The 60,948-nt window shown below is 39.9% G+C and overlaps 4 protein-coding genes and 1 long non-coding RNA gene across 7 annotated transcripts; 3 read left to right on the plus strand and 2 right to left on the minus strand.

Annotated features, from left to right (window-relative positions):
• Positions 1–31,858: 31,858 nt before the first annotated feature.
• On the plus strand, positions 31,859–32,743 carry LOC131299728 (putative late blight resistance protein homolog R1B-17). The gene has a single exon (XM_058325308.1). It carries the CDS (start codon positions 31,859–31,861, stop codon positions 32,741–32,743), a length of 885 nt encoding a protein of 294 aa, XP_058181291.1.
• Positions 32,744–33,218: 475 nt separating this feature from the next.
• LOC131301695 (uncharacterized) lies at positions 33,219–45,302 on the plus strand. 2 transcript variants are annotated; one of them, XR_009191395.1, is made up of 3 exons: positions 33,219–34,201; positions 44,914–45,093; positions 45,195–45,302. It is a non-coding gene; the product is annotated as an uncharacterized LOC131301695 (long non-coding RNA). The 2 variants fall into 2 exon arrangements; XR_009191396.1 differs by lacking the exon at positions 33,219–34,201 and adding an exon at positions 34,217–34,918.
• LOC131301694 (cyclin-SDS) lies at positions 44,153–48,987 on the minus strand. The gene is made up of 7 exons (XM_058328074.1): positions 48,019–48,987; positions 47,746–47,913; positions 46,025–46,191; positions 45,228–45,356; positions 44,920–45,100; positions 44,626–44,670; positions 44,153–44,426 (listed from the first exon to the last, which is right to left on the minus strand). The coding sequence occupies exons 1-7, from the start codon at positions 48,877–48,879 to the stop codon at positions 44,394–44,396; spliced, it is 1,584 nt and encodes a 527-aa protein (XP_058184057.1). The 5' UTR covers positions 48,880–48,987; the 3' UTR covers positions 44,153–44,393.
• A 1,201-nt stretch (positions 48,988–50,188) lies between these two features.
• On the plus strand, positions 50,189–51,776 carry LOC131301648 (uncharacterized). Its single transcript, XM_058328025.1, has one exon. The coding sequence runs from the start codon at positions 50,239–50,241 to the stop codon at positions 51,340–51,342; it is 1,104 nt and encodes a 367-aa protein (XP_058184008.1). The 5' UTR covers positions 50,189–50,238; the 3' UTR covers positions 51,343–51,776.
• On the minus strand, positions 51,771–55,367 carry LOC131301649 (glutathione S-transferase T2-like). Of its 2 annotated transcripts, none has more exons than XM_058328027.1 (3): positions 55,087–55,367; positions 52,758–53,194; positions 51,771–52,468 (listed from the first exon to the last, which is right to left on the minus strand). In XM_058328027.1, the coding sequence occupies exons 2-3, from the start codon at positions 53,187–53,189 to the stop codon at positions 52,166–52,168; spliced, it is 735 nt and encodes a 244-aa protein (XP_058184010.1). In that variant the 5' UTR covers positions 53,190–53,194; positions 55,087–55,367; the 3' UTR covers positions 51,771–52,165. The 2 variants fall into 2 exon arrangements, with proteins under 2 accessions (XP_058184010.1, XP_058184009.1); XM_058328026.1 differs by having other exon boundaries at positions 51,776–52,573; positions 55,087–55,358.
• Between the last annotated feature and the right edge of the window lie 5,581 nt (positions 55,368–60,948).

The following is a 60,948-nucleotide window of genomic DNA, read 5'->3' on the forward strand; positions in this document are numbered from 1 at the left end:
ATGGGAACATCTTGCACATAATTGCATCGTCTCCTTCATGCATAAACATTGCCTGCTGGTAATGCTGTATGTGTGCCACGAGATCAGCATCCGTCTCGTAGAGGATGAACGTTCCGTGTTTCACTCTGCTCGGCAGCCTAGCCTCTTGTAGCTTTCTTGCGAAAGGAAAGGATGCAATATTCTTGAGTGCTTTCCGTGCTGCTTCTCGTGCAGTCATGGTTTCATCCTCTTGTCTCTTACCTTTGTTGGGTCTAGTCCTTTCCCAATCGGAATCAGGTCTCTCGTACCTGTCCCTATGATGTTTCCTAGTCTCATTCTCCTTAGGGGTATAACTTCGGCCCCTGCTTCTCCTCCTTTTCGAAGAAGCCCTTCTTCGTTCCGGTGTTTGGCTCTTGCTCCTGCTTCTCTCTTTTCGTGGAGAAGTTTTGTGTCACTTTGGGGTTGGACTTCTGCTTCTGGTCCTTCTTCCTTGTGAAGGAGCCTTGTGGTATTTCACCAAAGTATACTCATCTGTCCTGGAATTTCTTCGTGAGAGTTCAGAGTCCTCCGGATGTTCTCGGATCCTTTCTAGCTCCCAGATCTCATGCTCTCGTTTTTTGATCAAACAAGCATACTCCTCGATTTCTTGCCTCTTTTTATCGAGAACATCTCCGCTGTAGTGCATACTTTTGGAGTGTGCAACTGATTCATCCCTGTGATGGGATTTACTCTTTCTCGTGGATCTCGAGGCTATCCTTTCCTTTCTACTTTTAGAGTTTTCATGGACAGTAAGTGGGCGGCCCTTACTTGTGGTCCTCTTGTGTCCGCCTTCGGGCTTTTTCGGAGCCCCTGGTGGAGATTTATCCCTTCCTCCATCTAGCATATTCTTTGGATCTTGTGGTGTTACTGGATCTACTTCCACCATGGTCGTATTTCAAAGGGAACTCTTTCGTTTCCCACAGACGACGTCAATTATAGGTGGACAAAATCAAGTAGTGCTTTGAACAGCACTAGATTGTAACGGCTTCTCGTGCCTCTTGACCGGAACCCTAGTTTGTCGTCGGAACCCTAATCTGCAAAACAGACAAGGAGTGAGCACACCTTTGCCTCTCGTGACAAAGGCCCTCCGATGCCTAAGTTAATATCACGTACTGGCAATAAACCCTAAAATACCAATAGGAAGTAACGTATGAGTGCAATGTATTGCGTACCTTTTACTTCTAGGTTTACCTTGTATTTATAGATTCATAGATGCTTGCTGCCCAAGCATCCCTGTCGCCCTAGGATTCCTATCTTGTATAGAAAACCCAGGATATCTTGGATTCTCGTTCCCTTATCAGTTCAATACCTTAGTCCTTTTAGGACTCTCTTCCATAGCTGGCCGAACATCCCATTCCCGTTGGGTATTTTTTCTGGATCCTATATTCTCGGGATCCCATTCCTTCACGTAACATCACAGTCCTAGAACCTCCTAGAGTATTGCATCTGCATTAACTCTTGATTGGAGTTCTTTCCATTGTTCAGATATCTCATCGCCGAACAGACTGCCTAGGCCAGTCACTTCTCATGTAACTGGTCCTTTATCAATTACTTGGACCAAATGTCTTCTCAGGAGCTCTCCTCCTGTTCGGCCCTTTTAATGCTGAACAAACTACTTGAACCAGTGACTTCACATGTCACTGTTCATTTATTAGTCTATTGGTCCAATAACCTCTCATGTTTACTGGACCAAGACCCGTACAACCTTCCTGGACCAGTGACTCCTCTTGTCACTGGTCCATATCGCCAACCATCGTCCTGCTCGGTGACTGTCTCTATCGTATTTGTACCATGGTGCCACATACCAAGTGTTCGGGCCTTATTTCTACCATTTCAGGAATACCTCCCTACAAACCTAATTGCCCTTAGCATAGAGATATGCGATGTATGCAACAACGAATATGAACGCAATGCTTCTCTTGCTGGCATGCCATTTGATAGTGCTATGTGATAGCCCTCCATAAAAGGGTTTGTGGCATGGGTGCTCTTCCAGGATATGGCACCCTCCAAGCTAGATTGAGCCAAGTATGTTGGTGGAGAGACAGGCTCCACAGAGCGTCTTTTCACTGCCCATTTGCTTCCTACCTACAAAATTTTTAGTAAACCATGCATATGTTGATAGGCAATAAGAGCAAGATAGTTTTAGCTGACACAAACAACTCGCCCAATTTATGGCCTCAAACTCGTTTCCTTTGCTTTGCTGCTCACATGATGGTGATGGTGGCTACACTTAAATACTCCTGTTTAGATGAATTCTTCTAGGAAACACTCTGCTGACGATAGTACCAGCTCATATTTGGAGTTAGTCCAAATAAATGTCATGTAATTAAGAAACCAAAACACCCACCATAAGGATATGCACATGAAAGATTATGGCCAAGAGATAATGCAAATACCCAAACTAGATGACATGATGATAATGGTATGCACACAAATCTGCAATGTATTCTGGACATCTCTACTTTCGTGTATTTGATCCAATGCTTCCCCTTGCCCTAGGGAGACTGACAATGACTTATTGCTTACAATAGCCAGGTGATTTGAAAGACTGCAATATTCTAGCGGCACCACTAAAAACATTGTTTGGCCAAGGGACCATATTGCCGCACTCCTCATGAAATAAGAGACCCATGTTATTTCCTCATAAATTTGCAAAAAGTGACTACGCTTGTATTTGTTGTGTTAAGAATGCTTATGATAAAATCATCTTTGAAAACTTTTCCTTGAGGATTTCAAAGTCATATTATTCCATCCATATGTCCCACACACACGCCATTCAATCGTCAAAAGACACAAACTACTTTACAAATCCATGCCCTATGTCAATTAAGTGAGTTTGTTGTTCCAAGTTGAATTTTGGGCCGTCTTGAGTTGGATTGACAAATGCTTGCTGTGTTCTCGTAAGAGGTTGGATATCCATGAATAGGGGGGCATAGCTATGCTCCTTATCTAGCTCAACTCTCCACATTGCGCGATTCACCAGAATGATGCGTGCTCCTTGATTCTTACCCATCACGTCCCACATTAGTGATGCCCCTAGTGTAAAGGACTTTGCTACTAAGTTGTGTTTTCAATCGAAGAGGACTTTATTACGGACCATATTGTAGGCTAGGGTTGTGGCTTGAAGAAAGAAAGGATATAATGGCTCAGACCTACTTTCTACTCATGCTTCGGTTTTAAAGGCTAGCAGCCATCTCATCATTCTCATCAACTCTTACTGCTTCTTGTTCTATTTTGTGTGAAAGAGTTGTTGCCTCAAAAGGTCCCCTTGTTTTCTTCTTTGGATTGGAAGAGATGTTTTCTTTAAAAATGCCCCTCATACGGCGGGGTGCTTATTTTCAATTCGATTTTGCTTTCATCTCTCTTTTTATCATTTTTCCCTTTTTACCCCAATGCGGGGGGTGGCTGCCTAACAGGCTTTTTCAAAGAAATTTTCTAGAGGCTCAACATGGCTAGCAAGGGAGTAGTGTTTTGGATAGAGAAACGAATGCCTTTTTTTCATCTTAAAACACACGACAAAGTGGCGAAGATCCTAACCTAGAGATTAGGGGCTTTGATGTTTAACCAAGTGAATTTTCTAAGATTGAGGACAATCCTTTGAGACACATAGTAGATGCATGGAGGCATGGCTGATTTCTCACTTTGTTCATGCTCTAACTTTTCCTAGACCGCCCTTGTGAGTTTTCAATCTAGCGAGCTCATCATTTTCATCTCTTCATTTTTTCCTTCTTGTCTTCTTTTTCCTCTTTCCTACTCTTCACATTCAACAGCATGATTTGCTTATAAGTGATCTCTGTGAGGGTGCAGAAATGTTTCAACTCCTTAGCTCAACAGAAATGACGTGGGTCATAGTTTTGAAAAACTCATTTTGTGCTTTTGACAATTCAAGTGATTATGATGTGTTCCAAAAGATGCCATAAGATTACTTTGAAACCCTTGTGGATTGTTTTCAACATTTGATGTTATCATAAGTATTCTATGGCAATGAACTAGCACAGGAGGAAATATTTTCAAAATTCTGGCCGACCAAACGGTGCCTACGTATCCTAACAGAGAATCAGGCCACTCGTAGTTCAGGTCTAAGGAGACTCAAATTCAAGATCAACATCTCATGCTAGTGCAACCAATAGCCAAAAATCATGATAAGCAAAATAATTTAAAATTCCACAAGGAAACGGATTCAAAGCTCAAAACTCTCACAAGAAAATAGATTCAAGACTCAATTTTTCAAGAGAAGCAAAACAAGGGCCAAAAAATGGCGGTGAAAGCTAGCTAGGCAGGATTTTCCCGAAAAGATTGTTTTAAAACTTAAGCCAAGATGTGATGGACATGGCTACTGTAACTCAAAACTTGTTTGGATTAAAACTTCAATTTCTTTGTCAGCCATTACCATCACATTTAAGGTCAAATCCCAAATCCAAGAAAAGCAAAAACCCAATCATGCTCAAGTTGAGATATCCAAAACTAATTGTCCATGTGGTGCAAGCACGTCTATCATCCTTAATATGCAAACTGCCCCACGTATGATGTGGTGGCTCAACCAAATGATACCCAATATCAACATGTGATTATGCAATGTGTTATGAGAAGAATGAGGGTGATGGACTCCTCTTTTGGTTTAGTCCCCTGCATGGTAAAAGAAAGGCAAGCAAAATGATATACATAGCACCACAACTACTTACACAGATTATGGATGAGTCATGTATAGTAATTCATGTGCATACATGAGTTTATCGGATACCATAGACAACCAACAATTTTTGATATGGATGATTGTTAGAACTCGTTGCTCACAAATACTGTATGACACTTACGACCTTACTTTCAAGCCAATCCACACTATAAGATAGACCAAAAAGCTGAGCAGATGACTACAACAAAGAGTAAACTCAGAATCCACCATTGTGCTAGCGATAATTTGTATGTTCCACCTTACACAACTTTTAGTTTTAAGAAAAACTTGTCATTTGAGGATTATCATCAGGCATTCTTACTAAAAGTTTTGAAAGTTTTCCTCTCAATTTTAATTCTTGGTTAGAGAAGATTCCTTTACTCCACACAATGCTACCATGATCTTCTACTAGCTTCAGATTATTCTTTCAGCAAATATTTTTCAAAACTCATTTTTACCAAAGCACATCGGGGTTGATCTATCAGAAACTCATTCAACAAGTTTTTTTCTTTTCTCTCTCTTTCTCAAAATATGATTGAGGTAAGTGGGATCCACATGATTACCTGCCAACACATTGATAAACTCTTAAATCATAACGGCTCGTTGCAATAAGGATGCTCAAAATTTTGAATTTTGAAAGATGGGTTGCTAGGCCGATTTGGAAATAGAAATCAAAGTCTTACACTTGTCATGTTGAATCATCCATCGAGAAATAAGTATTGTCAGTTCTATCCATAATATCTTTGACTCATCATCCATAACCTGCACTACTACCTCACACTCCCCCTTTCCTTTAGCCTTGTACGGCAGAGATTGCTAAATCAACCCCAGTTCAATTGCCGACGGGGCGGCTTATGTTTTTTTCAGTGTTTGATTTTGTTCTAGGAATCCATGCTTCGCAATGCTTTAAGCAAAGTGGGAATGTTAAGTAAGCAGTGATGCTTTTGACTTACCAATAATATACCTTGCAAGCAATGTCATTAGTGCTCAGCTGTAAAGCTTTAGGGCTAGGGCCTCAAGTTCAAGCCCTAACCCTTCTGCATAGAAAAAGTGATCACAACAACACATACAAGGTGTGAGGAAGAACTTCTGTAAAAGATGCAAATAGGTTCCTAGCCTGCGGGATCCTGTCCTATTTTGATAAGTTGTATGGCTTTCTAACACATGTAAGGTTTAGGTAGTCTCAAGGGTGCTCCGTTGTCAAAGGGCACCAGTCCTCTCACCAGCCCATCATAGGCAGCAATCGGGTGATCTCCTCTTTGATATACCACTAGGTACAAGTGACTGTGAAGTTTGCTGGAACCTTTCACATAGCTCGTGACATGCCGGGATATTAGGTGAACTCAACGAGGTTACCCGCTCGATGCATATGATACAAGAAATAAATAAAGCAAGCACTAATCCTTTGTTGAACTTTTTGGTTATGGCTCTCAAGTCCCCAGCATAGTCTCCAAAAACTATAGACTCCTCCCAAACGGGGCATTGCCATACAGATGATCATCTCGTGTTTGGTTCCACTTCATAGACCAAGATCGTGGATATTCCCAAGGCAAGAAATATCTTCACACAATAGCGGTCATCATTAAAATAGAGTCGCCGCCTAGTTTATAAAAACTAGGAAAAACAGATAAAGATTCTGGATACGGGAGCCAAAAGTATAATAAGAGGAAGGTGTTAGGCACCCCTCTTTGCCCAGTCGTGAGATTGACCCATAATCATTCGACATATGATATATGCTTGCTTTATCTAATTCTAAACATATAATATGTTTTTAGCCTTTAACAATTGATAAGGTGAGCCAGAATGATAATTGAAGCATGCATCAGAAATAATCAGAAAACAGACAGGCTGTCCTAGAGAATGGATCCCAAGGCCGGTGAATAGATGTCACGGCCGAGGGATCCTTCTGGTTCAATGTATCAGCCATGGGAACAATGTCCCTGCCGATGTTCTTCCTTACACAAGAACGAACAGTTAATCAGAAACTTAAAATACTACGATTAAAGTACAATAACTAAAAAAAGAATCAAACCATAGGCCCTGGGCCTCACCACCTTGATCCCTCAGTGCACAATTGCTTCGGATTGAGGGTGATTGACTGACTTCTTTCTCGAAACCCTAAGGTTAGGGTATGTACTTCGGGGCTTTGATCGTCAGACTGCGGCTACCTTCGGGATGTTAGGGCTTTTGAAGAGAAAGTATGAGAGAGAATTTTTACAAGGATTCGTGGCTAGAAAGGGTGGATTATGTTGTTAATTTCAGAACCCTAAGGCCCCTTTATATAGGCATGGGATGACTCACTCTGGCCAATCAAATGGCGTGAATCGATAAGGTAGTATAGGGTTAGAAAATCCCTACTCGAGTCTCTTTTCATAGCCCTGAAGAATTGAAAAAAGGCTGCTAGGGTTTTGGTGCGTCGATTAAACGAATGACAGAACATTCAAGAATTCTGGAAAAAGAAGATCCGGCGGCCGAGGAATCAATCTCTCAGGAAGATTTTCAAACAATATGTTTCACGAGTGAAAGAATGAAGTGGAGGCCATGAGATCAATCTTGTGGCCGACAGATGTATTTTCCTAAGATACTGTATTTCTGTCTGAAAGGCTATTTGGCTCTGAATTGGGTCCTCTAAGTGGCTAAAAGTACTCACCAAAAGTCCACGGGTTTACGAGAAGTCAATCAGCAATCACATGTATCCATTCATCATCGGGATGGTCCCCAAGGTGGGACTTGAAATAATCGTTAGGCCAAATTGGGGTGTCTATAGAGAGCTCAGTTAGGTAGCCTATCCTTGCGAATGAGCTTGATGGAATTGATGTAATTGGGGTGGAATCCAAATCATCTTTTTTGGAGACGATCTGATGCCGGTTTTGAGATTTGGGGGCACGAGGCCAGTAACTAGAGCACGGAGCTTAAGATGAGAGAACCGAGGCGCAGAACCGGTTACAATCATAAGGCAAAAGCTTGAGGGTCAGAGCTTGGAGCTTGAAGTGATGGGACTGAGGCGTGGAGCTGGTATCAATCATAAGGCAAGAGCCTAAGGGGTCGAAACTAGGAGCTTGAAGTGATGGAACCGAGGCATGGAGCCGGTTGTATGCAAGATGACCTGTTTCATGAGTGAGAGAAAGATGCAGCGCATAGTATATGATGATGATGGTTAGATATGATGATGGTAATGTAGACTCAATGATGACAATGGTGACGTAGTATGTGCACGGACCCGTGCGTGTGTGTTTGTTTTAAGCGTAGAACTTCTTTCAAGTTCTGGACTTGAGCATTTAGAGCGTAGAGCTCAAGCATTTAGAGGGTAGAGTCTGAGCATTCAAAGTGCAGGCTTTGAGCATCCAGTACACAACGGTTGGGCATTCAGAGCGTAAAGCTTGAGCATTTAAAGTATAAACTTTAAGCATTCGAACATAGAGTTCGAGCATCCAGTACACAATGGTTGGGCATTCAAACATAGAGCTTGAGCATTCAAGTGTAGAGCTTGAGCATTCAAGCATAGAGCTTGAGAACGGATGATTATCTTGTTTATTGTTGCGGCCTGGAGCCAGCTAAGATAGTGAGCTTGAGAATGTGAGCGTAGAGCTGCTGAGTGACTTGAGCACAGGGCTGTTGAGTGTAATGAGCATAAGCTATTGAGTAGTGGTTTTATGGGCATAGAGCCACTGAGTTTGTGGACATAGAGCCACTGGGATAGCGAGCGTAGAGCTGCTGAGCGATTTGATAGAGACAGTGAGCTTGGAGTTGTTGATAGTGAGTGTAGGGCAACTAAATGATTACGAGCGTAGAGCCGCTGACTGAGTGAGCATGGAGCTGATTACGAGGCTACGAAGCTAGAAATAGTGAGTTTATGGGCGCAAGGCCGCTGAATAGCTTGATGGTAGCGAGTATGGAGCTATTAAGATAATGAACACACGGTGCTATTAAGCTTGGTGAGCACGGAACTGCTGTTGAGATGGTAACGAGTGCCAAATTGCTCAGTGATAATGAGTTGGCGGGCATAGAGCCGCTGACGAAGCACAGGATGTGACGGCTATCATACTTTCGGAGTACAGCAATTGGGGCATGGAGCCTGATTATGAGGTATCGAGGATCCTTGGGAGCAAGAGCTCGGAGTTCAATAATCCTTGACGGTCAAGTGACTCGTAATTGTGAGCTTGTTGTTACGGAGAGAGAGCTTTTGGGAAATCCCAAATATGGGCTTAATGCTGGTGCTTGACGTTCTTCGTGCTCGGGCATGCCCCCGAGGCTAGTTCTGACCACATTGTATTTGCTCAGGAGTTCCCCCAAGGCTATTTTCATAACTTTCCGTTATTTATTCTAATGGTCAAGGACCCAGAATTCCATGATTGCTTGAGTTGGTGTGCTAGGTAAAACCTGATGTGGCTGTAGGAAATAGATTGGAGGGCCAGGAGATCGATTTGGTAGCCGAATAATCAATGTCTCCATCGAAAGCTCGACCGTGAGAACGCCAAAAGTCAGAAAATCGATTTAAGTTTGGTTTAATCGATTTCACGAGTCATTTCATCTATCCTTTCTTTCCTCCTCTTTCTCTCCTCTGACAAGGCGATCGCTCATCTCTCCTTCTTCTGGCCACCGTCGTTCTCTAGCATTCTCCTCTTCCACTGCCATCTTTCCTGTTTTCTTTCCATGGATCCGTCACCTTCGCTCCCTCCAATTGACACCACCACCACATCCGATGTTCCTTCGTCTTCTACCGCCACATCGAAGGATGTGGGCAAAGCTCCAACCATTGAGGCCGCGGTTCTCGATGGGGTTTCGAGTACTCGTGTTCTTCGCTCGAGTTGCCATATACTCACTGTCGGAGGGAGCTCTTCGCAACCCAATCCTCTTGAGACAGAGTTTGAGACTCCTTCTGATGCAGGCAATAATGCTTTGCCACCGTTTGACGCCACCACGTATGTCCCTCAAGTTCACATAATCAAACGTGGCGGTTCGTTGCGGTATTGTCCTCCTCTTAGCGATGCTCCGCTTGAGGTTTTGCATAGAAAGCTAGAGCAACACTTCGGTTTCACCAATGTGAAGGTAAAAAAAAATTTCCTGCCAATGATATTGCTTGTATAAGAATTTATGAAGTAATGATTCATATTTTGAAAATGAAATTGAGTCTTAGAAATTGCCCCCTGTATAGGCGATTATCTTGTGCTATTGTATTAATCCTCTTTTGTATTTGGCCAGGCAAACGAGAAGCTGTGCATGTGGGGAAGTTGTCCCCAGGTTTATAAGTGGTATGAGAGGCTTCCTCAAGGTGCTAAGGATGCAATTGCTTTGGCCGACTTTGAGTACTTGATTCTTGGCTTTCACCTACCGAAGGTGAAATTGGGGTTGACTACTGCATTGGTAGAGCGGTGGTGGGATTCCACAAATACTTTCCATTTTCTGGAGGTTGGGGAGATGACAATTACTCCGGGTGATTTTGCTTTGCTTACAGGCCTGAGAGTTTGTGGTGATCCTCTTCCTCTCAACCCACGGATTCATAAGCGTAAGGGTGCCTTTGACTATCTTTTGAGAAAGACCCCTGATGTATCAGAGAGCTGTCATGTCACGTATTCGTGGCTCCGAGCGCAATATGATCGGGAGGGTATTTTGGCAAAGGTGTCGGAATCTCAGCTGGTGCGAGCTTTCCTTTTTTACCTCATTGGACAGACCTTGTTTCATAACAAAGAGAATTCGGTGCATGTTCAGTAGTTTGCTACTTTGGCAAATTTGGAGACTATAGCGGAGTTTGACTGGGGGACTCCTGCTTTGGCTACGCTGTACGGGCACTAGAGTGCTTGCTCTTGGGGTGTTAGCCTTTCACTAGGTGGGCATCACCGTGTCCTTGAGGTATATGTTTTAATTTTCTTTATCACTTCTCTATTGCTTTAGTTTACATAACTCATCCTTGTTTTTTACCTCTACCTGCAACTTTGGACTTTCGAGCATTTGTTGCAATTTCCTCCAACGACGAGGCATGGGGAATCGAGGTTTGTCCCATAAGCAACTCGTTGGCTAAAAGGGATCCGGCCGACATGGTCACCTGCTATGGACTTATTGGCTTGGAGGCAAGTTTTGGACCGTTTGACGGTGGACCAGGTATAATGCATTTTACTCTTTTGTCTTTATACCACCTTTTCGTTTCATCATATTGATATCATTTCCCATATCACAGATACGGTTTGATCCATGGGATAACCTGCTCGACGACGCCCCTCTGGAGTTGACCTCGGCTCGGGCTTTGGACAATCAACCATTTCTTCTAGAGTGGCCTTTCTTGAGAGCTTGGTATCTCGAGGAGAGGGTGGCTAGCCAATTTTTTCCACATACAGAGGCGTTGCATCTTATTCCTCTTCCTCCTCCAACTGGTATGAGATCAACTCATCTTTTGACGGGAGAGGGCTTGCTTCTTGCTCTTGAGTGACAGCTAGCCACGGATTTTCTTGAGGCAAGAGATTACTCAGTCTTTCACCAGGCTTCGTTGACTTTGCCTACCACTACTGCTCCTCCTACTTGGCCTTGAGCTCCTAACTTCATTTCCTTCCACAATACCAATGGAGAAGAGGAGCGTTTGACGCTGACTCCATGTGCCACCCAGCTCTATGTGCTTCCTACCGGAGTTCAACAGGTAACATTGTGGACTTTGCTTTTGGTATTTTTCCCATGCTTTGCTATAAATGTTAAAAACTTCCTTTGTAGGTGCCTGCTGATATAGTTCAGGAATAGTTGCATGCATTTTAGAGCGCAGAAGCCCTGGTTCGGAGGCAACGCGGCCGGATAGTTGACGTACATATCCTTCAATTTTCCTTCTTCCATTCTATATCTTTGTGTGAATCTGAAGATTTGCATTTTGTGCCTTGCAGCTTGAAGTAGAGCGGGCGCCGACGGTGTCTGCTACTCAAAGTGTTGGTGCCGCCGAGAGAGAAAATGCAAGGGCCGGTGATGGAGATGGAGGTGCTGGAACTGATGATGGAGCTGAAGGGCGGAGGATTCACATCCCAGTTCCTGAGCGTTTCCATCCTTCTTCTTCACATCATGCATCCAAGAAAGGCCATGGACAGTAGTTTAGACTTCATCTTTTCTTTTTGTTCCTGCATTGTTTAGTCCTAAGACAGACAAGAATATGTATTTTTGTGAAACAACCTCAGCATATTTTGGCAAGTTTCTTTTGTATTTTAAACTCTTTGTCTTATGGGAACATGTTTTATCCCCGAGATACTTCAGGATTGTATGCAATAGTTTTAGAGCATGGTTGAGAGTTGATAACCTTGAAAATGGTTATACAGAAAAAACTGTCCCTTGGTGGATAAATCGAAACACCAGCCGTGGAATGGATTGCTCGACCGAGGGTTTCATTCTTCAGCCATTACTTTTATTTCCTAAAGAAGCTGGACTTTTAGCCAAGTGGCGTTCCTTCTTTCTTATGCTTGAATCTGATTTATGCCTTCTGCTTGCTTTTGCCATATTCCATAGTCTTTATTGCCATGCTTTAGGATCTCAGAGATATCTCATCCCTTATATTGATAACTTTTGAGTCAAGGAGGACGAGCAATGATTCTTGTGACTTTTTGTTTTTGTCAATTCTTTGAAAAATAACTAACTCATCTTTTGCAAGCTCAATACGCACTATGCCTATCGTTGAGTACAAACCCCTTTGATATTTTTTCTTCTATCCACATGTTTGGGCCGCATCTCAATGTGAGATTGCCTATGTATCCCAATTACGGAATCAGGTCTTTTACGTAGTTCCAAAGTCACAACCTTTGAGGTTGGGTTTCCACTCTTGGTTTTTCTCCTCATATGCTCTAAATTTTGGCTAGGTCACCTAATGGAGGTTGAGTCCCTAGCGAGCTTTTCTTTAAATGCCTCTTAACTTTTGCCTAGGCTGCGCTTTTGCAGTTTCTTGCCCTAGCAAGCCTTGTTCTTACTTTTGCTTGTGTTCTTGGGTCACCCAACAAGCATTTCTCACAAGAGGTCTTCTATATTTTGGAGAGGAATTTGGTGGAGATCCCCTTTGTGTTTGTACTTTCATAATGGGCAAGCTAACTCTAAGTTCTCGCGGAGATAGCGTCTTCTTTTTAAGTTTTGAAAAAACCTAGTTATAAGCAATTAAGGCTCGTCCTTACTTTCCTTCTTGTCAACAACACAAAGAACTTGATTCTTAAAATCCCCATTCTTTGGCAAAGAGATTGCAATGTATGGAAACTGCATTTTAAGAACCAAATCATTCAATAAGCATAACATAGAAAGATAAAACGGGAATTCATTTAGCTTATAAAAGAAATGCCCAAATAGGGGCCCCAAAACATGTCCTAGCTTGATTTAGAAAACAAAAGTAATGTTTGATGTTTTTGCCATGTCACAACTTTGCAACTACTGCATCATCTGGGGGTTTGCTCCTTTTTCCTTGTCTTTCATAGTTTAATACTCTTCTTTGCCAAACAGAATCTTTAGGTCAAACCCAGCTAACACCTCGATCCAGTCTTCGGGGATGGGGGATGAGTTTGTTGGTTCTTCTTCCATGTCACTATCAGTCCATTCTTGATCGAAAAAGATTTGCATCCCAGGATGCCTTTGCTTGGTAGCTTCATCCTCCCATGTTTCTACAAAACTACAAAATGGAAAGTCCTCACCTTCTCTTACAAACCAGCCATTGAGCGTTTTTGGGACCACAAACGCCTTTTCCTTGACTATGTTTCCCTTAGCCTTTTCCATGCTTTCTTTTCTCTTCTCCTCTATTTTAGCCTCTGTCGGGGTGTAGCCAAGACCAAAGGTGTATTGATTGTGCGGGGGATCAATCATTTATGGGATGCCTTGTGATCTTTTGCCTAAACCCAATCCAGGGAAGTAGTTCTGCTTCTTCATCATTCGTATGGTAGGGGTGCTTACGTAGAAACTTCTTTCTGCCATCAAAGCTTGCACGGCAGTTGCTTCCTCAAGACTAAACCCAGTAAGAAAAGTTTCCTCTACCTCGGCCCCCACTTCTTGCACAGGCGTATCGGAATGAGCTCGGATTGATGAGTCCCCTAGGATGGTCACAATCCTTCCATCTGCTACAAACTTAACCTTTTGATGCAAAGTGGACGGCAGTGCCTCGGTGTCATGTAGCCAAGGCCTTCTCAGCAAGAGATTGAAGGTGGCCGGTATATCCATTACGTGGAACTCCGCATTTCTCCTAATCGTTTCCACTTCCATAGGAAGGGTAGCACATCCAACCACTCTTCTCTTTGAATTGTCATATCCCCTTACACCTTGGCTTGAGGGGCGTATGTTAGTAGCACCTACTCCCAACTTGTCAAGGGTTCTTTGAGGGCACACATTCAAAGCGGACCCGTTATCCACCTAAACCAACGGGATCCACTTAGTGAGACACCTAAGGGAGATGTATAAGGGTTTGTTGTGTGCAAGACCTTCAGGAGGCAGATCCTTGTCCGTGAAAGCTATTGTTGGTTTCGGGGCTTTGGATGCCATTATGAAGCCTACCAAAATCATTAGGGGTGATATCGATGGGAACTTTGGCTTTTCCAATGGTCTTGAAGAAGGAATTGCTATGCTCATAAGAAGACATGAGTAGTCCCCAGATAAAGATATCAGCTTGGATTTTCTTCAGTTGTCTTAATACCCTATCTTCTTTAGGTTCTATCCCTTGGCTTTCCTCTTCTTCTTCTTCCATTACTCAGGTTGTGGCCGAGCTTTCCCCACTAAGCTTGGGTGGTTTGTATACTCTTTCACTTCGGGTGAGATGACCTATTTCTTCTTCTTAGGTGGCCCAAGGGTCAGCAGGCTCAATTCTTTTAGCGTTCCAATCATTTGGCAGGGCCTTGCGCATTTCTAACCACCAATCCCCATCATCAATTGCATAAATGTAAGGGAAATTGGACTCCTCTTCCGTCACAAGATACCCATTATCCTGAGGGAAGGTCAAAGATGGTTTGGCTTGGGTATTTGGGACAATGTATTGGGTAGGATTATATGTGAAGTTGTAGGATAGACTTATAAGATTGATGTTTCGAGGTAGTGGTTCAGCATTGTGAGTGGGGAGCAGGTTGAATTACACATTGGGTTTGGGTGACTTTATAGCTTGGCTATCAATGAGATCCTGGATATCATGGCGAAAATGCATGCAACAATTCGTCTCATGCCCAAGGTGTTGGTGGTAAGCGCACTGTTTGTTGGCATCATAGTTTGGGCCGTAAGGTGGCTGAGGTGGTGGGTTGTTCAAGGGCTTCAGATGCCCTTGATGGCTCAAAATAGTTAAGGCTTGGGATGAGGTCATATAGAGAGGGTCAAAGTTGCGGCTGGGGCGATTTGAGTTTCGGGATGCGCTAGCTTGGAAAAGGTCTTGAGGTAAGGCTGGGTCAATGGCATTAACAGAGGCATGATAAGTACGAGTAGGGAAAGTTTTCTTGGGTGGAGGAGCTTCTTTTCCAATGAGTCCCAACTTGATTCCTTCTTCAATCTGCAGCTCAGTAGCATGCGGGCATTTGAAATCAGTGATAACCTTTAAGATACTTGGACTGTAAATTCTTGACAACTATCCTCACTTGATCTTCCTCAGAGGAACGATTCTTCATCTTGACGGCCTTTTCTCTCCATCTTGCCACAAAGGTAGCAAAGTCTTCGTTAGACTCTTGTTTGGTCATCTCCAAATCTCGAGTGCTTAACTCAATTTGGACATTGTATGCATATTGCTTGACAAAAGCATTGGCAATTTGTGGCCAAGTTTGATAGTGCACAAATTCCAAAGTGAGAAACCAATCAAGAGCACTTCCAATGAGAGCCCTTTGGAATAATTGAGCTATGAGCTCATCACTCAAGCCCATTGGCTTCAGGGTGTGGATAACATGGCGGACATGGCTGGTAGGGTTACCAATCCCATTGAACTTCTCGATGTTCGGCATTTTAAACTTCTCGGGCAATTGAGAGTCTAGGAAGAGGCACAGTCCTTCAAAGTCTAGAATTTGATCTCCTTGTGAACGAGCCAGGGCGTGCTTGATTTCTTTAACTTGCTTGGCCAATTCGGGATTTTCTGCTAGTACCATTTTATGAGGATTCTCATCTTCTTCTTCGTCTCCCTTATCCTCAACGTCTCTTGCTGCTTTCTCGGCTAACAAAGCAGTAATTTAAGCTTGGAGCTCGACAATAATGGCATCGTTGTCTAACATTTATGAGATGGGAGTGGGAGGAAAGCTTGGTGAAGCTTGGGGTTTCGCAGACGATTGGGTTTGCTGAGAAGATGACCGTGAAGACCCAAGAAGTGATGGAGACCTTTGCGGTGCAGGTGTTGTTGTAGGGGGATGAAATCAAGTAATGCTTTGAACATCACTAGATCGTAACGGCTTCTCGTGTCTCTCTACTGGAACCCTAGTTCGATGCCTGAACCCTAATCTGCAAAACAGACAAGGGGTGAGCGCACCTTTGCCCCTCGTGGCAAAGGCCCTCCGATGCCCAAGTTAATATCACGTACTAGCAGATGAACCCTAATTATCAGTAGGTAGAACGTGTGAATATATCGTATTGCGTACCTTTTATCTCTAGGTTTACCTCATATTAATAGATTCTTGGATGCTTGTTGCCCAAGTATCCATATTGCCCTAGGTTTCCTACCTCGTATAGGAAACCGGAATATCTTGGATTCTCTTTCCCTTATCAGTTCATTACCTTAGTTCATTTAGGACTCTTTTCCATAGCTAGCCGAACATCCCACTCTCGTTGGGTATCCTATCTAGATCCTATAATCTCGGGATCTCATTCTTTAGCGGAATAATTCTGCCTCTGACCCTTCCAGAATGTTCTTCCTTCTTCAGCATTTGATTAGAGTTCTTTCGTTGTTGGGCTCTCTCGTAACTGAACTGGTTGTCTGGACTAGCTACTTCACATGTAACTGGTCCTGTATTAACTATTTGGACCAATGTCATTGTATGTCTCTATCTGTCGAACAGATAGCTTGGACAAATGACTTCTCATGCCACTTGTCCTTATCGCCGATCACCACTCATGGTGGTTCGTATTACCCGTGATCTCACGTACCCCATGCTCGGTCGTTTGAATTGCCTGTTCGGGAATACCTCCCTACAGTTCTGGCGGGCGAGGATGGCAGACGGGATAGTTGCAAAGACTTCTGCTTGGCGTAGTTTCGGGTGTTGTAAGAGTATAAAACTGGCTGTGGTTGCTTCTTTGGCCTACCTATCGTGCCTGCTTTAAAAAATAGAATACCTATGAGTTAGTACTTGGCTGTATAGGGTTAGGATTTGTGCTGAAAATCCCAACCCATCTGCACAAAAAGAAATGTTACAACAACAATTTATACAAGGTGTGAGGAAGAACTTTTACAAACAAATGCAAATAGGTTCCAAGCCTACAGGTTCCTATCTTATTTTGATAAGTTCATGGCTCTTTAACACATGTATGGTTTGGGTAATCTCAAGGGTGCTCCGTTGTCAAAAGGGCACCAGTCCTTTCACCAGCCCATCATAAGTGGTAATCGGGTGATTCCTTCTTTGATATACCACTAGGTACAAGTGACTGTTGAGTTTGCTAGAACCCCTAACATAGCCCGTGACATGCCGGGATATTAAGTGAACTCAACGAGATTGCCCGCTCGATGCATATGATACAAGAATTAGATAAAGCAAGTATTAATCTTATGTCAATTTTTATGGTTATGGCTCTCAAATCCCCAGCAGAGTCGCCAAAAACCATAGACACCTCTCAAACGGGGCATCGCCATACAGATTGATCATGTTTGTTTGGTTCCACTTCATAAACCAAGATCGTGGATATTCTCATGGCTAAGAACATTGTCACACAATAACGGTTATCATCAAAATAGAGTCGCCACCTAGTTTATAAAAACTAGAAAAAATAGATAGAGATTCTGGTTACGAGAGCCAAGGGTACAATAAGGGGAAGGTGTTAGGCACCCCTCTTTGCCCAGTCGTGAGACTGGCCCATAATTGTTCAACATACGATTAATACTTGCTTTATTTAATTCTAAACACGTAATCTGATTATTAGCCTTTAACAATTGATAAGGTGAACCAGAACAGTAATGAAAGCATGCATCAAAATAAGCAGAGAACAAACAGGCTGTCCTAGAGAATGGATCCTTCGGCCGGTGAATAGATGTCACGGCCGAAGGATCCTTCTGGATCGATGTATCAGCCGTGGAAAGGATATCCCAGCCGATATTCTTCCTCACACCAGAACAAACAACTAATCAGAAACTCAGAATGATATGATTAAAGCATGAAAACATAAATAAAACCAAACCATAGGCCTCAGCACCTTGATTTCTCAGTGCACAATTGTTTCGGATTAAGGGTGATTGACTGACTTGCTTCTCGAAAATCCTAGGGTTAGGGTTTGTACTTCGGGGGTTTGATCGTCAGATTGCGGCTACCTTCGGGATTTTAGGGCTTTTGGAAAGGAGGTGTAAGAGAGTATTTCTGTAGAGTATTATGGCTTGAGAGGGTGAATTGTGTGTATAATTTTGGAACCCTAAGGGTCCTTTATATAGGCACTAGATGACATCATTCCAACCAGTCACAATGCACGAATTAATAGGAAGTATATGAGCACAAGATCGCTTCTAAGAATCTCCTTTCGTAGCCCAAAAGAATCGGAAAATGGCTACTAGGGTTTTAAGCATCGGATCAAACGATTGACAGAACATTCCAGAATCTGGAAAAAGGATGATCTAGCGGCCGAGGAATTCATCTCGCGGGCGAGGAATCAATCTCTCAAGGGGATTTTCAAACAACATGTTTCACGGGTGAAAGAATGAAATGGAGGCTGAGAGATCAATATTACGGCCAACAGATGTATTTTTCTAGGATACTGTATTTCTGTCTGAAAGGCTATGTGGCTCTGAATTGGGTCCTCTAAGTGGCTAAAAGTACTCACCAAAAATCCATGGGTTTACGAGAAGTCAATCAGCAATCACTGTATCCATTCATCATCGGGATGGTCCCCAAGGTGGGACTGGAAATAATCATTAGGCCAAATTGGGGTGTCTACATATATAGCCACAGGAGACCATGTATAACAACCAGAAATTGAATTCGACCTTGATTACTCATCCATGAATTGGAGATAATGCTGATATCAATACACAAAACTGCCAGAAATCAATTTGTAGGTGTGAATTATGCCATTAACCTCTCTTCATGGGGTATTTACCAGCTGGAACTTGAAAGGCCTCGTCCAGATACAATGAACCAACGGGAGGCCTTTCTGTTGCCTTGGAAGACCCTCCAAAAGCCATTATTTTCATTTACAAAATTTGGTATATTTCCAACAGTCCCCCACATGAATGAAATTAGCAGAGATCTGACATAGAATACAAAGCAGACCCGGAGAGAGAGCACAACGGATAACCCCTTCATAGGATAGGGCTTTAAACCTTTCCTTGTGAAAGCCCATTGGGTTTACTGGTTGTCCAGTGAACGTGATGTCTTGAACTGTCCTACCGTTGATGTAAACCGAGTCAACAAACTTCACACAGGAACTTCTCCTAACTCAGTTCAGTTCTTACTATTGGGTTCATTTTGGCCATGACACCCCCGCCTGGTTCTGCAAGTATTTTCTTGAGAATTTTGCCTTGACAAATTCTCAATGAAGTGGCCCCACTTCATACTCACATAGGTGACCTTATAAAGGGTATCCTGCTGTACCCTGCCCGGCATTCCAATGCATAAGAGTCATTAAGAGCCATGCTTAACCTTTTCCCATTGCAAGCATCATTGTTTCACACCATAGGAATGGGCAGGAGAGTTCGTCTCCTCAGTGATCGTTCTCTATCACTCGCAATTAAGCTGTCCCATTCAACCTAGATCTTGGGATCTCCAGTCAACTAGGTTGGGTTTTCCTTCACGATAACGTGAGCGTAATAGGCTTAAGCCCCACTCCTATCGATGATGAATTAACTAGCTCGCTATTTAACCCTTTGGTTAGTCAGATCTGCAATGTTGTCCTTTACTTCACATAGTCAAGAGTGACAACTCCACTAGAGAGCAGTTGTCTAGTGATATGTCTAGACTTACTATTGTATATTACTCTATGCCTTTCCAATCGCAGATTGATTGTCACAATGTACGCAGATTGCTGGCACGGGTTTTGGCCACCTTGGAATATCTTCTACAAAATGGCATAGCCATTCTGCCGCTTTAGTTGCTTTATCTTGAGCAATGAACTCTGATTCCATCGTAGAGGGTGCAATGCACATCTATTTCAAAGATTTCCAAGAGACTACTGCACCACCCAGTGTAAAGACATATTCGCTCATGGATTTAGAGTCTAATATGACTGATATCCAGTTCGCATCAGTATACCCTTCTAGTATTGCTGGATATTTGGTATAATGCAGTCCCAAATCAATAGTATACCTTAGGTAGCAAAGTACCTTGACTATTGCCTTCTAGTGACCATGCCCTGGATTACTCGTGTACCTACTCAGTCTCCTAACTGAACAAGCTATATCAGGCCTTGTACAGCTCATCAGGTACATCAAACTCCCAATTATCCGAGAAAACTCTAGTTGAGCAACAGTTTCCCCACATCTATATTATAAAACAGAGCGGTCTTTTGTCTACCCATACAAACATGAGAACCTCTCCAGCCGTTGGATCGCAATTGTTACCTATTACGGCCGTTGGATTGAATCATTGATGAATCAACCTATTTCCAAGACCCACGCCTGTCTAGCATGTTTCTTCCTCTCTCCTCTCTTCCTCCATTGTTACCATCTATCTCTCTATCTCTCTCTCTTGCGCACGAGAACCCACTCCTCAGCATCCGACTCTAGGTAAGAATCCCTCCACCCTCCACCCTCGATTCTAGGGTTTTCCGAAATTGAGGATTCGTTGAAAGTTTTCTGAATATATGTTAACCCCATGCCTTTTCAGGAATTCCATAGTACAAACTCATTGTTGGGCTCCACGAAATCCATTTGGTTCTCTCTCTGGTAAGAATTCCCCCACCCTCGACTCAAAGCATAGCATTTGAGGGTTTTCTTTCTGTGTGTTTATAGCTTCAATTCATGCACTATGATCATCAGCTTTTTGTGTGCTTCTGTGTGATTAGATGACTAGAATACTAGGGTTTTCCGAAATTGAGCATTCGAGTTTTCCTATTTGTTGAAGTTTTTCGTACTACAAAGTTTTCTGAAAACCAAAACTAACAAAAGGGAAAAAAAAACCAAACCTGTGTATAGCCAATAACAAAAGGAAAAAAAAATCCTTAGTTTCATCCTTTTGATTGGTGTATTGAAGTGTTAGTTCTAGCGGTTCAATAAATCGATTATTAGGCTTGGTAGTATATGGATATGTTGTTTGAAATAAATTTATCTATTTTAGTAGGTAACTTTTCAAATGATTTAGTATTTATGTTTACTTATACAATATTGGTTTGAAAATGCAATGGAGTTGAGGAGGATTAACACGAATAGATTGCTTCAATGGAATCGTAACGAGGTAACTTCAATTGCACATATACCATTTGTTATCTTTAATATTTAATACTGATGTATTGATAAAGTGTTTGATGAAATGCACAAACGATGAAAATAATATATTTTTGCTGAGCTTCTTTTCGAAAAGTGAACAAATTTAGTTTGTTTGAATCCTTCGATCTTCTCATTTCCATTTAGGTGTATTTTAGCAACCACTGGATTCAAGTAAGCTTATATTATCAGAGGTTGGTGCTGATGATGCATTTTGATTCTCAAAAGAAGCATGGGCATGGGCCTTTGATTTGAGGCTACAACTATAGCTTCTTTTTTCACTAACACTGTTTATAAAAGCGTATGTTGTGGAAGTGAAGAACGCCATTATTTTTGTACATTTTTTTGTATTGAGTTATTCTATTTTGGGTGTTTGTGACTTATGACCTGGCTGTTTGTTTTTTCAGCTTGATGGGCAAATGCCGAGTGCTAAAACAGTTGGAGGCGGTGACAATGCTTTCAACACATCCTTCAGCGAAACCAGCGCAGAAAAACAAGCCTATAAATTTGGAATTTCAATCAGTAGATTTTGTTAGGAGGAGAGAAAAATCCACTCACATAGGGTGGGATATACACATACATAGAACTCACCTCATGTGAGTTCGAGTTAAAAACAACTGTTGTATCCTTTTTCTTTTTCTTTTATAAAAGTGGGTTTGATACTTTATTTAGACTGTGCTCAGAATGAGTTTCAAAAACTAAAGGCGGCTGTTACTTCCAAATTCTACAGTTTAGTTTTTGGATCTTGATTATTAGGATTGGACCTTTTATTTTAATCTACCACTTTAGCTTACTCTATGCTCTTACTAACACACCGGCTCGATTGATTATTGGACTTCGGGTTTTTTTTTTAATATTGGTACATCTTTCCTTGCATTTCACATACATTAGGACTGCACATTTCATATATCACTTCGGGTAGGTCTTCCTTTCTTTTCCATCGTATTTCTAAAGACTATTGAATGAAATTAGGTGATTTATACCCATCTTTTCCTTCACTTTTAAAAGCAGTGATATTAACATCTTCGAGAAAGCAATGATAGCAACCTACTTTTATGGTATGCTGGTTCTTTGTTCTAATTTTATGGGTTTTCTATTTTGATTTTTTGCAGCTATCGTGATTCTAAAGTCTGAATCATTAATGTCATTCCACTGAATACCACACATCAGAAGGTGGTTTCTCTTTATAGTATAAGCTGCAAGCTGGGGTATTTGGATTTTTTGAGTTCTAAATGGCCCTAGCACAAATTTAAGGATGAGAATCTTTTTGATCTATAACTTTTGTTATTTGTCTTTCAAAGATGCTCACTTTGTGTTTGTTAAAATGCATGTTCGACAGAGTGAAAATAGTGGGGAGTGAATTAATTTGTAGAGACCCGTGTCTAATTTTAAATTTATTTTTATTGATGTTGGTATGTGGAATTATAATTAGATAATTTTATGAGTAATGGATTTCTTTATATATACGTATGTTGGTTGTGCGGGCCCAAGTCCGTGGGCCACAGGACGAGAGTGTTAGGGGACCCACAGTGGATAACTTTTATGAGTAATTATTTATTTTTATAGCACATGAAGTTATGATTTAGCTTTTTATTAAATAAGAGGACTTGAGAGAGTGTGTTAGTAAGTAGAAGGGGGTGTGGTGTAATTTACACACTTATAAACCCAAAATTGGTTCAGGAGGGCCGATCCTTTTATTTCTTTCTTCTTCCAGCGTCCTCTCTCTCTCTCTCTCTCTCTCTCTCTCTCTCCACGAACCCTCATACTTCAACACTAAAATCGAAGGTCTAACTCTCCACAAACCCTCATACTTCAACACTAAAATCGAAGGTCAAGGCTCTTGAATCTCGTAAAAAGGCAAATAGAAGACGTGATCTACGGACAGAGGGCTACGCATCTACCCGAACAAAATCTTTATCGATCAAATTCGGGATTTCATCAATTTGGGGATTTTTCTCTTTAAGGTAGGATTTATGCTAAGTGATTAAATATGGGTGAGTATATGCCTTGGTGTGCACTTAATTTGAGCTTTGGTTAGAGTTAATCAAGTGATAGAGTAAGCCCTAGTTTATGTATTTGGATATATTCACTGTACACGAGGTTAGGTCAGAGATTAGTAATGTTATTCGTGGCTATGATCGGAATTATACTAGTTTTTGTATTTTTATCTTGATTGGTATGGGGTTTTCTTTTAAAGTGGAAATTCATGCATTTTAAGTGGTGCTTGAACACGACCTAGTTATGTACACACGCGCACCATGTGTTTGATGAAAAGATAGTAACTTAAATGGGCAATTTTTGTTTTATAACAGGTGGATTATTTTTACCCTATGCAATTAGTAGGTTGAGGAAAGGGATTTGTTGATATATGGTTTTGTATACTTGTTGCATATATGTAAGTTGTTTTGTATAATTTTTGTGTTTGTGGAGGCTAGATTGAGTATATTTTACATTAGTGGAAGTTGATGGATTTGGGCTTTAAGGCCAAGTATTTGAGATATTTTGGAATATGATAGTTTTGTGATTTTGAGGTAGGTCACCGGAAAACTTGGGTCAATTGTGACGCCGTCGGTGAAAATCCGTAAACCTATTTGGATCAATTGTGCCGCCGTCGGTAAAAGTCCGTAAATCTACTTGGGTCAATTGTGACGCCGTCGGTGAAAGTTCGTAAACCCGCACGGGGTAGGTTGCTTCGTCCTTCGGGTTAGTAGCCCGTAAAGTGCATGTGCTAGAGACGTCTAGTACAATTGTCGGTTGGTTGTATCGGTGAGCAACTCATATAATTTTATGATTCAGTGTTGAGTGAATTGATATTCGAGTTGGTTGACTATTATATTTTGGACTTTGTTATTTTCCATATTGAACTTTATGATTTATTTGCTCTATTCGGGATTAGATTTGATTTGGTGGCCTAATAGCATTTTTTTAAATTATTAAGGAAAAAAAAGAGGAATGGAAACAGTTAACATTATGCACGGATTATTGTTGCTTCTTTCTACTTGACATTGTATTGGGAGATTTTAATAACTTCATTAGACCATCAGACGAAAGGAAGCATGTAAATCTTTTCAATACTTGTATATAAAAAGAGTATATTTTGTATATCAAGCTTTGCATGTTCATATCTTTTCATTTAGCGCATTTCCTGCTCGAGCTGTGGCTCATGTTGTTGCAACCCAAATTTTTCAGGTTTCGAGATGGATCCGAAGGCTTAAGAATCATGGATATGTTCTCGTTCATTTTTTGTTATTTGAGAATTTAATTGGATACTTGTACATTTTTGTTTGTAAGATCATCGAAGCATGTAAACTTTTACTTTATTTTGGTAATGTAAATTTGGATATTGATAGAATGGGGCCTAGAAGTGCGTAATATGGTTTTTTTGAAGTTTATTTGTAATAAAAGGCGGGTCGTGACATAATTCTTTATGCCCACTTTTGTGTAGCTCTCTTAATTTTTGTTATGGTTGACTTTTGATAGACTTTGTGGTCCGACACTGCGAGGGCACACAATATGACAGAAACACGTGGATACGTGTCTGGACATGCCACACGAGGTATCCATTACCATGGGAAATGCTGGGGACACGGCAAAGTGAATTTAACACTTTTTAAAAGCTTTATCAAGATAACATATGTATCTTAAAAAGTATTCCAATTGGGAGTTTATTTGTTGTAGACTTTGTTTCTCTTTCGTTTGAATGATATTGTTTAATCAGATCACTACTGGACTAGCACATCCCTTTCCATAGATAACAATGTGATCAAATCATTATAGGACGAGCACATCCCTTTCCCTTACTCTTTCTCATATCGCCAAGCGTACGACCGAAACGTGTCATGCACTAGTTCTTGGATAAATGGAGATGTATATCCACATGAGTGTTCGTTATCTCCTTATCAGACTTGTTGAATCTCTCAAGAATCTTATCAATATAATGAGATTGAGACAAAGCAAGTCCGTCAGATGTTCTGGTAATTTTGACACCTAGTATCACATCTGCTAGGCCCATATCCTTCATGTCGAACTTCGAATTCAACATCTTTTTGGTAGACTTGATAACTTTATCATTGCTGCCAACAATGAGCAGGTCATTAATGTAGAGACACAAAATAACATAGCCATCGTCTGTGTCTTTGACATAAACACACTTGTCGCATTCGTTGATTTTGAAACCACTTGACAACATAGCATTGTCAAATTTCTCATGCCATAATTTCGGTGCTTGCTTTAGACCATACAAAGATCTAACAAGCTTACAGATTTTCCCCTCTTGTCCTGGCGCTAAAAAACCCTCAAGTTCTATGTAGATTTTTTCATCTAAGTCACCATTTAGGAAAGCTGTCTTGACATCCATCTGATGTATCTCAAGGTTTCGCAATGCTGCAATAGCGATTATCATTCAAATGGATGTTATCCTGGTAACAAGGGAGTAAGTATCAAAGTGATCTAGGCCTTCTTTCTGTCTGTATCCTTTAATAACAAGCATTGCTTTGTATTTATCAATTGACCCATCTACATTCATTTTCCTTATGAAAATCCATTTGTAGCCCAAAGGCTTATTACCTAGGGGAAGATCCGCCAATTCCCACATATGGTTCTGCAAAATGGAGTCAATCTCATTCTTGATAGCCTCCTTCCACATAGGACCCTCAGGAGAGCTTATAGCTTCCTTGAAAGTCCAAGGCTCACTTTCTAACAGATATGTCAGAAAGTCTGGACTAAAAGATGTAGAAGTTCAAGCCCTTTTGCTATGTCTTGGCTCAAATTTAACTTCTTCTTTTTGGTCATGACTACTTTCACCAGTAGTCCTCAAAGTCTGCTTAGCCAAACTTGACTCTCCTATGGATCTATAAGGAAAAATATGCTTGAAAAACGTCGCATTCCTAGATTCCATGAGAATATTTTTTGTGAATATCAGGTATGTCAGATTCATACACAAGAAATCGATATGCACTACTACCTTCTGCATAACCGATGAACACACAATCAACGATTTTTTGACCAATCTTCTCCTTTTAGGTGGAGGTATGGCCATCTTCGCGAGACACCCCCACATTCGTAAGTAATTGTAGGTAGGCTTCATACCTTTAAACAATTCATATGGGGTTTTATCAACTTTCTTGAGAGGGATCTTATTGAGAATATAATTAGCGGTGAGAATCGCATCCTCCCACATGTTCTAAGGCAGCCCAGAACTCATCAACATAGCGTTCATCATATCCTTCAATGTATAATTCTTGCGCTCAACAATCCCATTAGACTGAGGTGACTAAGGCGCAATGGTTTGGTAAATAATCCCGTGTTGGGCACAGAATTCACCAAAAGGTGATTCATACTTACCACCTCGATCACTTCTCAAAGCCTTGATCTTCTTGCTAAGTTGTGTCTCAACTTCATTCTTGTAAAGAATGAATTTTTGCAGGGCTTCATCTTTACTCTTTAGCCAGTATACATAGCAAAATTTGGTGCTATCATCGATAAAAGTGATGAAGTACTTGTTGCCTGCTTATGATTGAACATATTTCAAATCACACACATCTGTATGGATTAGATCCAACAGCTCAGTGTTTCTTTCTATCGCTTTGAAAGAGGATCTTATCATTTTATAGCCTTTACACAAGTTTCACACCTATGCTTCTTATCGATTTGGAATGCTGGAATATGGTCTAGGTTAATCATTCTACGCAGAGAATCATAATTAACATGACCTAGTCTATCATGCCACAAAGAGGATGACTCAAGCACATATGCAACTAGGAATTCATTTTATTCTCATAAGAAATTTACTTTAGTCATTACATTCATTTTGAACAGACCATCAGTCATATAACCTTTCCCTACATACATTCCAGGCTTAGTCAGAGTAAACCTATCAGCCTCGAAAACCAAACGGAAGCCGTGCTTGCTCAGCAGAGAACTAGACACCAAATTCTTGTGAATATCTGGCACGAACAACACAATATTCAGAGTCAACTCTTTTCCTAAAGTCATCTTCAAGATCACTTTCCCCTGCCCCACAACATCCGAGGTAGCTGAATTCCCCATAAACAACTTCTCACCGTTAGCAGCCAACTCGAAGGTGGTGAACAATAGCCTGCTATAGATATGGCGTATAGCCCTGGTGTCTATCCACCATTCCTGCGGATTTGAACCCACCATGTTCACTTCAGATACCATAGCCGTGAGGTTGATATTAGACATTCCTGCCTCTGCCTAAGCCAAGTGCGCCTGAGCGCGAGGGTTAGGTGGCTTTGTACCCCCGAAGCTCGGTGCCCGTACTTGTTGCAATTAAAGCATTTACGCTAAAACTTATCTTTCTGTTTCTTGGCAACACCACCTCTCAATCCCAGATGGACACTTTTATCCTTCTGTTTACAGATTCTTTGTCAGAACGCCTGTCATTCTGGTTCTTCTTCATACCCGAAGATTGACCATCCCTCACCATATTTGCCTTGGCCGTGTAAGAGGACTTTATAGTCTTGTCCATATCCTCTTCTTCAATGCAAAGCTTGATGAAAAGAGCTTCCAAAGTCATCTCCTTATTTTTGAACATGAGATAACTCTTGAATTCTTTCCAAGCAGGGGGCAGCTTATGGATGATAGTAGCCACTTGGAATGCTTCACTCAGAATCATCCCCTCAGTCCTAATCTCATTGAGTCTTGGACTTGGACTGCCACAGATTTGGAATCCACCATCATGTAATCAAGGAACCGGCCCACAACAAACTTTTTGGACCCAGCAACCTCAATCTTGTATTTCATATCTAAGGATTCGCACAATTCCTTAGTTGTCTTAGCCTCACCATACACAGAATACAGTGAATCGTCCATAGCATTCAGAATATAATTCTTGCACATGTAGTCCTGGTCTTTCCATCTGACCACAGCAATCCGTTTCTGGGTGTCAGGGTCATCCTCATCAACAACTGGTTCTTCATCAGTAAGCCACTTCGCCAAGTTCAAAGTGGTAAGATAGAACAACATCTTTTGTTGCCATCTTGTAAAATCCTGACCTTTTTTTTTTAAAAAAAAAAAAAGAAGAAGAAGTTTAGTCACGTGGTCCGAATTGAAACCCGATACACTGTATGAGTTTTGCAACGTTGGGATTTTACCTTAAAAATCCGACACCACCACGATGACCCTTAAATTATTATTAGTCTGTGTTAAATTTTTGGGATTTTTCGGAGACTGAAATCCAAACGTGTTTGATCAGAGTTCGCGTTAATGAGACGTGAAATTTGCTGAGTCTTGAGGATAGTAACAGGTGTCTTCTTTTCATGTTTTACTTCCTTATTCCATCTCGATATATATATATATATATATATATATATATATATATATATATATATATATATTAAATGAAGACAAAACAAAATAAAAAGAGATTAGTAAAGGAGAGAGAGACTCCTACCTATTCCTTTTTACTGAGATCCACCGCTTTCGGTCCTGTTCGTTTCCGTTCATTTCACCAGAGGATTTCTACAATTCCTTTTGGTAATCTTCTCACCCATTAATCTATTTTATAGTTAGTAATAGGAAATATGTATCTGTTTATGACAGAGGAAGTAGATTTGGGGCAAAACTTCTTACAACTCACACACGCATGATGCATGTATCGCTGGGAAACGGCAGCCATGGCTGCCGGCCATCTCGACACCACTTCGGCCACTCTCTCTCACCTTTTCACCGCATTTTTTTCTCCTCTCGCATACGCAGCACCCAAACCCCTAAAATTTTCACACAAGTGAAACCCATTCCGGCAAAGAGTTTGGTTTCAGAACTCGTCGCCGTTAATTGATTCAAGTAGATTATTTGCTGATGATGCTGTAACTGTTATAAGCCTCAATTTTAGAGATTGAAATAGCAATTTGATAAAGCTAATAAAAGACTTTGTTAAATTCCTACGTATTTACCCTAGCAAATTGTAGGAATTCTATTCCAAGCTTATGTATTTTTGTATCCATAGCTTCAGAAGAGATAATAAGTTAAGTATATAAAACTTTCATTTTAGAGCTATAAAAAAACAGTCCATATGCCGATTCGATGGCCTAATTTGAAAATTAATTTACCCCATTAAGTTCAACTGTGGCAAGAAGTAATTCGTGATACATTTTGTATAGGTACCAGTGCCTTGGGCTAGTTCGGTGCCACATCAAGTTAGACGCATCTTTTTGGTGAGTTGCACATACCTTAGTTACATGTATTTTTTGAATTTTTGAAAAGAAATGCTATTGCTTGTTTTTGCTGGAAAATATGGGAATTGAGCTTCCTACTTGGTTTATTTGATGTTGATGCATGCAATGGTTGGTTTAGAAATCTTTTGTGTTACAGTTAATCTAGACCATGGCAATATGTTTTGAAAACTTGAATTTTACCTCTTGTTAGTACATGCTTGTGATAATATGAATAATTCGAACGGTGTCTCGAGCACTAGGGGACATGTAAAGAAACTAGCGGCGTGAAGTAATAAGGTAGGAGATGCAGCCAGGCATCACTAGGTAATGATATCTTACCACTCTTCAATGGGGTCGCTCCCCAACCGACTGGCAAAAATACCATTGAATGTTATTATCGCTTGAATGTGCAAAAGTGAAAGGGAAGAAGAAAAGGGTCCATCTTTTGGACCAAAGAATTGAATTTATAGATCAAAATGCTTGTTCCTGAAAAATTTGATGAGAATACTTGAAATGATTGCTCGGTTCTTGAACTGTTTTATTAAGTAAGGTATTTCCATGGTCAAACTTGTAACTTTGGTATAAGTTTCTCACCCGAGCTTCGGCTTATAGAAACCTTTTCTAATTTTCCAGGTTATTGTAGATAGCAACTTGGGGGCTCGATGCGTTGTTTGATTAGCTACTATAAATAGCACGTCTGTAAAAAGGAACAAGAGGGTTGTGTCTTTTGAGACAAGTGGTACTGTAATAGTTGTCATTGTAAATTATGCTTAGCTATGTTGTATAGACACTCTGGAGTTGTATGAATAGAGGCTTCCATTTTTCCCCTTATATGTTATTTAGTATGCTCTGAATGGTAAAAGTGTTGGAGGCCTCGGTGATTCCGTCACCGGCCGGTCACGTGACCCGTATTGGAGTTGGGACGTGACACATCCACCCCGACAAACTTGCTCGGCTTCTCCACGTGGGACATCGGGATATAGGGAACCCCAGGAGTAGGAGTAGGAGCTGAAATTGCACCACTGCCACTTCCATCGCCACTGACATTACCAATGTCTTTGCCAGTGTAAGTAGTTTTCCCTTGCTCACTTGTCATGTTTTCCTGAAATTAGGAACAACCACATATAAGAGAACAAATCTCAATTTCAAAACGACAAGCTATACATGAATAGATTAACAATCTAATAAACAAGCTAAGTCTGACATCCCCCACAACACAAAAAATGTCTATCCAACAACAATTCCAAGTAACTTCCAAGCTACTAAGATGGCCAAAAAAAACTAAATTCATAAAGAATCAGTCATACTCACATCTAACGTTACATACTATTACCCTTCTCCATTTTTTGTACTGTCCACCCCAAAACGTGAGCCAATGCTGTTATACTTTAAGATTTGATTCAAGTGCAATCATGTCTTCTTGAAATGTTAAAAATTCTCAAAAAAGATTTAACAATAAGGAATGGAGGAGTTTACTTTGCAGATATTTTAAAAAAGTCTTCCTTTAGTCTTTGGTTGAAGGCTCCTTGAAATTATGTCTACCGCGTTATATTTGTCATGGTTTGCAAGTTGTGAAATATTCAAAGCCCCGAGGTTTTTTTTTTCTTTTTTTGTGGGTTCTTTACTTTTCAGCCTCAACTTGAAACAAAAGATAAGCAGCAAACTTCCACTAGAGAGAGACAGAGTTATGGCTGAAACTATAGCCAGTTTTCTGATTAGGGAAGAGAGATTTGATTAGGGAAGAGGAGGATCAAATTGCCTGGCTTTACAAGGATCTACAATTGCTAATAGCCTTGAGGATTCACAGATGAGGTTTAAAGACCATGAAGGTGCGAAAAACCTGGAGGCACGAATTAGAGACGTGGTGTATGAGGCTGAAACAGCTGTTGACTTGTTCATAGTCAACACTGTCTTGAAGGATGAGGAGGAGGAGAATATGATAACGAAGAGGCTGGAGGAAATTGGCTTATCAGAGAAAACTGGTCATGATCGCTCATTAAATCTTGGCCATGTCAAGAAAGAGATTGAAGCAATCAAAACAGAGGTGAATGAAATGTATGACAAGAGGACATACAGCGTGCAAACAGTAAATTTTCGGTTGATAGAGATACATCAAGAGCAACAAATAGTAGTAAGTGGGAGGGGGAGGAGGAAGCAATGGTGGGATTTGAGCAGGAGGCAATGATCTTAAAGAAGCAACTTACTGGAGGTTCGAAGCAGCTTAAGGTCATTTCGATTGTCGGGATGGCTGGACAAGGTAAGACTGCTTTGGCTACAGGAGTATATAATGACCCTCTGGTGACATACTACTTCCATATGCGAGCTTGGATATCTGTTTCTCAAGAGTACCAAAAGAGGGATTAGTTACTTGGCCTTTTAAGTTCTATTTTGCCGTGTACAAGTGGCATCGGTCAACTCAGCAACGATACTGATGAGGTATTAGCTCAAAACTTGTACAAAAGCTTAAAGGGAAGGTGATACTTCATCGTGATGGACGGCATATGGGATCACAGGGCCTGGTTTGACTTGAAAATATGTTTTCCAGATGATGACAACGGAAGTAGGATTATGTTCACTATTCGGCATAAACATGTAGCTTTGCTGTCCAAACCCATGAGTTTCCCTCCTCTTTCTCTGCGTTCTCTATCTCCTGATGAGAGTTGGAATATCTTACGACAAAAGATATTTCAAAAAGAAACCTGCCCTTCAGAGCTCATTGAGATAGGAAAGCAAATAGCACAAAAGTGTCGAGGACTACCACTTTCAATCGTTGTGGTAGCAGGAATTCTTAGAAATGAAGAGAAGAGTCGAGAGTGGTGGAAGCAGGTGGGGCAAACCTTAAATTCACATATGGCTATGGACCAAGAACTGTGGACTAAGAAAATAGCACTGAGTTATAACCACTTACCTCCTCACTTGAAACCGTGCTTTCTCTACTTGGCAATATTTCCAGAGGTCTTCGAAATTCTTGTGTGGAAGTTGATTTTGTTATGGGTTGCTGAGGGATTTATAAGAAAGAAAGGTAAAAAAAGGTTGGAGGATGAAGCTGAGGAATACTTGATGGATTTAATAGGTAGAAGTCTAGTGTTAGTTTCCGGAAGAGGGTATGATGGTCGAATCAAAGCATGTGGTATTCACGATTTGTTGGGTGAATTTTGCCTCCAGAAAGCCACGGAAGAGTATTTTCTTCAGCAAATTATGGGTAATCTACTCGTTTCCTCTTCTTCTTCCTCCTCGTCCTCGAAGTCGAGTATTCCTCTTACGTGCATTGATAGTTCTCCTGCTCAAAAGTACACCCACTCTTTGTTTCCCTTCCACAATGGTTGCGATGAATATCTTGGCATGGGGGTCCTAATCACCGTTTCAAACTTCTGAGGGTATTGAATTCTCATTCCTTTATCCTCCGACATATAGACCAACTAGTTCTATTGAAGTACCTGGATCTATGCTTTGTCATGCATTCTCGCAGTCTCCCAACTTCAATATCCAATCTTTGGAATTTAGAAACCCATATTGTTTCTTCATTCCGTCACTATCGTTTTTACTTACCCCATTGTATTAGGAAGAAGGTAAAACTGAGGCATGTACGTGTTAGTGCACCATGGCATGATTTTGATATCGAAAGTCCACATAACCATGTTGAGTATCCTTCATTCATGGATAACTTACAAACTCTGTCGTGAATAAATCCTTGGTCTTGCACTAATGTCTTTGCTAGGTCTCCTAATCTTAGAAAGTTGGGACTCCAAGTCTCAGAGTTCGGTTATACAAATGGGAGATTATCTCTACTTCCAAATTTAGACTTTCAGTTGAAGGTCTCTTTGGATTTCGTAAGTGGGCATTATCTTGGAACGATTAAGTTCCCCCCAAACCTTACCAAGTTAACTTCGAAGGGGACCTGTCTAAGTTCTTGTGACATGTCGACCCTCGCCGAGTTACTACCAAACCTCGAGGCTCTGAAGCTCTCTCGTATTTCCCTCGCAGGGTTATGTTGGGAAACAAGTGGGGTTTTCCCTAAACTCAAGTTCTTGAAATTCGCATCGCTTGAGATTTTGCGGTGGGTTGCCTCTAGTGATTACTTTCCAAGTCTCGAGCGACTAGTGTTAGAACGATGTTCTTGACACGAAAAGATCCCATCTGAGATTGGGGATATACTAACGCTGAAGACGATTGAGTTACATCAGTGCAACCCTTCTCTTGCTTCTTCTGTCAGGCAAATTAAGGAAGAGCAAGAGAGTCAAGGAAACAATGGCTTGCAAATTAAGATAACCAAGTAAGTCCATTAATTTGGCCAAATTTTGTACTACATGTTTTCCCATTTCCTTTTATGCATGCTTTAGTTATGTTGAATATTACTCTCAGTTGTTTTTAAACTAGTGTCCCTGATCTATTCGCAATCATTATACTTTGATTTTTTTTATAATATTGTCTGCACTGGATCATCGGTATGAAGCCACAGTAAAATAAAATTCACTTAGATTTGTGGATAAGTAGATAATCATAATATAGCTCAAGAAAATAAAATAAACGAGGCCCAATAAAAATTCAACCACAATAATATTTTTATTTTATCTATTATTTTGCATATAAAAATTTTTAATACATTTTTGTCACCGCTGAGCTAAAAATGCTTGAGCCACCCCTGAATACTCGTATGTTTCATGTGTGCATGCAATTACACAAATCACGATATGAATGGTGAATGCTGTTGCAGACCAAAAAAAATTAAAAAGTTTTGGCTGCTGAGTGTTTTATTGCAGGTAGAGAAGGGGATAACAGAATGAAGAGCTCAAGACATGCCCATAGGCAGCTCTCAATCACTACCGAAACGAGGTTTGCTCCTCTCTCCCTCTCTTCTACGAACCTGGATTCTTGAAAATACTTTAAAATTTGCTGGTTGTGAAAAACATTACGATAATGTGCCACGAGTGTGCGTGAAGTAGATGGCACATGCAACTTCCTACAATGAGGTCTTATATGACCTTGAACGCAGCAATAATAACAAGTAGGCTTATAAACTTCAAGGAGTTTACCTCGACTGCCCAATTTGGACCCATATGATTCTTTAAGCAATGAGTCGGATGTCTCTCCCCCATGATGAAAAGGATCCAAATACCTAGGATTCTCTAACGCTCGAATGACATTTTATTGAAAAAGCCTCGAAACAAAGAAAATAGTCCCATGGAGTGTTTGACCAAGTCATTGCGTATAAATAGTCCAAGATCTCGTACACTCATTTAAGAAAAAGTCTAACATGGCGTATACCACCTTTCAAAGTGGCTACACTAGGTTTGATTGAAAATAATGTTTTGTCAGTATTGCCAGGAAACGCACATTGTGTGGTAAGACCTCAAACAGAGGCCATACTGAACGCCTCTAACGGAAGGGCAAACGCCTTTGTGCGCTTGTGTTGGTTGCTTGAGTCTCCTTTGAGCTTCTGCAAACAGTTTATTGATTGAGGCGTGCAAGGAGCCTAATAGAATGTCTCGAGGATGGTGATTGGATATCTCCAACTCCAACTATAACAAATGCTGTATTTGAGGTTAAGTAGTAAGTACACTAAATTCATCATATCATGCTTTTATTTAATAAGTGATCAGTAATGATGCAGAATTTTCATGAGTTTTCATTGCTTTCCAAAAAAGGGAGCAAGAGGGAAATCATCTCCCTAGATAATTCTCATAGAAGTGACCAGAACTAAGATGATTGTTTGGGATTCTATTACCTTAATCACCTAAAATACCTTCTAGAAAGCACAAGACTTGGAGCTTCAGTACTGTAATAGCGACATCACATTTTTATTCTTACGCTCCTCAATTTAATTTTCTGACTACCTTGTTATAACTGTTGAAAAATGTATGCATTATAATTTGTGAAAATTTATATGCATCTCTATTAATTATTTTGATGATTAATTCAATGATATTTTTATTCGGCAAATACAAAATTATCGAAAAGTCGATTCCCGAATTAAATATTTTCGTGACCTTGAAATATAGCATAAAGTCTCTTGGATTCATGATTTATATTTACAAAGACTTTATTGAGCTCAATACATGCTTTAACGGTTTATTTAGATGAAATTGTGAGCCACAGGTTGACGAACCGGCTGACAAGCCGGCTGTCTGAACAGAAAGCTGTGACAACCGGACGACCACCCGGATGACCACTCTATTAAACGGCTAGTTTCCAACGGCTAGTTTCCAACGGCTAGTTTCAAACGGCTAGTTTCCAACGGCTAGTTTCCAACGGCTAGTTCCAACGGCTAGTTTCCAACGGCTAGGAAGCATATGGATGGCTATATAAGGCATCAAGAACTCATTAATGAGTACATACACAAGCTACAACATTCCATATTATTGCAAGAGCAAATTCTCAAAAGATCAAAGCCAAAAATTCTCATTGTTCTTCCACTTTCATATTATTCTTGAGAGAAAATTTGTACAAGTCGTGAGCGATAATTTTCATACCTTCTTCACATACTTGTATTTCCTAAGTGAGTGTTTGAGTCAAACACTTGAAAGCTTAGAAGACCAAATTCGGGTTGGAATTTGGGTGTTATTGTTTTTGAGAAGTTTTCGGAGAAAATTCTTGCGGTTGTGCTAGCTCCTCGGGAAAGCTAGAGGCATTCGGTTCTTGTAAGCACCCGCAAGACTTACAAGTTGTAATCTTTTAAAGATTAGTCTAACCTTCAAGTAATTGCTTGAGGAGAAGTGGAGTAGGGCCGGACCGTGGACAAATCCGGACCGAACCACTATAAACGGGTTCTATCTCTCTATCTCTCTATTTTGATTGCATACTTATTGTTTGCATATATTGTTAGAGATAAATTTTTATTGGTAATTATTACTAGCAATCCTATTCACCCCCCCTCTAGGTTGCATAATTTGGGTAACAATTGGTATCAGAGCCTCGGCTCTTGTTTGTAGATTTAACCATCTAAGAGTTAAGATCCATGGCAACCACTAGTAATGTTTCTTGTATCGAAGGTCAATCGTCCAATAGACCTCCCTTGTTCACCGGAGAAAATTACTCTCATTGGAAAAATAGAATGATGATCTTTATTCAATCCACGGATTATGATCTATGGAAAATTATCAAAAATGGTCCCATTATTCCTACTAAGAAAGTTGGAGAAGAGACTATGCCTAAACCAGATTATGAGTGGAGTCATTTGGAAAAGGCTTCAATAGAAAAGAACTATAGAGCTATGAACCTTCTTTTTTGTGCTATTACTCCCAATGAATATGATTGTGTTTCCGCATGTGAATCGGCTAAAGAAATATGGGATAAGTTAGAAATGTCACATGAAGGAGATAGTCAAGTTAAGGAGTCCAAAATTGATATTCTTGTGCATAGCTATGAGCTCTTCAAAATGAAACCGGATGAATCTATATCTCAAATGTTTGCTAGATTTGCTAGTATTACTAACGGTTTAAAAGCTCTTGGAAAGATTTACAGTCAATCCGAAATGACAAGGAAGGTGCTCCGTTCCATGCCAACCAATTGGGACACTACCACCTCCATCATCCTACAATCCAAAGATTTCTCAACATACACGATGGACAAGCTCATGGGATCTCTCATGACGGAGGAAATGCATCACAACCTCAAGGGTGAAAAAGAGAAGAAAGTTAAGGATCTTGCCTTCAAAAGTACAACAAGCAAATCAAAAAGCAAGGAGGATTCAAGCAACGAAAGTGAGGATGATGAAATGGCGCTCATCACAAAAACGTTCAAGAAACTCCTCAAAAATAGAGCATCTCACAAAGGCAGAGGATTTTCAAGAAAAGATGGAGGCAAAGAAGAAAATAGTAAAAAGGATCCAATCATTTGCTACGAGTGCAAGAAGCCCGGCCACATCAAAAGTGAATGTCCATATGCAAAAAAATATTCAAAGAAGGACAAAAAGAGAGCTATGATGGCCGCATGGGACAATAGTGACGATAGTAGCTCCGATGAGGACGATGAGCAACAAGAGGTCGCTAACTTGTGTTTCATGGCCATCGAAGAAAACGAGGTAGATCTCGACTCATCCTATTCCTTTGATGAATTATTTATTGCCTATAAAGAGTTGAAAGTAGAATTTGAAAAGGTTGTTTCTAAAAACAAATTTCTAAAAAAGGTTGCTAAAGATCTTTCACTAGAAATAGATGATTTAATTGAAGAGAAAGATATTTTGGAGGAAGAAAATGAAAGTTTAAGAACCTCTTTGGAAAAAGAAAAAGAGTATTTGAAGGATACTTCCAAAAACGAATCTTTAGAAAAACAAATTGATGATTTAACTAATTCTCTTTCAAAACTCACTAATGGAAAAGAAAGTTTAGACATTCTTCTTGGAAAACAAATGGTTTCTTTTCACAAGGCCGGAATTGGTTATAATCCCACTCAACACAAAAATCTTTTTGAAAAAGATGTTCCTCCTTCTAGCCATTCTAAATTGACATGTCATTATTGTGGTAAAATTGGTCATATTTCTCCTACATGTCCTATGAAAGGATACTCATCTTCTAATGCAAAAAAGGTTTGGGTTCCTAAGAACCGTATCAATGCTAACCTTCAAGGACCCAAGATGATTTGGGTACCAAAAGTCAAGAATTGATGTGCTATTGTAGGTATGCTTCAAAAGTTCTCTCAAGGAAGGAAGTTGGTACCTTGATAGTGGATGTTCAAGACACATGACCGGTGACAAGAGGGCTTTCAATTCTCTTTCGTCTAAAGATGGTGGACATGTCACATTTGGAGACAACAACAAAGGTAAAATCATAGGAATCGGCAATATAGGTAATTCTCCTATTATTGAAGATGTTTTACTTGTTAATGGTTTAAAACACAATCTTCTTAGCATAAGTCAATTATGTGATAGAGGAAATCGTGTTATCTTTGAAAAATCCAAATGTATCATTGAAAATGACAAAAGCAACAAGACACTCTTCGTTGGACAAAGATTTGAAAATGTATATGTTTTTAATCTCAATGATTTAAGTAATTGTGATATAAAATGTTTTTCCGCTTTGAGTGAAAATAGTTGGCTTTGGCATAGGCGCCTAGGACATGCAAGTATGGATGCTATTTCAAAACTCTCTAGAAAAAATTTGGTAAAAGGTCTTCCTAAAATCAAATTTGAAAAAGATAGACTTTGTGGTCCTTGCCAACAAGGAAAACAAACCAAGGTTTCTTTTAAGTCCAAAAATGTTGTTTCAACTACTAGACCTTTGCAATTACTTCATATGGATTTGTTTGGACCAACTCGCTCTCCAAGTCTTTGTGGAAACTATTATTGTCTTGTTGTTGTTGATGATTTCTCTAGATATACATGGGTGATGTTCCTAGCTCATAAGAATGAGGCTTATCCTAATTTCACTAAACTTTGTAGAAGAGTTCAAAATGAAAAAGGCTTTGTTATTTCTAACATTCGTACGGATCATGGAAAAGAACTTGACAATTCTTTATATGAAAAGTTTTGTGATGAACATGGTATTGGTCATAACTTTTCCGTACCTCGTACTCCTCAACAAAATGGAGTAGTAAAGAGAAAAAATCGTACTCTGGAAGAAATGGCCCGCACTATGCTTTGTGAAAACTCTTTGCCAAAATATTTTTGGGCGGAAGCCGTTAATACCTCATGCTATATTTTGAATCGAGTTTTAATTAGGCCTATCCTCAAGAAAACTCCTTATGAGCTTTGGAATGGTAGAATACCCAACATTAATTACTTTCATGCCTTCGGTTGTAAATGTTATGTATTAAACAATGGAAAAGATAACTTGGGTAAATTTGATTCAAAATCGGATGAAGGCATCTTTATTGGTTACTCTCTTACTAGCAAAGCATATAGAATTTATAATAAGCGCACTAATCTTGTTGAAGAATCTATTCACGTTTCCTTTGATGAATCTAATCCTTGTGCTACTAAGGATGTTGTTGATAATAATGACTTAGAAATTACACATGAGATTCATGACTTGAAAATTCAAGAAAAAGTTGATGGTGATACTCAAGTAGAAAGCTCTCAAATCAAAGAAGATGAAGTTATTAATCAACCTCAAGATGCCATGGGAGACAACCAAGATCTTTCCAAGGATTGGAGATTCGCGCAAAACCATCCAAAGGACTTGATTCTTGGAGAAGTTTCGAAAGGGGTAACCACTCGCTCGTCTCATAGAAATTTTTGTGAAAATCAAGCTTTTGTTTCTCAAATTGAGCCTAAAAACTTTCCGGAAGCTCAAGATGATGAAAATTGGATTTTGGCCATGCAAGATGAGTTAAATCAATTTGAAAGGAATAAAGTTTGGGCATTAGTACCTAAGCCTCTTGATCACACTATTATAGGTACTAAATGGGTTTTTCGTAACAAGCTAGATGAATCCGGAAATATTGTTAGGAATAAAGCTAGACTTGTTGCTCAAGGTTATAATCAAGAAGAAGGTATTGATTTTGAAGAAACTTTTGCACCGGTAGCTAGATTAGAGGCTATTCGCATATTACTTGCCTTTGCATCTTTCAAAAATTTCAAGCTTTATCAAATGGATGTGAAAAGTGCATTTTTGAATGGGTTCATAAATGAAGAAGTTTATGTCAAACAACCTCCCGGCTTTGAAGATCATGTATACCCCGATCATGTTTTTAAACTCTCAAAAGCTTTATATGGTTTGAAGCAAGCACCACGTGCATGGTATGATAGACTTAGTTCATTCTTGCTTGACAATGGCTTTACTCGTGGAAAAATTGATACTACTCTTTTCATTAAAGCCAAAGGTAAAGATATGCTCATTATTCAAATATATGTTGATGATATTGTTTTTGGTGCCACTAATGATAATATGTGCAAAGAGTTTGCTAAGTGTATGCAAGGTGAATTTGAAATGAGTATGATGGGGGAGCTTAACTTCTTCCTCGGACTTCAAATCAAGCAAACTAATGAGGGGATCCTAATCAACCAAGCCAAGTATGCGAAAGAACTTATTAAGAAGTTTGGCATGGAAGGATCAAAGCCAACGAGCACACCAATGAGCACGTCAACTAAGCTAGACAAAGATGAGAATGGTAAGGCCGTCAATGAAAAGATGTATCGAGGTATGATCGGCTCATTACTTTATCTCACTGCAAGTAGACCGGATATAATGTTTAGTGTTTGCATGTGTGCTAGATTTCAATCATGTCCTAAAGAATCGCATTTAAAAGCTATTAAACGTATCTTTAAATATGTTGGCGGTTCTCATGACTTAGGATTATTTTATCCACGTGGAGTTGCATTTGATTTAATTGGTTATTCGGATGCGGATTTTGGAGGTTTCAAAGTTGATCGTAAAAGTACAAGTGGGACTTGCCAATTTCTAGGGCACTCTCTAGTGTCTTGGCATAGCAAGAAACAAAATTCCGTAGCTCTATCTACCGCCGAGGCGGAATATGTAGCGGCCGGAAGTTGTTGTGCCCAAATATTGTGGATCAAACAACAAATGGAGGATTTCAATTTGCAATATGATCATATTCCTATTAAATGTGATAATACTAGTGCAATTAGCTTAACCAAGAATCCAATTCAACATTCTCGAACAAAACATATTGAGATTAGACATCATTTTATAAGAGATCATGTTCAAAAAGGGGATATTGAACTTAACTTTATTAGTACCGACAAGCAATTGGCGGACATTTTCACAAAACCCCTTGGTGAAGAACAATTTTGTTTCATTCGACGAGAACTCGGCATGTCTAATCATTTATGAAAAAGTTGTGTTCTTGATGTCAAAAGTTTTTTTTGGATTCAATGTTGAGTTGATTGAATTCGTAAATATCATACTTGATGGAGAGTACAAATGATCTTGATAAAGAAATCACCCTCCAAACATTTTATCATATGTTTCATTTTCCTGTGTTTGGTATGAAGAAAATCAGTTTTATGGTCTTTAATGTTACTCCTCTTAAACGTTTTCTGGACTTAACCTGCATTTGTCAGTGTAGAGACCCGTATTTTATTTCCATAATTCTTTATGTTTTATTAAGGCATGAGTTGTGATATAAAATGGAGAATGAGTTCGGATGTCGAATGTGCTAGAATTTAGAAGTTCGGGATGCAAGTGTAATATGCATGGGTGTATAAGTGAAGGTGTGTGTAGGGGATAATTCTCCCCCACATATATTTCTTTTCTTTTCCGGGCAGACACACACACGTTTCTCTCTCTCTACTCCCTCGACCGACTCTCTCTCTTTCTCACCTCTCGTCCAAACTTCTCTCTTCGATTTCATCGCCTTAGAATGAGATTTCGGAAAAATCCCAAGTACTAAAGTTGTTCTACGCGACGAGATCTTCCTATTGATCGAAGAAGAATCATGATCGGAGCACTTTGAGGTTTCCTTCATGTTCGGGCTTGCTTCTAACCCTCGAGGTAGGGATCTCCTACCTTCTTTACGTGTTTAAGTGTTGGTTAGATGTACAAGAATCAAGTTTGATCATTTCTTTTGAGTCTTGAACAAATCTGTTATATGCTGATAATTTCGTGGGTTTTGAAAATCTGTCTTTTGGGAGCCCTCTGCTAGAAATCACTGGCATTTGTCATGATTAAGACCTCAAGGGGCGGGTCAGGGTCGTGACAGTCAGTCGGATGTCCAAGCGGATGTCCAACCGGACAACCGTGAGGATTGAGACTTATTCAAGCTTTTGCGTTGCTAACTCTGATTTATTAAGTCTGTTACACTTAGTTTGTATGAACTTCATGGCTTAGTGCTTAAATTGTCTCTTATATACTTCGCCGATATGAATTTCTTGTCTCTAAGCTTGCAGGGATAATCATTCTCGGTAATACCCCTCGCATTCTTTAAAAAGCTCTCTTTTAGGGGGAGCATGTATTAAGGGGACACAACAATAAACACCCGAACACAATTTTCTTCCCCTATTATTGTTCTTTTCGGCGCCACCCCTATTCTTGTCCTATTCGGCGCCGCATCCCCTATCCTATCTCTATTCGGTGCCGCATCCCCTATTATCTCTCTTTCGGCGCAGCAATTCAATCAATTCGGCGCACCATTTCAAACAATTCGGCGCAGCATTTCAAACAATTCGGCAATCTCATACTCTATAAATTCAACAACACAATCTCTATCTCCTCATCTATCTATCTCTCCTTCTCTCTCGGCCTAAATCTCTCCAAATCTCTATCCTTCCAAATCGAGCAATGGCAAACATACCGCAAGGGTTACCGTTTGAGTTTTACGAAAGAGATGCCGAACGAGCAGAGTTCAGGTTGTTTATCCAAACCATTTGGATGCAACTCTTTATCTTCATTCTGCTGTGTGCGTTACTTACCATGAGAATACCACCATGGTTCGGATGGAATGTAAATGTGGATACTCTGTGGTATTGGATTGGCATTATAGCTGCCGTTGTAGCAGCCATTATTCGAGAATACGAAAATCAAGGACGCCAAGCTCTCAATGTACGAAGATAGAGTGCTACAGGGCAAGAGCGGCATGGTGCTGGAACCATGGCCCTATTGTTTTTCTCTTTTTAGTTTTTTTTATGATGTCACAGGGGGAGAAAAAGCCAAGTTTTAATTGATCTATCTTGCCATTTTGGGCAAATTTAAAAAATTGCTTGCTATGATCTGATGATTATTGCTATTACTCGTTGATCATAGATAACTGCTTTGGTGCATGTATTAAGGGGGAGATTGGCATAACTCCTACTTGAATAAAAACTATCATTTTGTGTCATCATCAAAAAGGGGGAGATTGTTGAAAAATGTATGCATTATAATTTGTGAAAATTTATATGCATCTCTATTAATTATTTTGATGATTAATTCAATGATATTTTTATTCGGCAAATACAAAATTATCGAAAAGTCGATTCCCGAATTAAATATTTTCGTGACCTTGAAATATAGCATAAAGTCTCTTGGATTCATGATTTATATTTACAAAGACTTTATTGAGCTCAATACATGCTTTAACGGTTTATTTAGATGAAATTGTGAGCCACAGGTTGACGAACCGGCTGACAAGCCGGCTGTCTGAACAGAAAGCTGTGACAACCGGACGACCACCCGGATGACCACTCTATTAAACGGCTAGTTTCCAACGGCTAGTTTCCAACGGCTAGTTTCAAACGGCTAGTTTCCAACGGCTAGTTTCCAACGGCTAGTTCCAACGGCTAGTTTCCAACGGCTAGGAAGCATATGGATGGCTATATAAGGCATCAAGAACTCATTAATGAGTACATACACAAGCTACAACATTCCATATTATTGCAAGAGCAAATTCTCAAAAGATCAAAGCCAAAAATTCTCATTGTTCTTCCACTTTCATATTATTCTTGAGAGAAAATTTGTACAAGTCGTGAGCGATAATTTTCATACCTTCTTCACATACTTGTATTTCCTAAGTGAGTGTTTGAGTCAAACACTTGAAAGCTTAGAAGACCAAATTCGGGTTGGAATTTGGGTGTTATTGTTTTTGAGAAGTTTTCGGAGAAAATTCTTGCAGTTGTGCTAGCTCCTCGGGAAAGCTAGAGGCATTCGGTTCTTGTAAGCACCCGCAAGACTTACAAGTTGTAATCTTTTAAAGATTAGTCTAACCTTCAAGTAATTGCTTGAGGAGAAGTGGAGTAGGGCCGGACCGTGGACAAATCCGGACCGAACCACTATAAACGGGTTCTATCTCTCTATCTCTCTATTTTGATTGCATACTTATTGTTTGCATATATTGTTAGAGATAAATTTTTATTGGTAATTATTACTAGCAATCCTATTCACCCCCCCTCTAGGTTGCATAATTTGGGTAACAATAACCGAAAAAAAGCACTATATTACGGGTGCTTCAGGCTACTAGAAAAAAGAATGCACGTATTTCATCACGGATTATTTTCTCCGTCTATGGACAGTTTACAACATGAATGGAATCAATCTGCGTTTCTATGCTGACCACAAAAAGAATTGCTTTCATTTACTTATCACCTGTGCCTTAGAAGTACTTGAGAAGTAATGCTTCAGACAACAAAAATAGATGCTTCACACTCTGTTGGTCACTAGCAAGCGTACTTTATCAACCACTCAAGGCTCTGCCACAAATAAAATAGCATGACATTGTTAATCCCCAAAGGTAATCACGGGAAAAGATCCATAGATTGAAATTTGTAAGGTTGATCAACTCGATCAGATGTAAATAAAGAAATTACCACCTTGAATACGAATACCGATTCCAAGGAGACAGATTACTAGACAAGACCCATAAACGATTGACAAGATTTTGTTCCATACCTTCATGCATCCAGGCAGATCATCCTCTTTTGTTCTGAGATGGGTCTGGCAAGGAAAACAAGTATTCATAAGATAGTCTTTAATTTATCACATTCCCATAATGATGACAAACCAATAAATACACTGATATGACAAGTGAAAGCAACCATTTGAATTCTTTGGCAAAACTTTTGAAGATTGACAAACACTCCAGGAAGAATTTCTTTCTTAATGGATCAAATCAGCTCTCTGTCAGAAGTGTAGTTGTCACTGACCCCTAAGTTCAAATTGTATGATCCTGTGTTTTAGGTATACCTCCATAACACGGTCACAAGATGCATCTTGGTTGGATGCGAGAGAGGCGAGAACGACGAGCCCAGCTGCAACAGTTGAGGTCCAGTAGCTCAGTTGTTCATGACCAAGCAGCGCTACTACTGCCAAATACTTGGCAGTTTTTTCCACTTCTTTATTTGCTTTTGCAGCTTTCAGGTAAAACCTGTAACATTATAGCACCATATCGGCCCATAAAGACGCATCTATGTCCGACTGTAGATATAAACTGAGCACATGTTTGCATATACCATATTCAGTGTCTGCTGATACAATGGACGAAAAAGGGGTACCATAAGAAGTTGTAGATGGTAGGCAGATAGCACTGGAAATTAAGGACTTCCTGCACCAGCCATTCCATTGCCACCACTTCACATCTGCTGTAAGTGTTGCAATCTACACGGAATGTCTTTTGCCGCATGCTGAAACAACCCATAAGAAAAGCTACAGTTAGTTGAATTCTATGTATATGAACTAATGACAGCATGATCCATGTGCTTAGAACTAATCAAATCATTCCGTAAGACATTTCCACAAAGCTCACATAATTCAACTTTCATGAAATCTCGCAAAGGTATCTATGGAAAGTAGGCTTTGAAAATATTTAATCAAAGGTAGTATGCATAAGTTATACTTGTCAAGAATGCACCTCTTTCATAAGGGGCAAATGGAAATGTCTGGATCAAAAATACTCTGCATAAATTTTGTGCACCAACTAGATTATTGTCAGTGTAACCAGGTTGTTTAGTTCACACTTCACAACAGCATGGCATACCTTACGTTACTTAACACACAGTATATCTAGTATTGGACTCCCCTCTGTAATTAGGGAAGCCTAAAAATAGTTAAAAAATTTACTTGCTGATACATAATTCAGCAAGTAGAGTGCTCAAAATTGCAGGAAAAAATTTGGCTTTTACTGGTGCCACCTATATGATAACTCTAGAAGCTAATATAAACAGCCTCCAATATCAAACCAAATAGGTGCCGTGTTATGCCAGATTCATACAATTTCTCCAAAATAATTTTGATGAATGATAAATCAGTATTAGAAGGCCAAAACTAAAGAAGATTAAAACAAAACTATTACCTGTTGAATGGCTGGTTTTCCTCAATCCTGGTGGCCAATGCTAGACATGCAATTCCAACAATTTGGAGGTTCCTCTCGGTAATGAAGTATCCTTTGCTCAAGAAACGATCCAGCAGGTTAACTCCTAGAAACATTGTCTCCTTCTGGAACTTCTTTTTTGTAGATTGCTGCTTATAAAAAGTACCATTCCAGTGAATGAGGGAAGCAAAAGAAACAGTTCAATGCTGTAACCTTGCAAACATCTCAATAATGGCAATATATCAGAGAAATGAAGAAAACTAGTCATGTATTATAGCTTTCATAAGTGAAATGTTTCAAAAAAAAGGTGAAAATTGTAAGTATCAATTAGCACTTCGTGAATGAGTAACAGCTGCCACAGCCCACATGTGCGATGTTATATTTAACCTCCCCAATTTTACGAAAAGAGAAATGGAATGGTCCACAACTTTGATAGAATTACAGTTTATTGTGTTTGCTTATCCGATCAGAAGTCAAAGAAAAAAGGACAGAAGTTGCATACTGATATACTCCACAGCCAGTGAGTTCTACTAAGATGTTATATTGCCAGAGTCTAACTGACCAAAGAACAAAAATTAGTGCATAGTTGTATGCTCGTCATTGGTTCTGTACAAAAAATAGATTATGTGAACAAAAACTCTAGGTGAGTCATATCTTGCTACATGTGCAGTGACGTAATTAGTGAGAAGTCGGTGATGCATAGCAGTTCTCGTATCACATTTGTAATGAGTATTAGTTTGTTTGTTGGTCATGCAAAATGCAGCATAATAGAATTCAACGAACTGAAACCAATCAACCGTGACTGTGTGAAGATATGCAGAGCTTTACCACAGATATAGGTAGCAAAACTAGATAAGAGGCATAGTAAATTGTGCAAAGAATGTTACTATACAACACTGATTTTTACCTTCTAGTTAGCGAACTACAGTTTAGTTCACCGCATATCCAACGAACTATACATGACATCTTATGTCGACCAGACGTGTAGTGAAACCAATCTCCCGTGGATTGTGCATAGGGCTGCAAATTGGTCGAGTAACTTGTAGCTCGTGGCTCAGCTTGTTAAGGTTAGGCTCGGCTCATTCAGTAATCGAGCAAGCTCGAGTTTGAATTTTAGGCTCGTTTACTAAATAAGCCGAGCTCAATACTCAAAAGCTTGGCTGGCTTCGCTCGCAAAAGCCCAGCTTAGCTCGTAAAAGTTTGGCTTGTTTTCTTGGCTTGGCTCGTTGAAAGAGCCTCGTTAAGTAAATTAGTTAGACTCAGTTAAGGGCTGAGCTCGTTTATAAAGGAGCCGAGCTCAAGCTCGAGCTCGAATTTTAGGCTCGTTTACTAAATGAGCTAAGACCAAACTTTTTGAAGCTCGTTTGCACCCCTAATTGTTGCAGTTAAACTGTTAGTGTCTATTGTTAATTTATTTTATCTGCGCAAGTTTAGGGATATTGTGTTATCACTTTAAGTATACAAGCCAAATAAATTTTTGGACTTGTAGACATAAAATTCTACTAATTTACGCATTGACCACAAGCATTCAAACATAGTGAGCGATTCCTGTAAAAAGAAAAGGAAAAAAAAAAACGTGAACAGTCTTTGATTGATTTCAGTCCTCCGCTTGGGCACTACTTTTGCCAGAACTTCACCTACGGCGAGTTACAATTAACTACTCCTACAAAGAACACTAATACTAGCAAACGTGGATAACTGACCTCAACTATCCATTGGACCATCCGTAGCCTCTGCTGAATAACAAGCTCGCCGTACTCCGTCGCGGAACAGTACTCCTCCGCGTAGTCATGGAAGTAAGCCTGTCTCCTCTCTCTGTTCCTCAACATCTTGTAGCTCTCTTCGTTCTCCTCGTCTTCGAACCTCAAGCACTGAAATCCAAAACCACGACACAGTGACACGCACACATAAATCCTTATCACGTCAAACAACATTCAAACAGTTATTCACAAACTAAAACTGAATCAATTACTGACCGCGAATTCCTCGGAGTTTTCGCCGTCGGAACGCAAACGAAGTGAATCGGAGGTGGACCTAGAGAACTGCTGACTGTATTGGAGGAACAACGAGAACGTCGGCGATGGAGTAATGTCGTCGGTGATCGATTTCTCCGAAAACTCGCTTCCTGATTCGAACAGTATCGACGGAGTGTACTCGTCCGAGAAGTCTATGTCCGAGCTGTCGTGGAAAACCTCCGACTGGAGATCGGTGAACGCCGACGAGTAATCCGAATCGTGGTCGTCGTAGCAGACGAGCTCCGACTCGGAGCAAGCGAGGTCGGAGTCTCCCCCGCTGAGCTTCGGCGGCCTCTGTTCTGTCGTCGAGTCGGATTTCGAAACGGTTTGTTTTCGTGAAACTTCTGACAATTCGAAGTCGTTTTTGATCGAATTCTCCTCTCCAGCCGTCGGAATTTTCCTCGAAAACTCGCACGACAACTCGGATTTCGCGGTAGTTACAGAGTGCTCTTCGATTACTCCAAATTCATGCGAGTTTATCTCTCTCGCCTCGTCCACTCCAGAGCATGACTGAACGCAAGAGGAATCTCTCTCCTCCTCATCCTCCTCCTTCTCTCTCTTCGGAACTTTCTGGAACTGTTTACTCTGTCCGAAACTGATCTCCTCCAAGCGTCTCTTCTTTGGAGAGGCTACTCGCTGCTTGTTATTCACCGAAATTCGGCTGGATTCGCAGGAGACTTCTCTGGTCAAGTGAGAAGAAGCTATCGAAGCCGCCGGAGAAGTGGCTAAGCGTATCGGAGAGATGTGCTTTCGGCGGCGACGGGGGAGGCTCGACCGGAGCTTCTTGAGGCGCTGCTGCATTGGTTGGGCTTCACGCTTCATTTTGGACAATCCGTTGAAGAAAATGTGTGAAGTGACGAGAAGTTGAAACTTGAAAGCTGTAACTGTTCTGTTCGGAATGTGAGGACTGGAGGTGATGTGAAGTGAAAGCAGTTGAGAACTCGGCCCATTGCGTGAAGCGGGGGATTTATAGGACACGTGACATGGGGAACGGAACTGGTATTACTACAGAAAATTACAGTTAACCCCCCTAACTATGTATGACTCGACTGCAATTTGCTGACTCTCGGTGGGGAATGTATTTTGGATTTATTAAAGTTCCGTTCTTTTGTACTTAACTTAAATTTAAATTATTATCTTTTAATTCAGTTCATTCTTCTGCAAGATTATACATGACTTATTTCCCATATTTTCCAAATAAGCCTCAAGGCATATGTGAAATGTCCAAAATACCCCTCTATTTTGAAGATTGCATAGACTTAACTTATTTTCATTTAAAAATGGAAGGGCAATATTGTAATTGTGTGTTAGGCAATTAAGTTTAAGTTTAGAAGAATGGATGAACTAATCTTATTTTCATTTAAGTTCCAAAAAGAGAAGAAAAAATAAGTTAAGATTAAGTTAAGTTCAAAAGAACGGGACCTTCATATAAATATAGATTTGTTTGGAATGTATCTTTATAACACGATTATTCGCACCATTTTGTGTATACCTCAACCAAAATCGGAGCCTTGAAGCTAACAACTAGGCAAATCCACCGGTGGCTCCAAGGTTTGCAAATGCTTGGCTTTTGCGAGTTTCGAACATGCAACCTCACGAAAGACATACACTTATTAGCTTTCTCATGTTTATTTGACCAAACCCCTTGGAGTTATTTATTTTGAATGTTCTAAGAGGTTAATTTGCATTACAGAATTAGGAATATTTTAGAGTTTGAAAACTTTGATATAATATTGTTAGGGTACAAATACTATACATGTATATACACGCACACGCATAGAGATTTTTGGGGTCGCGTATATTTATTGAATGACTAAGAGCATCCGCATCAGACTCTTCAAATTTCAGACCAAATTACTCTTTAAAAAGTCACTTTATTACTTTAACTTGTCACCTTTTAAATGCCTATTGCATCAGACTCTCTATTTTTATTTATTAGACTCTCTATTTTTATTTATTTTATTTTGTTGGAAACAAATTGGGACTAGCCGTTACCCAACTGTTGGGATTTTTTACTGTTGGATTTTTTATTGCATCCCAACGGTCCTTTGTGGCATCAGAACTCCTCCATATATATTTCTTCATGTCTTCCATCTCCTACATACTACTACTTCCACTCATTCTCCACCACCTGTTCTTGCATTCCATCAAGGAGAACAATTCTAGCTTCATTTTCTTAACATGTATCTTGAGTCTCTAGATAATATGATTCTATATGATTCCGACTCCGACGATGATTTGGAGATTATTATAATAGCTGCCATGGAAGCACAACGGTTGGAAGTCGAGAGTTCATCATCACGACGAAGTTCTACTCAACCTCGCAATTTCATTCAGCGTGATCATTTGGGAGGACATCGGAGGGTCTTTCTCGACTATTTTAATGATCCACCAATATATCCACCCAAGATTTTTCGAAGGAGATTTCAAATGAATCGATCTCTTTTTCTCTGTATTGTATCGGAGGTGGTAGCTCATGAACCATATTTTGTCCAAAAAAGAAATAGTGCTGGAGTGTTGGGTTTGTCTTCCCCCGTGAAGATAACTGCAGCAATTAGATTGCTCGCTTATGGAATAGCTGCAGATGCTATTGATGAATATCTAAGGATCGGAGAAAGCACCGCACTAAAATGTCTCAGAAAATTTGCCAAAGCAATTATTGCAATTTTTTCTGACGAGTACTTGCGATCACCAGATAACAATGAGATCGCTAGACTACTAGCAATTGGCGAAAGTCGTGGTTTTCCTGGAATGTTGGGCAGCATTGATTGTATGCATTGGACGTGGAAGAATTGTCCAACGGCATGGAAAGGTATGTATATTGGACACTCTCATGAACCAACTATTATTTTAGAGGCGGTAGCTTCATCTGATCTTTGGATATGGCATGCCCTTTTTGGGTTACCTGGGTCTAACAATGATATCAATGTACTAGAGAGATCTTCTGTATTTAGTGAGCTTACTCAAGGGCGTGCTCCTCCGATTAATTACACTGTTAATGGTAATGACTACACAATGGGATATTACCTCACTGATGGTATATATCCACAGTGGGCAACATTTGTGAAAACAATTCCATGTCCACAAAGAAACAAGAAAAAATATTTTGCCAAGGCCCAAGAGGCAAACAGAAAGGATGTAGAGCGAGCATTTGGGATACTTCAAGCACGTTTCGCGATTGTGCGTGGACCTGCACGATCTTGGAGTCTCAAGACTATTAAAGATATTATGAAGGCTTGCATAATACTTCATAATATGATTGTCGAGGATGAGCGAGATAAATAGGTAGTTCAAGATATGGACTATGAACAAAGTGATAAAGTTCCTCCAATAGAAGTTTTGCAAGAGCAATTGCTTGACGTTATGGAATTCATTCAACGGCATCGTCGTATTCGAGACAGAGGAGCTCATTCTCGACTCAAAGCGGACCTCATCGAGCACTTGTGGCAATTACATAGCGAATCATAGGAGATTGTAACTAGGGATAGATGGAGCTTGGTGCAATCAGTCATGGAAAGGAGCTGTGGCTTGGGCATCCTTGTCAACTTTGTCTTTTGTTCAAGAGTAGAAAGTCAGGAGAGTGTTTGTAATGTTGCTAAGTCTGTGATGTATTAGTGTTTCATATATGTAGTTATGTTTCTGTTTCCTAAGAGAAAAAAAAGATACCTAATGGCATGCACTCATATTCTTGCAAGGAATGGAAAAAACAGAGCCTCAATTTGCAATTCCAATGTCATTTTTATACCCACACAAAACGCTGTAATCATAATACATAAAAGCATCTCTAAGTTTTTATACCTATACAAAAAGGTCATGATCATATTACATAAGCATCTGATCATAATACATAAGCATCAGGTTTTCATAATACAAATGCATCCTAGCATTCATACACATATTAGCATCATCCTAATTTCAAAAGTAAGAAGTTCAGGATCCCACAAACATATGTTCCAAAATAGAGTAACTATCATAATATGCCTTGGTAGTCAGATTTCTCCACTTAACTTTTGTTTTTTTGGCTCTCAACAATTTCCATTTGGCGCTGATGAATATACTCTTGTTGCATTGGAGGCATGCCACTTGTATCCAACATCATGATTCTCGCCTACTCTTTTAACTGTTCCATTTTCAGCTTTTCAACTTGAAGACCATATGATATTTGAAGCATTTGATGCTTCTTCTCATTTGCTACTTTCTTATCTTCTTTTAGCTCATTCAGAACTTGCACAATTGGAGCACTTGCATGATCATTGGTCTTGTTTTTCTTCTGCTGTTCCTTTGCAATCTTATTACCTATCAATCTCTCCACTTGGATCATATCGTCTGCGACATCCTCTTGTGGGTTGACTAGCTCGGCTAATGGTGTTGCAACAGTTCTACCTCTTTTTGGTTTTTTCTTCTCACATTCCTGAAACCATTTTGGTTGATGTTTCAACACATCCCAACAATGCTCGAATTGAAGTGCAAAATGTTTCACATCCAGACTTTGGTACATGATTTTTGCCTCCCTGATCTGAAGAGTAATAACCAAAAAAATCTATTAATGAAAACGAATCCTCAAATGGATCAGTTTGTTTTCTATTCTCAATTTTAATATTCTATCATAACAAATCCATCAACAAAAAAACTAAATCTATTCAAGGCAAGTTAATTGAAGGAGCAGTCACAACTAAAAAGCAGTTACAACTAATGGATACCTTGTCTTGCTCAGTCATACCACTTTGATGCGCTGCTTCAATTTGGGCCAAGTACCCACAAAACTTGTTAGTGCTAAGTTGAATTGTTGACCAGCGATTCATTAGTGAATTATCATTGCGTTCACTAGTGAAGGTCTTGTTCTCATGGAAGAACTCCCAAACCCTTATCCAAAATGTCTTATGTTTTTGGCCATTTCCCTGAACCGCATCCAAGCTAATATTGAGCCATGCAGATACGAGCATATTGTCTTCTTCTATGCTAAAGTTACCACCGCGTTTCCTCGCCACTGGTTTTGTTTCGACAGAGAATTGAGACTCTTTTTGTGCCACTTGACCAACTTGGCTCACATACTGAGACTCCATAAACTGATCGCCAAGGTTGGACCCGTCATGGATGAGATTGGAAAAGAATGGGTCCTGAAGTGAATCCATCCTTACTACAATAACAGAGTAAAAGAATAATTATAACATATAAATGACATGATTGATATAGAAACTCTTACTCTCCGAAATGAATATAGAAAACAACTTAACGAACACAAAATAAGGCAACTTAAGGTCACCGTTTCTGCATTTTGAGATGTACTTTAAGACATTTGCCCTGTAGGAGTGATCTCCTTTTGATAGATAATAGTCCTTTTCCAAAGCAAGCAATTTTACAAGTTCTACAAAGCCTAAAATCAATACATCTCATATGAAGACAAGAAGAAGTTACCACCTGCTCCACCTTCACCAAATAAATCACCCACCACCATAAGAACAAGCTGCAGAAAAACGCAGGAATCTATACCATGCTTTGTGATTGCTTTGTTCAGAATTCTATTAGCTAGCCAACTCTAAGTGCTCAATGAGCATCTTCTTTATCTAGTATCATCAATCACACCCTCGACAACAATGCGGCAAGAGCATTTAGAAACGAGAAGACAGGTAAATTTTCAATAGCAGCAAAATCAAAAACAAGCATTAGCATAACCAAATCAGACCCAAAACGGGCTCATCCTTCAACAACTGCTGCCCACTTTCCTGGGTCAACATATCCTATTGCAATTAAAAGCACAAGTCCAATAGTAGGAAGTAACTGCTGAATGATCCTTGGCTGATCGTTAGCAGTAAAAATTCTAGTGTCCATGTGGTAAAATCTTCCAACAAATAGGATTTCAGCACAACAACCTTTTAACTGCTCTTCGTAACAAAAGGACTTCCTAACAACTATCCAGCCCAATAAATTACATAGTTGCATACATCAAATGTCATTTTAGGGCACAAATGCTAATCTTCATTGGCATCCAGAATAACATGTATACTTAAAAACTTAGGTGCATCGCCTTAACTTAATGAATTTGTTTCCTTGGCTCAAAAACTTTTATAAGGACAACACTCGACGATCGAACACAACGGCTAAAAATCTAGTTCAACAAATCCCAACATGCACTTGTACTATTATAGACATAGACTCCAATCATATATGAAAGGTACAATATATTTTGCAAAACTCCACGGAGTATTTGAATACTTGTGAGAAACACTATCAGGGCAACAACCACCACAGTACCTTTTTGCAGATTATGAGAATTGTAGATAAAAAATATGCAAACCACTCTTAACCAAATTTTTTATGAAAACTGCTAAAACCTAGAAATTCTAGAAAGAAGAAAATCCCATGTTCGATTATGCATTTAGCCACAAACCCATTTAAGAACACACCAATCAGTGAATACCCAGTCGCACGGACCCATTTAAGAATACACCACTAAGTAAAATACCCAGTTCCAATAACGCAAAAAATAACAACTCTCAAAGTCGATTGAAGGAGCAGAAAGCTTTGGTGAGGTGAGGGCTTATCATTCATCGGTGAGTCAATGGAAGCACGCTGGAATGGTGATCCATTGTAATCTGTCTACGACTCTTCCTAATAGACTTGCACACATATAACACAATGAGGGGTGAACTCCTGCAAATCACTGTTGTACACACCACACATATATGCCTATTTCATTACCAATATCACAGTGAATACGAAAAAACAAGCTTTGGACTTCCCAGTGAATACCAAAAATCATAAAACCTGACCTGAAGAAGTTGTGTAGCATTTAGTGGTCCTTTTACTAGAAAAATGTCATTGACACCTTATAACAAACACCTTGTAGGCAGAACACAATCTTTACTAAACCAACCACAAAATCATAGAGGAATTACCCAAAAAAAAATCATACACAAGGAGGGGTGAATACATGCTTGTTTCATCACCAATTTCACACAGTATATCAAAAGCCAAAAAATAAAAAATAATAATAATACTGTATTGGGAGATGGAGGTAAACAAGAATACCTTCAATTTGATGAGATTCAATGATGGAAGAGGGAGAACGAGGGAGAGAGAATAAGGATCAGTTGTGGCTATATGTTCCATTTTGGCGCCAGATGCTGCTCCAGATTGAGCGGGAGGAAGGATGCGAGTGAACAGTCCCTTGGTGAAACACACGAGGCACTGTAGCTTTTGCTACTCCTCTGGCTTCTTCCACGAGGCTAATAACGCAGGGTTTTTGGGGTTTTTCAAGAGAGGGCTCGCAACTTTAGTTTAGAAGAGGGAGTAGATAGGGAGATGTGGATGCCCTAATGAGGCTAAAAATCATGTCTCATCGTTGTAAATTGGTAAACCTAAGCTATTGAATCATGACCCCATGCTGATATACTCTTTAGGGTCGCCACTGATGGTTATTGAGCATCTGACCAATGTGTTTTTTTGAATTATGTTACCCAAAAAGTTTTGTAAAAAATGGGTGGTTTAGATTACAATTTCAGACGTCTTTAAGCATGCATTCGTTTTGTGAGCACGCTAAAGCTTTTGTGCCCAATCCCTCTTTCTAGGTATTTCAAACAAGGGAATCTAGCATCAGTCATTGGATAGTTCTGCCCATGAGATTTTCAAAACCATTGTTATGCTACTACTTTTTTAATTCAAAAAAAGTGTTAGACGCCCTCGACCGGATCCAGGGTGCTGTAGTGCACCTGTGTAGTGTACGTGTAGAACAACACACAGTCATCGAGCTCATCAAATTAACAGTTCACATTAAAAATCAATTATGACCGGTAATTAATAATTCTTACCGGTCATAATTAAAAATTATATCTCAACCATTCATTATCAAAATCAATGGCCCGTGTGTGACCAACAGGGTGCCTTAGAAGGTCTTGCACCACCGGATTTCCCAATCCCCTAAGACCAGCCACCTAATTTGGTGTTTAGTTTACCCAATGTCCTTTATTCATCACAGTTAAAGTATTTTAACTACTCATCATGTCATATGTTTGTCAACTATATTTTCATATATTTAGGCCTTCATTGCAAATAATTGAAATATATTTGTCACTACTGAATAACATAGTTATCTTTTTAACGGTAGATTAAGAAAAAGAATGTGTAGAGATATATAGTTAAATATTTGTCCCCATTTTCTTTTTGATAACTTAGTTGTCCGGCAAGCTTACCCATCTCGACTTATCATGTCCCTTTGTGACAATAATATTGAATCTACTCTTGGTCTCAAATCTCTATTATAGGGTTGCAAAGATTAGCAAGAGAGATGCACCGGAAAAGGAAAGGGATGCATGCTGTTGCGTTTGCACCAAATATTTCGTACTTTTTGTTTTGGTATTTTTTTGTATTTTCTGAATTTTTGTTAGATTCACATTTTATATTTTTTTTGGATTAATCATCCGTCCCGACGAGAAAAACCTAAAAAAAAAAAAGGCTCACTATAAACAAAAATATATCAAATAGATAGTATTTTTTGTCTATAGTGTTGTCTTAAATGGACTTTTCTCAATTTCGGTCCACATTTTTATACTTTTCTAATTTCTCTCGATGAGGCGAATGATTTATTCAAGAAAATTAAGATGAAAAACTAAAAAAATGAAGGAAAATAAAAATACACAGTATTTTTAGTGGAAACTCAGCTGCATGAGGTACTGTCACGCCCTCGATTTTATACATAAATAAATAATTCATTTCGATAAAAGATCTTTCACATAGCATAAATAGTACCCAAAAGATTTCTCATTCACTTAACTTTACGAACAAGTCTCCAAGTTTAAAGATTTACAACTTTAGCACTCTGGCCCCAAATAAACTTAAGTACAAGTACGAACAAGTTGATAAGTTACAAACGGTTTTGTCAAAGGAAATCTTGAATGAATAGTTACAAACCCATCTTTATCAAAAGAAAGTCAATTACAAAGATGTTCAAGTAACTAAGGTGGTTAGCTTCCAGAAAGGTCTCATGTCCAAGCACACGAATGCACGCAGTATATTGTCTGGCATTTTATCCTGAAAAGAAAAATTAGGTTGAGCTATACTAGCCCAATAGAAAAATCTTTACCAATTTTATGTGCAAATGTGGTGATAAGTACAAAGGAAATAAGACAAGGAATCATGGCTCTATGAATGAATAATAGCCAACTCAATGGTATGCCAACATTCAATACGATAGTTCCAAGACATGTCATTATCAGAATGTACCTCATAGTTCATAATACTCATGCAACTCTAGTAATTTCGACACGACTCGCTATCATAAATCTCCACTATCTGTATTTCCACCCATTGCGTTACAGTATAACATTTCAAAGGTTACCGTATTGCCACCCCTTGCGTTATAGTGAACCCTAACAACTTGGATTACTGTATTACCGCCCATTGCATTACGAGACCCACTTGAGTCTCCGTATTACCATCCCTTGCGTTACGGGACTCCCTATCCCCACTTCCTACTCATACACCCACCATTTTATACTCAAAATGCAAGCTAAGACCTTCCCATAATCATGTTCTTACATGAAACATGTTACAATATGTCATGGTGCTACAATTATGCCACAAATATTCATGAATAATCAACCAATCAATATGATGCATTTTAACGTAGTTTTAATCAAGTAGTTTCCTATCCGTCCTTCATTAACAAAAGGCCAACAAAGCAAGGGTAACATCGATTAATCAAAGAAGGTCGACCAAACATATTTGAGATAGGTTAGGAGGTGTCAAAGAGATGCTAGAAGTATCCGGGGTTCAAAACAATCGACGAAGGATCAACAAAGTTCAAACAATGTTTTGAGCACAAGGTACTGATACCACAAAAAGTAGGTATCGGTACCAAACCAATCTAGAGGGCAATCTGGAACCAAGGTACCAATACCTCAAAAGTTGGTATCGGTACTAAGGCATTGATACCTCAAAAAGTTGGTACTGCTACCAATGCCTTACAGCAGGCGATTTGCAGATTTTTGACAGATTTCGACAGGGTTAAAAACTACGGCCAATACCCAACTTTTTACACCAAATCAAAACGTATACACATAAAAGAGTCAAAGAAACCCCTACCTCACAATAATGCCTGAGATTCAAACGATTTGGCCGAGCCCTAGCCTCCACAAACTCCGAAATCAACAAGAACTTCCCTCCAAGCTTGACCCACGAAATTTCGAACTCAAGCACGTGATTGGAAGGCCGGAGGAAGGTTGATTCTTGAAGTTCTTGAGGTTTTGGAGGAGTTTTGAGTGAGAGGAAAAGAGAGAGAAAAGATCGGTGGAGAGAGGGAGAGAACGGATGAGAGAGAGAGATATGGAGATACAATTATCTCTTACATACATACCCACTCTATTTATACTCCCATAAGTTTAAATCACACCCACACTCCCTCAAGTTTCCATTCCATCACTTTTATCCTCAATCTAATTAACCACAAAATAATTCATATTTTCTCAATTAGGCATTTAATAAATAATTCAATAATTAAAAATTACCCGAGTCTCTACAATCTATCCTCCTTAACAAAATTTCGTCCCGAAATTAACAACTCAAGTCAAGTAAGATCATACATCAAGTAATCATGCTCACGCCGCAACACATATAACCAAGCAACAAACTAACAATCATAAAGTCAAAACTTAAAACTCACATTGGTTAATTCGGAAACAAATGCGAATACTTCTCTCTAACTTTGTCTTCCCGTTCCCACGTCAATTCTTCCTTTCCGAGAGTACTAAAGAACTCGCATTAACGGTATGGTCTTACCCCTTAAAACTTGCTCACACGAGTCTAGGATACGTATTGGCTCCTCTCCGTAAGATGTGTCAGCTTCCAATTCTAATTCTAACCACCCGAGAACGTGTGACGGATCTGGCTCGTACTTCCGCAACATTGACACATGGAACACATCATGAACTCCTGATAGCCTCAGTGCCAATCGATACGCAACTCTCCAATCTTCTTGATAATATCAAACGGTCTGATAAAATGCGGTGAAAGTTTGCCCTTTTGCCTAAAACGAGATAATCCCTGACGTGATGACACTTTAAGGAATACGTGGTCTCCCACTTCAAACGATAATGGCTGGCGACAACAATCGGCATAACTCTTTTGCCTACTTTGCGCGGTTAACAATCGTTGGCGAATCACTTTAACTTGCTCGGTGGTTCTCCTTTGTGCTTTAAGAAGGCGTTGACGAATTGCTCTCATACTTTCGGAGGTTTCTTTGATCAAATCCGACCTGACCAACGTAGCCTCACCCAACTCAGTCCAACAAACAGGTGATCGACACGATCTCCCATATAAAGCTTCATATGGTGCCATCTCGATACTAGATTGGTAACTATTATTGTACGCGAATTCGACTAACAGTAGATGATCCTCCCAACTACCCCGAAAATCCATAACACAAGCCCGAAGCATATCTTCTATAATTTGGATCGTTCTCTCGGATTGCCCATCTGTTTGAAGATGATACGCGGTGCTAAATAGAAGATTGGTGCCAAAAGCGGCCTGTAGACTTTGCCAAAAGCGCGCGGTAAACCTTGGATCTCGATCCGACACGATCGAGACGGGAATCCCATGAAGACGGATAATCTCACGGATGTACAAGCGACTAAGCGTATCAATCGAATCCGTAACCTGAATAGGTAAGAAATGCGCCGACTTGGTCAATCGATCAACTATCACCCAAATGGCATCATGTCCCCTCGGCGATCTCGGTAAACAGGTAACGTAATCTATTGTCACATTCTCCCACTTCCATTCGGCCACTGGTAACAGCTATAACTCTCCGGCGGGTCGTTGATGTTTGGCTTTCACTTGTTGGCACGTAAGGCATTTAGACACGAAGATGACAACATCTCTCTTCATTCCCGGCCACCAAAACTGTCTACGCAAGTCATGATACATTTTTGTTCCCCCCGGTTGCACGGCTAACGGTTGATAAGCACTTTGGAGTGGCGAGGCTCCCAATCAAGTCAATCTTGGCTCTATCGACTTCAATGCCCTTGGAAGACACAATATGGCCAAGAACGATGCCTTCGGTCACCATGAAGTGACATTTCTCCCAATTCAGCACTAGGTTCTTCTCTTCACACCGAGCTAACACTAGCCCCAAGTTAGTAAGACACGCCTCAAAGGAGTCACCAAAACGGAGAAGTCATCCATGAATACCTCAATAATTTTTTCCACCATGTCACTAAAAAGACCCATAATACACCTCGATAAGGTACCGGGGGCATTGCAAAGCCCGAATGGCATACGACAAAAAGCAAAGGTCCCGAATGGGCAAGTAAACGTTGTCTTCTCTTGATCTTCCATGGCCACTTCGATTTGGTTGTAACCGGAGTATCCGTCGAGGAAGCAATAAAATTGGTGGCTGGCCACCCTCTCGAAGATTTGATCTATGAAGGGAAGAGGAAAATGGTCCTTCCTCGTGCTTGCATTCAACTTCCGGTAGTCGATACACACCCCCCAACCGGTTTGAACACACGTCGGAATAAGCTCATCCTTGTCATTTCTCACTACCGTCACCTCGGACTTCTTAGGTACCACTTAAAGCTAGCTCACCCACTTAGAATCCGCTATCAGTAAATGATACCGACTCTAATAACTTGAGCACCTCCGCTTGCACGACGTCCTTTATGATCGGGTTCAATCGTCGTTGAGGTTGGCAAGATGGCTTGACATCATCTTCCATGTAAATGTGATGAGAGCAAAGGGATGCATCGATGCCTTTAATATCGGCTATGGACCACCCGATAGCCTTGGAATGCTTCCTCAATAACTCATGTAATTTCAACTCTTGAAGTTCACTTAGGGCGGAGGAGATCACCACCGGGTATGTTTGGCCATCGCCAAGATAAACATATTTAAGTGTTT

The sequence above is a fragment of the Rhododendron vialii genome, chromosome 9a, assembly GCF_030253575.1.
Source record: "Rhododendron vialii isolate Sample 1 chromosome 9a, ASM3025357v1".
NCBI lineage: Eukaryota > Viridiplantae > Streptophyta > Magnoliopsida > Ericales > Ericaceae > Rhododendron > Rhododendron vialii.

Coding starts and splice junctions, on each gene's coding strand:
- LOC131301694 (XM_058328074.1), bottom strand. CDS start 48,879: ATGAAGCGTGAAGCCCAACCAATGCAGCAGCGCCTCAAGAAGCTCCGG. Junction 46,192..47,745: donor TGGTCCAATGGATAGTTGAG/GTCAGTTATCCA, acceptor TTTTATAAGCAG/CAATCTACAAAAAAGAAGTT. Junction 45,357..46,024: donor GAAAACCAGCCATTCAACAG/GTAATAGTTTTG, acceptor GGGTTGTTTCAG/CATGCGGCAAAAGACATTCC.
- LOC131301648 (XM_058328025.1), top strand. CDS start 50,239: ATGTATCTTGAGTCTCTAGATAATATGATTCTATATGATTCCGACTCC.
- LOC131299728 (XM_058325308.1), top strand. CDS start 31,859: ATGGACGGCATATGGGATCACAGGGCCTGGTTTGACTTGAAAATATGT.
- LOC131301649 (XM_058328026.1), bottom strand. CDS start 53,189: ATGGATTCACTTCAGGACCCATTCTTTTCCAATCTCATCCATGACGGG. Junction 52,574..52,757: donor GTATGACTGAGCAAGACAAG/GTATCCATTAGT, acceptor ATTACTCTTCAG/ATCAGGGAGGCAAAAATCAT.